Source organism: Pyrus communis, chromosome 14 (genome assembly GCF_963583255.1).
Source record: "Pyrus communis chromosome 14, drPyrComm1.1, whole genome shotgun sequence".
NCBI lineage: Eukaryota > Viridiplantae > Streptophyta > Magnoliopsida > Rosales > Rosaceae > Pyrus > Pyrus communis.
Window position 1 is genome coordinate 14,717,584 of NC_084816.1, and position 72,089 is coordinate 14,789,672.

At 38.0% G+C, this 72,089-nt stretch overlaps 3 protein-coding genes across 5 annotated transcripts; 1 reads left to right on the forward strand and 2 right to left on the reverse strand.

Moving 5' to 3' along the window:
- The first annotated feature begins 2,553 nt into the window (after positions 1-2,553).
- Positions 2,554-8,986, forward strand: LOC137715032 (pentatricopeptide repeat-containing protein At5g65560-like). 3 transcript variants are annotated; one of them, XM_068454243.1, is made up of 4 exons: positions 2,554-5,620; positions 5,944-6,066; positions 6,795-6,962; positions 7,383-8,986. In XM_068454243.1, exon 1 carries the CDS (start codon positions 2,618-2,620, stop codon positions 5,318-5,320), a length of 2,703 nt encoding a protein of 900 aa, XP_068310344.1. In that variant the 5' UTR covers positions 2,554-2,617; the 3' UTR covers positions 5,321-5,620; positions 5,944-6,066; positions 6,795-6,962; positions 7,383-8,986. The 3 variants fall into 3 exon arrangements, with proteins under 3 accessions (XP_068310344.1, XP_068310345.1, XP_068310343.1); XM_068454244.1 differs by lacking the exon at positions 7,383-8,986 and having other exon boundaries at positions 6,784-7,355; XM_068454242.1 differs by lacking the exon at positions 7,383-8,986 and having other exon boundaries at positions 6,795-7,355.
- A 92-nt stretch (positions 8,987-9,078) lies between these two features.
- Positions 9,079-15,297, reverse strand: LOC137715033 (hexokinase-3-like). Its single transcript, XM_068454245.1, has 9 exons — positions 14,691-15,297; positions 12,721-12,871; positions 12,429-12,611; positions 11,947-12,021; positions 11,219-11,374; positions 10,976-11,074; positions 10,749-10,876; positions 9,729-9,810; positions 9,079-9,635 (listed from the first exon to the last, which is right to left on the reverse strand). Exons 1-9 carry the CDS (start codon positions 14,960-14,962, stop codon positions 9,255-9,257), a joined length of 1,527 nt encoding a protein of 508 aa, XP_068310346.1. The 5' UTR covers positions 14,963-15,297; the 3' UTR covers positions 9,079-9,254.
- A 19,381-nt stretch (positions 15,298-34,678) lies between these two features.
- Positions 34,679-35,631, reverse strand: LOC137714406 (lysine--tRNA ligase-like). The gene is made up of 5 exons (XM_068453632.1): positions 35,425-35,631; positions 35,261-35,329; positions 35,038-35,181; positions 34,856-34,907; positions 34,679-34,695 (listed from the first exon to the last, which is right to left on the reverse strand). Exons 1-5 carry the CDS (start codon positions 35,629-35,631, stop codon positions 34,679-34,681), a joined length of 489 nt encoding a protein of 162 aa, XP_068309733.1.
- Between the last annotated feature and the right edge of the window lie 36,458 nt (positions 35,632-72,089).

Consider the following 72,089-nt stretch of genomic DNA (forward strand, 5'->3'; position numbering starts at 1 on the left):
AAGGTGGGGAAATGTCCCTATCTAATGTGTTATCATCGGTCTCCTTTCTCCGCTGGGAAATTTGGAAAGCTAAATGCTATACAAGCTTCAACAACATCCTTCCCTCACCTTTCAAAACCATGAAACTCGCCACTGATGCCATTAGGGAATTTCTCAAGGCCACCTCAATCTTTGCCATGCTACAGGTTTCCCCTCCACACCAACCCCAGTGGATCTCTCCCCTACCAAACTTTGTGAAAGTCAACTGTGATGCTTTCGTGAAAGTCAACTGTGATACTTCGTGGTCTAAAGCTTCATTTTTCATGAGTCTAAGAGTGGTGGCTAGAAATGAGATAGGGGCTTTAATATCTGGTTATGGAATTATAGGTATTGCAACCTCCTCTTTGGAAGCCAAGGTTAAGAGAGCCCTTCTGGCTATGGATTTGGCTGTTCAAAATCACGTTTCTAGAGTTTTTTTTTTTTCGAATCTAATTCGGCGGAACGTGTTTAGAGTATTAATGGTTCCAAAAAACTCTCTCATTAGGCTATTTTTCCTATCATTAACCAGATTCGAAATTTAAGTCACAAGTTTCAATTCCTAAAGTGGTCATGGATACCTCGCCAAGCAAACTCTGCAGTTGATTGGGTTGCATCACACTGTAAAAGAGGGATGTTTCCAGATGTCTGGGTAACCAAACCCCGATCCACTCTAGTTCATATTCTATCTATCGACAGCCTCCCCTATCCTCACTCGGCTCGGGGCTGGCATGGTCAAAGAGGGTGACTAAAGCTTCGCTTCAAGTCATGTTTTAGCTCTCCCTGTCTATGGTATGCTATATTTTTCTTTTGTCGTTGCTGGCCTCAGTCGTGTGCTATTTGGGTCGTTTATTGTCCTTTTGGAGCTCCATCTCCTTTTTCAATGAATATCTTTGACCAAAAAAATAAAAAATAAATAAAAAGGGGAGCACGACTAATGAGAGATATGTAATGTGAGGATGAAATAGGAATTTAAATTTGATGAGACATTAGAGGGAAAATGTCTATTGCCATTTGAATTCTCATTGTAAAATTAATGAACAATTTGTACTTTTTTGTTTTGTTTAAGACATGGACCCTAGCTAAAATTCAGTAAGGGGTTAAAAAGCTGCATGGCTAGCAGCAAGTCTTGACATAATCACTTTTTTGGCGAGTCTCACTAGCAAATCTCTAATTTTCATTCAAACATGACTATTTTAACAACCATATTTTAGAACTTGGCTTACCTTAGCTATGTTCTATGGAGCTCGATTTCAATCCTATTTTGCCATCTGAAACTCAAAAGTCATCATTTTAGTCATTAGAACTTGATTTGGATCCCACATTGCTTCCTGAAGCTCAAAACTCGACACTTACTCACTGGAACTCGAGTTTGATCCAATTTTGCGCCTGAAGCTCAAAAGTCGCCACTTTATTCCCTGTAACTCGATTTTGATCCCATTTTGCTCCATGAAACTCAAAATTTGTCACTTTACTCCTTGAAACTCAAAATTCGTTTTACATTGCTTTTGTTTCTATTTCTTAGAATAGGTGCATCCATTCAAAGTTTATAATTGATAATATACCAAATTTCTCTCTGAAATAAATAAATGGTAAAAGAACTATCTTCTCCCTTCACTAGCCACCTCCATTACGTGCATAAGAAATAATGAAATCAATAGAACTAATGACAAGATGGATGGCGATGGAGGGAGAAGGAATGAATGTATGGACAACTATTAGAGAGAGATAGGGTAGACACAAGAGTTGGTTAGATGAAGTCCATGAATTGTTTTTATTATTTTTTTTACTTCTCTTTTCTTTTTAATATGTTATATAAGGTCTGGAAATTAATTTTTTATTTTTTTTTCAATCCACATGGTGTTATATGATTGGATATGTGAGGTAGATTTGAGTCACGTCAGTCATAAGTGGGTCCTAATTATGATACATTTGTATTGTCTGGAGTGAATACTGAGCTTCAAGATGTAAAATGATTTGCGCTTCAGGAGTTACAGTGCGATCAAAATCGAGTTCTAAGAAGTAAAGCAGTGAGGTGACTTTTGAATTTTAGGATGCAAAATAGAATTAAAATCAAATTTTAGGGAGCAAAATGATAACTTAGACCATCCCCGGTGGATATGTCATATACTAAGTGAAATATCACGTGATCAAATTTGAAGGTAGAAAGAAACTCTGACCGATAAATCAATTTTACGTGGTTTGACATATGAGTCTTTTGCTGTCAAATTTGACATATAAAAAAGGTGATGTTAATTAATTCTTTAATTATTTGTATGTGTTTCATTAATGCACCAATTAATCATGAAAAATTATTTTAATTGATTTCTTTTTAAGAATGAGTCCAATTAATGTTATTTATAACAAAAATATATATGAGTTAGAAGAAAGAAAAATCTGACATTGTGATGTGAGCTAACAAATTAATATTTTACATTTATCTTTCGACATCTCGTCTAACACTCTTATAAATTTTAAAGAATAAAGTAAAAATAGAAATCAAAGATACTGAGGACCCAATTCGCTGAGGATGCTGGTACAAAGCTTAATATAGCGGAAACTTCATACAGCGGAAGCTACTAGTGGAAAACTCACGAATATTATGATGAGAAGAGAACTGACGGCGGTGATCACCACGCGCCAAACCCTCCTCCTCCTCCTCAAACCCTTGTCTTCCCTTGCCACCGCAACACCGCCGCCCGATATCTCTTCCGAGCTCTTCGCCGTCCTCTCTCACCGGAATTGGCAGAAACACCCTTCCCTCAGAAACCTAATCCCCTCCATATCCCCTTCCCATGTCTCTTCCCTCTTCGCCCGTAACCTCCACCCCCAAATTGCCCTCTCCTTCTTCCGCTGGATCGCCGGAATCCCCCGATACAAGCACACCGTCCACTCCCATTCCTCTTTGCTCCTCAACATTCTGCTTCCCAATTGCTGGCTCGATGCTGCCGAGAAGATCCGGATTTCGATGCTCAAGGCCTGCGATTCGCCTGAGGACGCCCGCTTTGTGCTCGACCTGTTGCGCCGGATGAACAACGGCGGTTCTGGTTTCGTCGAGTTCAAGCTCACTCTCAGGTCCTACAACTGGCTCCTAATATCTGTGTCTAAGTTTTTACTAATTGATGATGTGAAAACTGTGTATTTGGAAATGTTGGCCGACAAGATTCCGCCGGATATAGTTACGTTGAATACCATGGTGGTTGCTTATTGTAAATTGGGAAATGTGGCCGGGGCCAATTTGTATGTCAGTAAGATAGTGCAGGCAGGTTTTAGCCCCACTAGTTTTACATACAGTTCATTGATAATGGGGCATTGTAGGAACAAGGATGTGGATAATGCTTTTAAGATTTTTGAGGTAATGCCGGATAAGGGCTGTCCAAGAGACGTGGTTTCGTATAATTATTTAATTCGGGGGTTTTGTGAGGCTCATCGCATTGATGAGGCACTCAAGTTGTTCTCTCACTTGGGGCAGGGGGGCGATAATTGTTTTCCTAATGTGAGAACATATACAGTTCTTATTCATGCATTGTGTGGATCAAGAAGGAAACTAGAAGCAATTAATCTATTTAAAGAGATGATAGAGAAGGGTTGTGAACCTAATGTATATACTTATTGTGTGCTCATTGATAGCATGTGTAAGGAAAATAAGCTTGATTATGCTAGAAAGGTGCTAAATCAGATGCTGGAGAAAGGATTGAGTCCTAATGTCGTCACATACAATGCATTAATAAATGGGTATTGCAAGGAGGGAACAGTTGAGGCTGCACTTGAGATTTTGGCTTTGATGGAATCAAATGTTTGTTGTCCAGATGTTCACACATTCAGTGTATTGATTGACGGGTTGTGTAAAAGGAATAATGTGCACCAGGCAATGGCACTGCTTAACAAAATGCTTGAACGGAAGCTCTCACCAAACTTGGTTACATATAACTCATTACTCCGTGGCCAGTGTAAAGGAGGTCATTTCGATAGTGCTTATAGGTTGCTTAATTTGATGACTCATAGTGGTCTGGCTCCTGACCAGATTACTTACTGTATTTTCATCGACGGTCTCTGTAAGTGGAAGAGATTACAGGAAGCTCAAACCATGTTTGATACTCTCAAGAAGAATGGCATCAAGTCAAGTACAGAGATGTTTACTGCTTTAATTGATGGTTACTGTAAGATTGGGAAAATCGATGATGCCCTTTCTCTATTTGATACTATGCTTGCTGAGGATTGTTTGCCAAATTCATATGCTATCAATGCCTTGATACATGGGCTATTCAAAGAGAAAAAAATGATAGAAGCATCCTCAGTCATGGAAAAGATGTTAAGTATAGGTGTGAAGCCTACAGTCCCTCATTATAATATTTTAATTAATCATGTTCTGAAAGAAGGTGACTTTGATCGTGCTCATCAGCTTCTCAATAAAATGGTCTCTGTCGGTAACAAGCCTACTCTAATTACTTACAACACATTAATTCAGGCATATTGCACGTTAGGGAATATAAATGAAGCGGAGAAGCTGATGAATAAGATGAATGGAGAAGGAATTTCTGCAGATTCGTTGACTTACACATTTTTAATTGATGGATATGTCCGTATGGGATTAATTGATTGTGCGTTTGATGTTCTTAAGCGCATGTTTGATTCTGGTTGTGAGCCTTGTCATCGTACCTATTCCTTTCTAATCAAACATCTCTCAAATCAGAAGTTGGTCATGACAAACAGCAAAGCAGTGGGTCTTGATATAATGTTGAATGTCTCTGGAAATATCACTGATATATGGAAGACCATGGATTTTGAAATTGCTTTGGAGCTATTTGAGAAGATGGTTGGACATGGTTGTGCTCCCAATATGAACACCTATGGCGAGCTTATAGTAAGACTTTGCAAAGAGAGAAACTTGGAAGTGGCCCAGAGGTTATATGATCATATGAGAGATATGGGTATTTCTCCCAACGAAGATATTTATAATTCTCTTGTTAATTGTTGTTGTGAGATGCATGTGTATGGAGAGGCAGCAATTCTAGTGCATACTATGATTGAGCATGGTTATTTACCAGCATTGGAGTCGTGCAAGTTGCTTGTATGTGGCCTTTTTGATGAAGAGAATGACGAGAAGGCTAAGGAAGTTTTTTGTCACATGCTTCGCTGTGGGTATAACTATGATGAAGTAGCTTGGAAACTTCTACTTGATGGTTTGATTAAGAGGGGCCATTTAAATAGAGGATCAGAGCTGCTAACAGTCATGGAGAAAATGGGTTGCCAGCTTCATCCTGAGACAAATAGAATGTTGACTGAGGGACTTAATGGGACATGATACTGATCCTCTATGTTGTTTTTTAAAAAGAATTGGATGTCGCAAGGGGCTTGTAGCTCAAGTGGGTTAGAGCGTTGACCCCCTGCACCTGAGATATTCTGATTGAATCCCCTCCCTCCACCAATATCACTTGTACCAGAATAATAATTGGATGTTTTTGTCACACAACAAGCCTTAGAAACTAAGGTTATGATGTTGTGCTCTGTAGCTTCAGCACTGATCCTAATTAAGGATATTCCGTAAGCTGATTGTAGCTTCAGTGCTTCCACAAAGTTTACAAGCATTTGTGAAGATCATAAGGTAAGTTTGTATCTAAAATCTCAGATTCATTTTGTTCGATATCCTATCATTTATTGATGCGTTCCCCAACACAAATCCATGCACATATGGCTAATTCATTCGGGGTGTAAATTTTATCTGTTTCTGAAGTAGATATACCCATCTACACACTTTTCTTTTTCCCATTCATACACATCTTATCTGGCACATTTCCTTGTGAACAATCTTGAGTTTGGACTAGAGCCTGCTAGTACACACGTGCAGGCACACACATGCACATGTATGTATGTATAATATATATACACTTGGAGCTAAACATTCTGATCCGTAGATTTGCTTTGCAGGGTATAGCTTGAAGGTTACCACTTGGTTCACGAGAAAGTATTAAAGCAATATCCAAAAAGTTTAAATATCTTAAAATTCTTTGAGGCTTCATCAGTATCTTGTGCACCATAAGTATGTTAAAGGTAAAACCAAGTCTATTGTTTCATTAAATTCAGCTCCGTTGTCTTTGTTTGGTGTTCTGTTATTTTGTCTTTGGTTGCTAAGGAAATGGAGGCAAAGAAATGACCTTGAATGGGTTTGTGGTTTTAAATTTGTCTCAGTGTCTTACTCTTTTGATTGTGGGTTGCTTTTGTTATTTTATCAAGTAATTTACTGCCTAATTGGTGTATAAGAGACAAAATCTTTGCCGTTGTTTTATAATTTACCAACACTTAATATCATTTTATTTTAGATGGGAAAATTTGAAATCAAATAAAAACATTTCTTAAGCATATCCCTGACTAAGATTTAAAACTGGATAAACAAATTACTGGTCAAGGTAAACAGATCACTAGGTTATCTTGGGATAAACTCATATCTAGAAATCTAGCCAGAAAGTTCTTTTGAGTAATCCTACTTTCCGGGCAATTTATTTTGTTTTATTGTATGAATGTTTGGTTCAAGTGATTTTTTGTGATTGGGATTTGTAGGTCAGGGGAGTTATTTGAGTAAAACTTCATTTTGTTCAAAAAAACAAAAGGCATGGAAAAATCATGCATTTTGCATGGCCTTAATTATTATTTTTCAATTAGACATGCTTATGGTGTCGATAGATACTGGATCTTGTATAACTATGAATGCGTATAAAATTAAATTGTCTTGTTGCAAGTCACCACATAAGGGAAAATAATAACTTGCAGCAAAAATGCAGTAGCCTACAGCGGCAGTAACTCGAGGATAAAATGTAAGCAGATGTGGGAGTCATCAACAAGTCAGCAAATCTGTAACTGAGAAGCCCCGAGTCATAGCAAGGTCAGGATTGGCACAAATGGCTGTCGGGGCAGTTGCTTGGCAGTGACATGTATTCGTTGTGCAAAAGGTGAGAATCGTAAGGCCAAACTTGTACACTAGGTGATCCTGAATTACAAAAAGGACGTAACAGATTCATCCTAGGAGGCCCGTTGCAGTTCTTCGTTTACTTATTTAGGACGAAGATTTATTATGCTCAAAGAAGGCCACAGAGCCTGGGAATTTGTTCAATTTTCCTCATACAAATTGTCTTAGTTTTAACTCTCCGTGGTAGCTTCAAATGATATATAACCTGATGTTTGCATAACTCAATCTGTTATTTCGTTTACGAATCATGTTCTTTCTCCTCTTTGAAAACATTCAAAATAACAAGTTAATCATTTTAACAAGTTTTTGTTTTGCTGTTGTAAATCACCATTCTCCATCAAATTAACCAGCTTCGTTGGTAGTCCACGAAGCACAGGACTAATCTTTAACAATCTTTCTCCAGTTGCTGGAAAACAATACATCACCAAGAGAAGAGGTCGTTTCGATTGTAAATCTCCACCGACCCCTTTGATCGGTAATCTTTGCTTGACAATGTCTGCCGGTTTTCCCATGAAGAAGCTGGGATGTATTCTGTCTTCTCGCCAGCAGTTATTCAGCTTCCCAGCAGCGAGTTGAATGCTGAAGAGGTTTAATGGTAGGAAAATTAAAGGCAGTAGGAGACAACAAGATCTTGATACTATTTGGCAGAGATGGCTTTAGGGCGTAGGAGACACAAACACCCTTTTGATCATCGCTCGAGCTTCAAATCAGCCTACACGTCACATCAACCATTTCGTCCATTCTCCTCACAAAGGCGGTCTTGTATGGTAAACAGCCGAGGGTTTCGACCAAAAGTGAAGGCCTTTCTTTTCCATGGTGCCCCGCCCAGATCGAACACCAACACTGTCAAAGCCAAAGCCAAAGCCACATCATTGGCTTGGTCAGTCAAGATTGCCTGTCATACACAGCCAGGTAGTTTTTTAATTTCCCCTGCTTCAAATACATGTGGTCAACCACTGCCTGCCACTGAAGCTCAGCCACTTGACGCAAGTCATAATCTGTCACGTAGTGCGTGATATCGTGTGAGCAGGGCACCAGCGGATATATCATCTTGGAGTTGAGGAGTTGCCACCCGAGGCTTTCAAGTCCTTCAAATACTTCTCAGCTAAGCAGGAGCAGGGCTCTCGCTCAATTGGCCTCAATGTCAGTTCTATGAGCACATTTGAAGGCCACTGTTGGATCTCGAGCCCTAGGTACAATTCTCGCGGGAAAATCTTCCTTGCAATGCTTTCACACACCAAAGTTGCACGGTCCATCGAGCCGCCCATGGAATGGAAATAATCGGTAGCATCAGTTATCTCCAACTGAAAGTGTTCTTGTATGTTGGGATCATCATTGTTCAAGCTATTGAAGTGGTTCTCCAAGTTGTAAGCATCAGACTTGAGGCAGCGCGCAAAAATGTCGGAAATCTGCTCGTGTAACAAGTGATGATACTCCACAACCGCCTTGTGGTTGTTTTGGCAGCTTCCTCTCTTGAGTTCGAGAAGGCAAATGCCGCTGAGGGTCTCGAGAATATTGTCTAAATTGCCCAGGAGTTGTCAGTGGGAGGAGCTTGGAACGGAGGGGGGTTGGGGTGGATCCGACGGAGTCAGTACGCTGCTGTGTAGAAGGCTGCGTCACCATGCTTATCTTTGCAACAGGATTCGACTGTCTAGAAGGTTAAAGATGAGCTTGAGGTTTGAGGGTTGGTGATGGTGGTGGTGGAGTGGGGTCGTCCGAGCACCAGCTTTGGCGGTGGTGGAGGGCTTGACGGGTTTTGTCGCCATGCTTCCTTCACCGGAATCTTATTCTTCAACGGTTTCTCTGCAGCCGGTGTCATCATTACGTTTTATGGAATGGGGTTTTGGGGTTTGCATGCTCTCATATAGAAGGTGCAACAAGTCCAGACATTTTTTATTTATACTTCGTTGGATTTGTAGCGTTTACGTATTAGCTTCGTAGTGTTTGAGTAATTCTTCGGTAATTTTCTTGTAGCGCTTTTTAACGACCCAGTTTAAAATTCTTAGAATTTTCCGAAAGTCTGTCATCCAAACTAGTTTTTGCGTTGAATTTGTTCACAAACAAAAATACGCAACACTTGCATTAGTCCTGCCATTTCAAAGAATTACATTGATTTCCATTTTCCATTGGCAGCATAAGCATACGCATTTACAAAAAAAAATTAAAATAAGGAAAATATGGACAAACTTTCCTTTTACACAAACAGATATCACCTATGGAAAATGAAATCTACAATTGCAGGCGGGTATACGTATATATATATATATGTATGTAATCATAGCAACTGTACGTTATCCACTGGGTCGGATGAATGTGCAGCAGCCAGCAGAGCTGCTCCCATGGCCGATCCGTCCTCCGTGACCTTGAGTACGACATGTTTCGCAATATCTTCGCCTAATATTTCCGTCAACGCTTCATGTAAGTACTCTCTAAACATTGTATAGCCTGTATACAAACCCCCCTCCATTGCCACAACCGTTCTACTCATTTTGTGATCGCTTCTACTTCTTCCGCCTGTGATTCCACCACTCCCATCCCGGCCAATCTTCTTTAAGATCCCCACAATACCAGCAGCTGCCAATCGAGCAGCCCTGCGGGTCACAACGTCACACACCTTGACTATGAGCCTTCGGACCTTCAGAGGGGCATCCGGAATCTGAAATGGCCAGATCACCAAACAATATTCTGTTAGAAACTAGAAATTCTTGATGGACAAAGAATCAATATGAATAGATTGTGTCTCGTCTACCTCCAGGTTCTCTCTTAAAATGCTTCCTACTTTTTCCAAGTCTGGAGAGTCATCCTCGTGCATTGCAGCAATCAACGGTGTCCTGGAAAATATACACCGAAGAATAGTATTTTTTTAAAAGAAGACAATTGACTCCGGTTGTATAATAGAATTTTCCAACATTTTACCCAGGAGCAAATTGTGGGAAATGCCCTAATGCCACAGATGCTTACAATATGTAACGGAGCTTGGGAAACATGCAGAAGAGATCCACAACAATTACCAATAGGGAGTTTGTTACATATAACAGGGGATAAACTATCTTGCAATACATCTCTAATTTCTCATCACTTCACTTCAGACATCTATCGTTTACAAACAACATTACAAGCTTGATTCGTCCTGAGCATAATATAAGTTCAATTTTAAATGCTTTTGTGAAGATGGAGAAATCACATTAATTGATATTGCATGGTATTTTCACATTAAGCCTTCAATGCATGATAACATTACCGAAACTTGCCACAATCAAATTTTTCTAATGTTCTCAGAAAAAGTTGTATATAACATAAACATATAAAAATATGCCTACTTATACTAGAGAAAAATATAATTGTATTGGAATACATAAATTGCAAAATAGAATGACATAAATTATAAAGTACTGGAACAAATTGAAAATACGGAGAACAAGCATATATAATGCGTTCATCCAAGTATCCAACAAGTCTCTTAGAATTTATTGAAAAAAACTAAAATGTAAAATGGAAGTTATCTATTTTTTGTCTAAGTGAGAGTCACAACCTAGGCAATCTAGGCGGGTTTAGGCAAGCTAGGCTGGCGTCTAGGCAGGTCTAGGCGCCCTTTCTTATTTTTCTTTAAGCGCCTAGGGGCTAATTGTGGCGGTGACCAACCGCTAAGCGCCTAGGCGGGGATTTTAGAACAATGATCATATCAATATTAACTAATTATTCTAATGGCATTTTGCAATTCAGCCAATAAAACCAAACTGTATCAGCAAATGGAGCAGAGAGAGAATACCTCAAAATGAATGGCATAGATAACTTGGAAGATATAGGCTCAAAAATATCTGACTCCTGTGACATTCTGACAATCACTCTCCTAACAACATCGCCCAGGTACATTCCCGATATCAATTTTTCAAAACCCTGTTGAAAAGTTCTTTGACTAAATGAGATTCTAAAACATCATATTTGATTCAACAACTGCAAAATCAATAATAAAACGAGTAATAAAATGAATCTTACCTGATCATTTGGATTAGGGCTATCAGCATCTAATTCAGTATCATACACAGTTCTTGGTAAATGAGAAGACCAAAAATTTCCCCATTCCATATTGACAACCTAATAAAGAACAATTAAATATTATTTCAAAACAACGATTTCATGTGAACAGATGGTTAAAAAAAGCACCATCTCATCAAGGTAAACGAATAAATTATATAAACATATGCATGTATATAAGAAGGGATACAAGATAATAGATACCATGCCTCCAGATGCTGTAAGTAGTCCTTGAGACTTAATTATAGCATCTGTCCTTTCCAAATAACAGGCATTAGTGCCGGTTCCAATTATTACTGCAGCAACAGTGTCTGTGTCGTGATAATGTCCAAGTGATAATGTTCCCAGAGAGTCATTGACCTGGTTAAAGGAAAAGAAGAACTATGTTTACAGATTTTACATCCAAAGCAGTAATCAGAATCACACAAATAATTGTACAGGGGCACTGCCCGCAAAAGTTACATAACTGATAAAATACAAGGATATTTTTATGTTCACAAATTACAATGCAAAATACTGAATTTAGGGTTCCACATCAGAAGCCGTTACCCTTTCCTTTTATAAAAACCACTTAATAGTTTTCGTTCAATGAATTGCTTTTCCAAAGAAGAGTCGTCTATACAAAAGAAATTCAAGAGTCCAGGCATAATTTTCAATTCAATAAAAGACGTATAGGCAATACAATAATACCACCAAACATATAGTGAATTTATTACAGTGATCAACTAGCCTCCGATGTGATTTAGGGACTGCAGTATATGTAGCAGAGACAATATTAAGAATTTTCCCCTTAAAACAATATTTTCTATTTAAAAGATAAAATTTCTAGAACATTTTTTCCACTTAAAACAAACCCCATGTTAGCACAAATTTAATCTAGTAGGAATTTACAAAAAGTAAAATTACTTAAAGATGAGAAACAGCAATCTTACAAGTGCTGCCACCCTCATATTTAGACCCTTCTTGGTCATTGCTTTCTCCAAGCATCCTGCAACCTCTTTTCCAATCTAACAAAACATTTTAAAGCACGCATATATCAGGTGAGAAGGGGGGAAGCTCCTGCACATGTACTTTACTAAAAAACAACTTATTAAGAAAATTGCAAAATCATCAAATCCTTTTTACGACATGTCTTAGTTGATACAATTAAACAAAATCAGGATGATTATTTGGTTTTTTTTTCTTTTTTGGTATTTGGTTTGGACCACGTGGAATCAGCTTTCTGGATCATGCACAAATCAAAACTCAACCTTAAAAATGAACCTCAAACTGATTAAAATAGTGATCCACGTAAGACTTGTTATGCATCAGCAATAAGATATTTTTTCAAGCAACTATGCTCTTGCCTTCGCAAAGTTCTCTATAATAGTTGAGTTTTGTTGAAGTACAATATACTGGACACCATGCAACTAACCATGTCTTCAATCGCAAACCCTTTTGTCCATTTTAATAAAGTGCCTGATGAAACAGAGGTTTGTTTCACTGGAAAAGAGAACGTAAATCCAAGCTCCCTTCTTCTGTCCAGCGAAAGCTTAGAATCGTCTGTTTCTCTTTCAACAAACTCCTTTACTGATGAAGCAATAAAATCAAATAGAACCTGCAGGCAATTGAGATATATCAGCTTAATGACACTGACAGTAGAACGTTGAGAGTTGTCAAGTATTTGCTAAGCAGTTATAGATATCTGAATGTACAAATTCAGTTACCTCGCCTGTCCCAGTCATCAAATTTTGAGGAATAGCTTGTCGATATACATCATGTTCCAAGGTAGAGGACCTTGTACCTCCAAGCTTAACCCGCAAGACCCTTAAGTTAGTACCACCAAGATCTAGTGCATAATAAGTTCCTTTTTCGCTCCTGACCCAAATGATAAAAAATAAAACTAATCAATTTCATTTTCTTTTTTAACAAGAAACAATACTTATAAAGAACTAAAAGACTATGCACATGCAGAATCAACAAACTGTCCAGCAATAGAGAAACTTTAAGCACTGTCAATAAGATAACAGGAAACCTATCACCAAAGCTAATCTAAACATAATATTAAATGACAACATCCTGCCAATTTGCATCATCAAGAAGAATAGTACATCTTGAAACTCAACAGAAACCAAAGCCTATATAAAGAAGTCCAAAATCAAACTGTATCCAACAAAAGCTCCATCCCCACCCCACCATATTTGTAAAAAAAAAAATCTTCTATTTGGTTATCCACACCACCCAAACTACAGCCATCACAACAGTCACGCAAGACTTTCACACTATTATTGTACACAAAATCATCACCATTACAAACATCAAATACTGAAACACATTTTCAAATTATAGATTCAGTGGCAATGGGTCCTTTTATTGACAATAAGACATTGCATCAATCATTGGCAAGCTAAAAGGATAATTGATATGGACGTAAAACCGGATAGTACATATTTCTAAGTAAATAATGACTTATCAACTATATTTATGTCTAAGCTGATGGCCAACAGTATCACCAATAAATGGCACAATCATGTCCTAGTTGAAACTATGATAGTGTGTTTAAATGAGGGACTTTAGAGTTCCATGTAACTTAGGCTAAAATTGTTAGGAACGCAGTACAAAAGTTAGCGAGAAGGACCTGGAAATGACTAGATGCAATACAATAGAGGGAACTTTGAAATGACATTTGTAAGTCCTTTATTTAGTGTCTTTGTACTGCATTTGTAGTGTTTTGTAGCGCTTGAGTAGTTCGTTGGTAGTGTTCTTGTAGTGCGTATTTAACAATCAAGTCCAAAGTTAGATGAAATTTTCATCCAAACATAACATAACTGAATGTGAAAGTACTGTGGAATAGATTTTAGGATAATACAAAAGGAAAAGTCAAATAATTCTAGATGAGCAATACATTGAATCTTAAAACCACACTCATAAAGACTTTTACTATATCAGCGTGAGAACAGAAGGAAATGGAAGAAAGAACCCTTTCAATTCTCGAAGTCATATTGGTAAATTTTCAAGAAACAAACTTATGCCCAGCACAATACCGATTGGATTGATCAATTAGTGTCGAACGTCAAAACATCAAGGAGGACTATAAAATTTAAAAAATAAGAAAACCAACATCCCAATTGAAGAACTTGAATGTCAGTTCAATCATACCAATCGAAGAGCTTGAATATCAGTTCAACTGAGACGAAAGGCAGAAAGAAGACCAATATCCAACAATTCCAAAATAGCACCTTCGCTAAGAAATATAAACGAGAGAACTACTCGACGACACACATCAGATAGCAATAGAAATGCATACAAAAGTGGGGGGAACGAAACTACAGTAACAAGATAAATTGAAAAAGAACCATGACAGTAAGAGAATTGTAACAAAATAATAAATCATCAAACCATGTCATCTCCAATCAAATACATCCCTAAATACCAAAACTTTAAAATAAAGTTACTTTCTTGCCCCAAATAATCAAAGAAACGCAACAAAACATAAACGATAAACCCATTAAAATCCAATTAGGGAAAATAAAAATAAAAAATAAAAAAAATACTCGATTAACAGAACCACCCAAATTTTCATCAAACACAACATTACCATCTAAAACCACCAGAAAACCAAAACCCAATTGATTAAACAGATAAAAGAAAATCCCCATGGAAGAAGAAAATCAAGCGGAGCATTCAAAACTATTACCCATCGGGTAGTTTATCCACAAAAGTGAGCAGCATTTTGAGCTTGGAGCCACCGTCAGAGGCCAAGCCGGCGTGCATCTCCACCGCCATGGCGTCCACCACCTGCCTCAACCTCCCCACTGTGGTTTCACAGCTTAGCTCCAGGTCCTTCAAGACCCCAAACACTCTTCCCCACTTCCTTCTGCTCCTTATCCTCCGACCCACCACCATCGTCGCCACCGCACACGCCGCCACCGCCACCCCAACCGCCAATCCCACCGCTACCTTCCCCATACCCCTGACTTATCCACGCCCCCTGTTCCCAATTCAAAATCTCACCGCCAAACGGCGTCGTCTCGTTGGCCTACTAGTGAAACGACACCGTGTCACCATGAACGCGGTCCGGCTTATGTGGTTTGTGGCGTTTGATTGTGATTTTATGAGAGCTCTCTCTCTCTGTCACTCTCACACCCTCCAACGGTCGAAAGAGGCGTTCAGATGGTTCCCACAGTTTGAGTCTATCGACGGAGACTGGTCGGAGTTTGATCTCCGGCACTATTTCCGGCGATAGTGGCCGGAAAGTGGTGCGGGTGACCCGCTCGAGAAAAGGCGCTAGAGAGAGAGGCGTTGTGAAGCCAGTGTTGTAGGAATGCGAATTGGTGGGTACTTAAATAGTGGTCAAAATGACAAAATTGCCCTTGAATTCGTCCAAATGGCGGATTTGTCCCAGTATCTGCGGCGATTTTTTCACCCTTGTGGGGGAAGATTTTGTGGAGGTTAAAGAGAAATCCAAGATTTTATACTCGTGTGTGGTAAAATTTGTCATGATTTGTGATTGTGGGATAATAATTAGTTTTATTTTGTCTGGAAGATTATGAGACTTCCAATTGGGGGTTAACTAAAGACTAAGTGATGCTTTCGTAGTCTTCGTATTTGGAATAAGTATGCAACTCATTTTCCATAAGTGGAAATTGTGGTAGCAATAATCCATTGTATTCCGTCTTGACGAATATATACTTACAAAACAATCAACACATTAAAGACTAAAGCCTCACACGCTCATCAAGTGGGGGATTCACCCAATAGATTTCTGATGCTTAAGTTAGTTTTTTTTAAAAGAGTGATTATTTAGGGTTTGTATGCGTAGCAAAAAGCTTACTGAAATTTAGTGGAGATTGAGGTATTTATAGGAGAATGTTGCCAACCATGGGGTTCAGGTTTTGCACTACACATGACGGCATCCTATTGGCCAAGGTATGTCATCTGTAAGATGCGCGAGGAAATAATATTCCCAAGATATCAATTAGGAGATAATATCTTAGAATGGTGATAGGAATATCTCCGATTGATAGTGATAGGAATTCCTTACTTAATAAAGGTGATCTTCAATTAGAATGTACTAGCAGATAGGATTTAGTAATTAACCTTATTGTTAATACCTTTGACTTTTCCATGCCACGAGCAAAGGAGCTTTGAGCAGTCATTGTCAGTTGCTTAGACCTTTAGGGATGCTGAGCTGCGCGAGGAATAATGGTGGGTTCAAAAAATCGAACAAAACTAGATCGAACATCGAACCGAAACAGAAAAACCGAAAATCGAAAAAAAATCGAACCGAAAAAGAAAAAACTAAACAGAACTGAACCTTATTGGTTTGGTTTCGGTTTTGGAGGTTCGGAAACCGAACTGAACCGAATCAAACCGAATCCCTTTACACTTTATGAATGTATACCCATGGTGTTTCTTTTGTGAAACTTTGTTGCCAAGTTTGAAACTAACCTAGGGCTTTTTCAAGAAGCATACTTGGTTCAATTAGGGAGTATATTTTATTGGTTATAGAGGAAAGTTTTGGAAGGCTTTGGAACTTGGAAGAGTTTCTTTGTTTGTTTTCTTTTTGAATGGATATGGTGATCATTTTTCTTTGCAATTAAGGTTGTTAATATAATAGGATTGGTTTATATGATCTTGTATATATACAACTACCTTCCACTTTCCACTTGTTCATAGTCTACCAATGCAAGCCTTTTCTAAGTTCCATATTAAAAAAGTATCAAGTTTTATAAAATAAAATAAAAACCAAAACCGTACTGAAACTGAACCGAACAAAACCAAATTGAAAAAAAACCGAACCAAAAAAAATCAAAAGAAAATTGAACCGAACCGAATGAAACCGAACCCACCCCTAGCGAGGAATATTATAAGCGTGCCCATTTAATAAAAGCAATATTGTCTTTCTTAAGAAAAGGTCTACGCGTCGCCTTTTGGATTTTTGCGATTATTTTTTGGCTCCACATGAATTCCTTTTGTATTATTATGGGCCAATTTGGGATTGATGTGCTTTTTTGAAAAACTGCTTATGTTGTATTTTAAGAAGAATCAGTTGCAAGATAAAGCAGTTGAGCGTTTAATAAACTATATTTTAAAAGTGTTAGCTTGAAAAGCAATGTAAAAGCGTTTGGTAAATTTTAATGTAAAAATGATAGCAATGTATATAATTGTAAAAATGGACGTAATAGTGTGGGTGACGGCGACAACAACGATGGTGAAGGCAATGTTGTGATGGTGCCAATAAAGAGGTGTGGTGGTTGGGCTGCAGAGGTAACAATGGTGGAAAGGGCAGCGACAACAGTGATGGTGACCGTTGTGGTTGTGATGGCAATGGTGGTGGTTGTGTTTATGGTGGTGGTGGTGGTGCCAACAATGATGGTAGTGGCAATTCTGGTGGTAGTGGTGACGGGTATGGTTGTAATGTTGGTGGTGGCAACAATAGTGGTAGTAATGGCAGTGGTGGTGTAAGAGGTTAGAGTTTGTAAGGGTAGGTGGTGGTTGTCACTTTGTACTCAGGGAAAAAATGTGTTTAGAAGGATAAATAATGTTATTTTTTAATTAATTAACGTATTGCATCAATTAAAAATATTCATTAAAGACTCAACTTATCTTTTTATTAAAACAGCTTTAAAAAACAATATACAAGCCACTTTTAAAATATGCTCTCTAGATGTTGTTGCTATTAAAATAAATGGGATATTTTATTTTTAGCAAACATTTTTTACTGTTTAACTTTAAAATGAAGATTAGAGGTGGCTATAGAATACTTTAATTGTATGTTTCAACAACATGACCAATGAAGATTTTTCCAAATGAGAAAAAGACCTTAGTGTGCCATTAGATGCCGCTATAGAATACTTTGAGTCGTATCAAAATAATAGTATCTAACGAATCATTGGACAAAAAAAAAAAAAAAAAAGGTTGGGGGTTTCATGATTTTCAGCACTGACTACACTGCACAATTGAGGTGCGAGATGGATCCATCCATGAACCAAAAAGGGCAAAACCGGAACAAAAAGCTGTGTAAGGAGGGGTTTTGGGCTTTTGGCCTCTCTCTCCCCAATCAAATAATTTTAAATTTTAAAATAAAAAAGCTGGGGTTTTTTTTGTTGCGTGGGGCGTGGGGTTTTTTTTTTTTTCGTCAAAAGTGTGGGGCGTGGGGGTTGGCAATTCCATATTCGATGACAGCTGCGTTCCGAAAAGAGGGAAACGGCGACGGTAGCTGCGTATGCGCCGCCGTACACTCGCCAGCTGGCTCCCGCTAAGACCCAGCTAGCCTCGCTGTAAAGCTGCCACATACAACAAGTACTTCCTCACCCTTTTCCCCATAATCCTGTGCTGTATTGTATTATATATCTATATATTTTTGTTTCTCTGCCCAAAACCTTTTATTTATTTATTTATTATTTTTATTAACTTATAAATAAAATTCGATCAACCAAATTAAATACAATATGTGAACAAGTATTAGTGTCACGTTTTGAAAAAAAAATTGAAATGAATAATATAATAAGCAAACTTTTTTTTTTTTCTCTCTAGTAGGATATTACAGTTGTCAATTATAGAAATCGCATTGTAGTAAACAGAAGATATGTGATCGATGGATTTTTATTTTTTTTTTTAAGTTTTTTGTCAAAGAGATGGACTTTATTATTATTATTATTATTATTGAAAATGCGAAGAATTCCCAAGTTAGAAGGTTAAGAAATCTGACTAGAGTTTATAAGAAGTTGAGACATTGTTCCTGATCAAATTTAAATCTCAACTTTTTCCATGATGTCATAGTCAAATTTGGCTGCATCTAACGGCTGAAAACCATACTTACATGTTATTCATTTAAACATAAATGGAACCATCTTTAACATAAACTAATAAGAATAAGAAAAAGATCAAGAAAAAATGCTATACATGCAGGGCCGCCCTTGAGAATTTGGGACCCTAGTCAAGCTTTTGAAGTCAGGACCTAGAGTTCTCTGACTCTCAACCTTTTGCACATTGATATGTACAAAAACAAATTCGCTCAATACATGAAAAAGTCTATTTCTACATCAAATATCATTATTTATTAATAATAAGAAAAAAAGATATGCAAACATTACTTAAATATCATACGTCTCGCATTTTCCGTGTTTCTAGATGCAAATGTACTAATTAAGTTTACAAAATCTAATTTTTCTACCATTTTTTTTTTCAATTGATGAAATAACACTCATTCAATCTTTCTTGTGACATGGTTGATCGAAGATAAGATTTGATCAACTTTAATTTTGAAAAACTTATTTCTACAGATGCAGTTGTAACGGGTATGGTAAACAAAATTTATAAGTAAAGCAAACCATGCATTCGGAAAACACCCATTCATATGTCTCATATAGTTTCAACACTTCCATTGCCCAATTTTTTTTTTCCTTCGTTAAATTCTTTCTCAAAATTCTTAGCATACATGCATGTAACATCATGTGCTATAAAAACAATGAGAAGATTTTAGTTATACGTTAGTCATGGAAAAAAGAAAATTAAACAAGTTGATAATGTATATAAGGTCATCACTAATACAATAAAACCTTTATAAAGTCATAAAGTTGGGACCAATTACTTAATAGAGGCGTAGTTAAAAAATACTACTTATTTATCCTTAATGAATCTTGTATTTTCTATATACGATTCCTTGGGGTGCCAAGCATTTTATTTCTTGCACATATATACGAGCAACCTCGAAGATGTGACATTAACTTTAGAAACTACAACATTGTCTCAAACAACTCTAGAGAAATATTTTAACTCATCTTAAACTTTTACTTGTACTGTTACATTTTTTGTACTAATTGACCGTTACTACTATATGAATGTGTGTTTCCTTAATATGGAACCAAAAAGAATTATAACTTGTTACAATGTGAAATTTATTCCCATAAATAAATTGTCTCAAGTTGGGGTCAAAATTTTTTTTGACTTAAAAGATTATTCCTTTATAGAGTACTACTTTTGAGGTTTTACTATATAAGCTTTATTTTATATTTCGGTCAAACTAGTTTGCTCACCTAAATAAAGACCTATGAGCTCTCTCATAAGAGATATCAAATTAATCTTGGATATGAGAAGGAATGGGTATTTAAAGGAACACCTATTTTTTCATTCATTTCGTTGTCAGTAAACATATGAATAGAAATAATACCCATACAATAGTAGCTTAATTTATGTGCTTAAACTCTCCTTGTTATATTTAGAGATCTTTTAGTTTAAACACCAATTTATTTTTCTTTAAAAAAAAAAATGTTTTAGCTAAAGTATCATATTTTAAGTTTAGGTACCAATGAAAAATCAAGGAGAAGCTAGATGTTTAGTTAGTAGACATTCCATTCGTGAGGACACACCAACAACTCACAGATGTTTTAACACATGTGGTGTCTGCAAAATTGTTTCATGACTCACTTGGCAAGTTGGGCTTAGGAGACATTTACACATCAAATTTTAAGGGTAGTGTTAGCGTGAGTGCCAACGTATCATAAGATATTCAATGTATGTTGACGTGAGTCAATGTACCATATAAATTCAACGTGTTTTGGCTTGAGTTAATTAATGTACCTAAGATAGAGATTCAATATTCCCATAAGAAGGATTCAATGTAAAAACTCTCATATAAAAATAAATACAATACAACAATTCAAACCGTAATAACTCTCGTATAGCTTTACGCTTTTATCTACATCTTCACCCCCAGATACTAGTATAACTAAGATATCAATTACAAGGTTGAGATGAATCCAAGGTGATGACTCATGATTTAGATGTCACAATCATGATGGCAAATATGAAAGTGAGATGTAATAATGCACTAACAAAAGGCACGAATTTAGATTTTCATTGGGATATTTACTGAGATTTGGGTAGTTTAGGTCAAAATCTTATGGATTTTGGAGCATCTCTGACCTGTGCATGTCCAATCAGATACGAGTCATATTGTCAGCAGTGACATATAATCGATGACGAACCTACGTGACATGCCTTGATTTAGACATATACCCATTTAATTATCTTTGCCTTTTTCCTTTACCTTTTTTGGCCTTTTATGCTACGTGCAAATTAACAAGGCCAAATAAACTCATCTTTTACAAAAAATAATATATTAAATACAACGATAGTGGTACTATTTGGTCGACACAAAGTGCGTTTTTATTCTTAGGCAGATATTTTTGTAAATTTTAATAAAAAACTCGAGTTACTGTTTATTTTAACGAAAAATTATATTTTTATATTAAAAAATCAAATTTAGTATTATTTACTTAATCTTTTATTATGTTATTATCGTTAAAACTCAAAGTTTTCAAACTATTTTCATTGATTTTCTTTGTATTTTTATTAAGAACATACCGGCCCCACGCATAAATATTAAAGTTATCTCTATTAAATCAAATAAAAACGTCGAATAATATTAAACAAGAATGCGTAATTATCATTTTTGGAAAGTTATTCTTAGTGCAAACAATAATCTTATCATTTAATGGTGTGTCCTCCTATTTACCCTTTTATAAACTATAGCATGGCTATGGAAGAGTTGGGTAAATATTCCTCTCATAACTCTTCCCAAATAGTAAATAATGACACACCAAGTTTAACCAAGAAAAATGAAACCCAACTCATGTGTAACTCATCATTCGCGGAGGCGGCTTTGAAGGGAAGCGAGATGTGCCATCGCGCAGGATCCAAATTTGAAAGGGTTCTAAAAAAATGTTGCCATCTAATGTTTATAGGTACTAATGCTATATATTAAAAAATTGCTTTTATTAACATTTTAAAATCTTATTGTGTACTCCTTACAAGTTACAAGTGTAAATTTTTTCCTTTCTAAATATAAAAAATTGGAGTGCATAATGAGATATTTGAAGTGCCAATAACAACACCTTAAAAACGTTTTTTTTCTTTCAATTTTATTATATAAAATGCTATATATTCAGTGTGAAACTTTAAAGTTAGAGTTTTTGAAGTTTTTTTGTTTGTTTGATTGTTTGATTGTTTAAGATTGAATTGCTTTTGATTATTTAGTTAAGGTTATGTTTGTAGCTCTTTTTATTTATTATTTAATGATATTTATATGCTTACAATCAGTGAATCCTAAAATTTATTTTGATTCAAGTTATTACTGTCTAACATCAATACATTTTCCAACTATTTTTTGAAAAATTATCTTAAGGAGATAAATTTTGCACAAAACCTTCAAAATCTCAGAGACCGCCATGATCATTCGAATACCTAATTAAGAATCTATGTATATGGCAAAACGTGCCATTCAACTTGAAGCACAAACATAAAATATGCTTTGAAATTGTAATTTTACATGCCAGTATTATAGAGTGGGGTTTGAGTTATACCAGAGTCTTGAAAGTTTTCACTAAAATATCATATATTTGTTTTTAAAAAAAAAAACAAAAAAAAAATCATATATTTTGATTTTAGATATTAATGAAAAAAATCAACTCACTCATTCATGTAAACGTAGTTTAATTTTATTATATATTTGCAATCGAACAATATATAAACAACAACTCTGACGAGATTCTCCTTCAACGACCACCATTCCCGGCCAACTCCAACTGACCATTAACGCTGGCCGACTCCGGCCGAGCAACTGGTAGAAACAAAACTTTTTTTGCAAAATTCAATTTCTGAACATATTGCAATCAGCTACATTTTGTTAAGAGTACATTATTTGAGCTGCTACGAAGAAGGGAAAAAAAAAAAAAAAAAAGGAAAACCGAGTTAAAAGTTAAGAATTTAATCTGACCACCAACTCTTGCGTACAATCTTACAAGAGGTTTTTTAGTGTGCTTGGAACACAACATATACGCTATATGTCATTATACAAGTAGAAGAATATTGGTAAAAAAAGAAGTTTTCCTCCACTTGTATAATAACACATGATGTATCCGCAGTGTTCTGTGCATATTAAAAATATATCTCCAATCCTACCACCAATTTTAATATTATTAGATTTGTTTTGGTTGAATTACAGATATTGAAGGAAACGTATAGAAAAAACAGATATAAAAAGTTGATGAACAGCCAACCGACCGCAAGTGCACATTACTATCTGGGCATCTATGTCTATTAATATCTCAAATGGCTTTTCGAAATTCCAGGTGTTTCCATCATTTTCTTTTATCATTTCGTTTTTCACTTGGTCAAGCTTCTCCTCCCGTTCATACTCATATATACAAATGGTTGGTTGTACGATGCAAGATTAACCATTGTAAAAATTCATTAAATTATATTTTCACATAAAACTTAACCGTTAATTTGTGTAAAACTTAACCGTTAATTTTATTTATATATAAAACTTAATCATTTATTTTTCGAATCATTCAATGTTTGGTGATGGTGTGATAGCCAGAAAGTATTTTGGCATGCAATGCAACGTCACTTTCAGCTCCACCTATGAGAATCGAGTACTGTGACCAAACTATTGGTCCCATCTGAAAAACTGAAACAACTTGAGACCGCTGATTTCATTCCGCTCGTGACTTTATATGGATTGTGACCGCTGAATTTTCTACCGGCCTAACCCAAGGTCTTTCATCACATTAGCCATTAGGGTTTTCAACTTTTGCTTTGCCATATCATTAGGGTTTTCAATACAAAATTCGGTATCCAACTTTTTAGATCCTTGTCATTTTTGCTAGACATTTATAGATTATGTTTTTGACGTCGACATGGCATGAGAAAAAGATAATTATGCGGCATAGGCTCAAACTGGATGAGGATCCTTTTGTGAGGATTTTAGGAATCAATTCATTTTAGTCGTTTATCATACATCATGCAACTATTTTTTGTTGGACATTGTTTATGTTCAATTTTAAATAAAAAAATTCAAAATAATTTATAGCCGCATAATGACTTATAAACGGATATGATGAAGTTGAATTGATCCTTAGGATCCTCACAATGAGGATCCGGATAGGAATTCCTATTCCGCTCAAACTAGTGCAGGCTGCTTAGAAGATGCAAAACAGATCATAGTCCTGAAAACATGTTAATTGGCCAAGTTGTTATGCGCATTCACTGCTCGGTAGCACTGAATTTAATGGGGCGGTATTCTAAGTTATATTTCATGGTGTGTGTAGAGACTTTAGTCTTGTATTTAGCTTAACTCTAATGAGTCTTCCTATCATAATGTCATTAGGGTTCCACTAATGTCTAGTCACGAATAAGATAGTATTAGAAGCCCTTAATTCTTAAGCAGCCAGATATTAGTTTTTCTTAGTGACAAGGCAATAGTTCTTAATTGAATTCTAACCTTACTTGTATTGAAGACCTATTAGGCGTTGGACATAGAACTAGTACTCTAACAATTTTGTATATCTTCATTTTGTTTGTGAGCACCTACGCATAAGGACTTATATACATGAGTACAATGTCATTGTAGCATTTCGTGTCAATCATGTAATGTCATGTGTAAGCTTTTATTCATATCATATATACTAAAACCCAGTTCAGGTGGTCACTGTGGATGACCAGTGAGTGGACGTTTTTGCCCCTCGCTTTTTCCTCACGTTGTTCTTCTCTATGGTGTTTAGGGTGGGAAAATCCCGATTTTGTCCATGTTAGACGCATGTTGAGCATCGGCTGGTTAACCTCTTTCTACTTTTGCTCTCTTTTTCCCTTATTGTTTCATTTTTCTTTGTTCCTTTTCTCGACTTCTTCCACTCTTTCGTATCGCTTTCTACCATTTTTGAACCCTTGGTGCCTTTTCTTTTGCTGATCTTTGTCTTTGCCGGTGTGGAGTCACTTTGCTGGGGAAAAATTTGTCTGCCGGTGTACCTTATTTGGGTTGGTGGGTTGGGTTCTATGGATCTTGAACTTGCAAAACCTAAATTCTCCTAGTGAAATTCTATAACTGGCACATAATGTTGTAGTTGACACACCCTGACTAAAATCAAGGCATGTTGGCCGTCATGTGAGGGTGACGTAGCCATGTGTGCAATGCGGAAAGGATATTGATAAAAAGAAATGCGAGTAACTAAGAACCAAGCTAGCTAATTTACACAAAGCAAAAATAAGTGCAAATCCCAATATTTAAGTGTGATACGCCATAATCAGAGCATAGGTAGCTTAAGTGCAGTCCAACATGATAAGTACTAATTATACAATACCAGAGGTGGTCCTACATTAGTGATACTCTGTCAGAACCGCCATCAATTCCTCGTAAGCCACCAGCAAGCACTCCTACCTAAAACCTGGAGGGGAGCAAAACAGAAAGTGTGAGTGGACAAAAACAAAGCTTTCAAAACCATTTCACTTATCAAAGGTAATAACCCCTTACTATAAAACCTGTATAATTTCCTAGAAAATAGAACACATACGTATATCAAAGCCATGCTCAGAATAGCAAAATCCACATATATGCCATGTCAAATATCTCAGCATAAAATATGTAAGCCAGGTAATATAAATCAATGCAAATGATATGTCAGCCGGAGTCACTTAATATGACTTGTACAACTGAACCAATAACTCAACAAGTATGCCTGCACATGAGTTGGAACCACCTAAAGTGGTTTGTACGACAGGATTGGGTGTAAATAAATACGCTCAAGTGCTATGATCACGTGAAGACTGTGAGAATGATCACGGGTCACCTACAAGTCGGAACCACCTATAGTGGTCTGTACGACATGACTGTGCACTTAACTTGGATCTAAGGTGAGCGTATGGTGCGGGAGGTGAACATTACGTGAAGGACTGTGCCCTGACCACGGGCGGGAGCACTAACACCAGGGTGTAGGTTTATGAGCTATAATACATCTCAACATAATCATGCAACATACATCTGCAATCTATAAACTTACCTGACACTTACCTGAGCTTCTGCAGCATCAAACATAAATATGTGCAACTACTAAATGCATATTCTAAGTATAAATATTTGGTATGGAATTTCAAAAGCCCAAGCCCACTCACTGATATGTGGCAGGGTCGTAACCCTCGAGCCTCGCCTAACTGCGCTCGTCCTCTGGAAACGTCTCACCTGACACCGTTAGTAATATTCCGTCAAAGTTGACGGAATATTCCTCTTCTCCTTCCTTGGTTCGTTGGAGTTCGGCGCCGGCCACCTCTGCACTCGCCGGTTTCATTTTGGAGTCCTAAAACAAACGGAATTTTGCCGGAAAAATCTCAATAGCTTGGCTAACCCTGTAACTCGACAAACTCGAGTGTCCCAACGTCCAAAATCCTTCCAAAACTTTTCTATAAGCTTCGTGAAGTTGCTTTAAGACTCCCTGAAACTTTAAAACTTCGTGAAACACCCTCGATTACGATGGAGTAATAGGACACCTCGTCAGAACTCCCTGGTTCTTAAGTTCCCGAGGTCCATCCTCTAAACTAAGGGTATAGCTCTGCTCCTGATCTTGCAAGGAACTTGGAAATGGTCTCCACTATCTCGATCCGTGCAAGATGAAGCTAGTTGGGTGCGTGTGCATACAGACGGAAAGAGGGTTCGAGAAAGAGAGTGACAGATGAAGGTTGCACGTGTGTGAGTGTGTGTGTCTTGATCCGGATTGGGTATACACATAAAAATCCTTAAGCTCTAATTGGGCCACCAATTATAAGCTAAGAAAATCATCCAAAACAACCCCAAATTTCAATTGGATCCCAAAAAAGAAGGAAATGAGATAATTGGTCCATTTTTCTTTGCCTATGCATACCTTCACAACCCAACGCTCAAGGGTAAAATCGTCTTTTCCACGCTTTCTGGAATAATACATATTATAATTCGGGACGGGTCGTCACAACTTACCCCTCTTAAGAAAAATTTTGTCCTTGAAATTTCAGACAATAACATAACAATCCACAAATAATCATAAAACAAGCGTGGATACAAATCCCTCATACGATCTTCCATCTCCCAGTTAGCTTCCTCCACCGAGTGATTTCTCCACAAAACTTTCACTAAGTGCATGGTCTTATTCCTCAAAACCTTGTCTTTCCAATCTAAAATCGTCACCGGCTCCTCATCATAAGTTAAATCTAGATTAATTTCCAATGGTTGAGGAGGTATCACACGTGATGGATCTGAGACATAATGACGAAGCATGGAAAGATGAAAAACATCGTGCACTTTAGATAACTCTGGAGGCAACCCAAGCCTGTAAGTAACTTCACCGACTCGCTTGGTGATCTGATACGGTCTGATGTACCTAGGTCTTAATTTATCATTTTTCCCGAACCGCACTACACCTTCCACGTTGATAACTTTAAAAACACCCAATCACCAACTTTATACAATTGATCAGTGGCATGCTTGTCTGCTAGACTCTTTTGTTGATCCTGGGCCGCTTTCAGGTTAAACTTAATTACCTGAATATTCTGAGTAGTCTCATCTATAATCTCAGGGCCCACCAATGCTCTTTCACCAACCTCTGACCAACATAATGGCGTATGACAAGACTTACCATAAAGTGCCTCAAAAAGTGACATACTAATGCTCGAATGGTAGTTGTTATTGTAGGCGAATTCCATCAAATCTAAAAGTTTATGCCAAGCATCACTAAGCTGCAATACCGAAGATCTCAGCATATCCTCTAATGTCTGAATAGTCCTCTTAGATTGCCCGTCTGTTTGAGGATGATATGCCCGTACTATAGAGTAACCTCGAACCAAGAGCCTCTTAAAATGCCACCCAGAACTTAGAAGTGAACCTAGGATCCCGATCCGAAATGATACTAACCGGAACCCCATGGTATTTAACAATCTTCGATATAAACAATTCAGTTAATCGGCTTAAAGAATATTTCTCCCTTACTGCAATAAAGTACGCTGATTTAGTAAGCCAATCCACTATCACCTAAATACCATCATAACCATTTCGTGTACGAGGAAGTTTATACACGAAATCCATGGTGATATCTTCCCATTTCCACTGTGGTATGGGAAGTGGCTGCATCAATCTAAATGGCTTCTTCCTTTATGCTTTAACCTGCTGACAAATGGCACACCTACTCACATATTCAACAATTTCTCTTTTCATACCAGGCCAATAATAAAATGGTTGAATGGTATAATACATTTTAGTACCTCTAGGATGCATTGCATAAGCGTTTACATGCACTTCATCAAGAATTTCTTTCTTTAATTCAGGATTATTCGGCACGTACATTCGTCTCTCTTGCATAAGCATACCATCAGACTCCCGAACTCTAAGATCTTTCTTTTTCCCCCGTGAAATAGCCTGAATTGACTCTTGGGTTTCTTCATCATTCATCTGAGCCTCGAGCATACGATCAATTAAAATTTATCTGACTTAGAAACTAGCAAGTAAAGCTTCCTCTCGATCTTTACTCCTAACTTCATTCCAGTGGATCTCAAATATGCAAGAAGAGGGATACAACAAGCATATAAAGCATTAAATCAGCCTTGAGACTTCCTACTAAGTGTGTCTACCATCACACTTGCACGACCAGGGTGATAATCAATCGTGCAATCATAATCACTGAGCAATTCAATCCATCTTCGTTGTTGAAGATTAAGATCCCTTTGAGTGAAACGATACTGAAGACTTTTATGATCCGTAAAAATCTTACATTTTTCACCATAAAGATAATGTCTCTGAATCTTCAAGGCAAAGATAATGGTTGCTAATTCAAGATCATGAGTAGGATAATTCATCTCATGAGGGTTCAATTGTCGCGAAGCATAAGTGATCACCCTACCATTCTGCATCAACACATAACCTAGACCATTCAAGGAAGCATCACTATAAATCTCAATATTACCATTATCATCTGGAACCGCTAACACAGGTGTATGAGTGGGACAATACTTTAGTTGCTGAAAACTCTGCTTTCAATTATCATCCCACTCAAATTTAACATCCTTTCTAGTCAATCTCGTCAGTGGTAATGCAATGACTGAAAAATCTTTAACAAACCGTCTATAATAATCTGCTAAACCAAGGAAACTCCATACCTTCGTGATGGTTCGTGGCTGCTCCCAATTCTCAACGGTTGCTACCTTTTGAGGGTCCACCTGAATACCTTGGGCAGATATAACATGTCCCAAAAATGCCACTTGATCTAACCAAAATTGGCATTTGCTAAACTTAGCATACAATTGATGTTCCCTCAATTTCTTCAACACCAAAGTGAGATGTCGAACATGCTCCGCTTTAGACTTAGAGTACACCAGAATATCGTCAATAAAGACAATGACAAATTATCTAGATATGGTTGGAATACTCGATTCATCAAATCCATAAAAGCTGCAGGTGCATTAGTTAATCCGAATGGCATCACAAGAAACTCATAATGACCATATCCAGTCCTAAAAGTTGTTTTAGGAACATCCTCATTTTTAATCTTCAATTGATAGTAACCAGACCTCAAATCAATCTTAGAAAACACATAGGTGCCCCGAAGTTGATCAAATAAATCATTTATACGCGGTAATGGATAATGGTTTTTAGTTGTTACCTGATTCAACTGCCGATAATCAATACATAGTCTCAAAGTCCCATCTTTCTTCCGTACAAATAAAACTGGAGCTCCCTAGGGCGAAATACTAGGCTGAATAAAACCCTTATCAACTAGTTCATGTAATTGAATTTTCAATTCTCTCAATTCAGCAAGAGTCATTCGATAAGGAGTTAAAGATATAGGATCTGTACCTGGAAGTAAATCGATAGTGAACTCCATGTCTTGATCTGGCAACAATCCAGGTAAATCATTAGGGAATACATCAGGAAAATGCCTGACTGCTCGTACATCTTCCACACTGTTCGGAACATTATCATTCAACACCATATGAGCCAAATATCCTTGATAACCTTTCTTTAATAATCCTTTAGCCCTTATGGCAGAAATAACACCATGCCTCACCCCACAACGATCGCCCACGAATGTAACCTTAGGTAACCCAAGATGATGAAACGTGACTGTCTTCCCATATGGCACAATTGTAATGTAACCAATATGTGCCCAAAATAACATCAAAATAACAATATCTAACGGGATGAGGTCAGCTAGCATAACAACATCCTCTACAAACACGGGACATCTTGGATATACACAACTAACATAATATGTCTCCCTTCTAGGCATTGAAAACTCCAAATCATACCCAAGAGGTGTAGCATGAGATTGTGTCGTTTGAGTAAACATATGAGAAATAATAGAATACGTAGCACCACAATCAATTAATACTCTAGCAAAATGACCAAGAATATTCAACGTACCCATGATCAAATCAGGATTATTCTGAGCATCATGTAGTGTAATGTGGTGAATACGTCCCTAAGCCTGCTGTCATCCTCCTCGACCTCTGTTAGCTTGATTACCACGTCCTTGCACACTACGCCCCTGACCTGGCTGATTAGGTTGCCTTGATGGTCCTGTACTACTAGAAGCAACCCCCATGTGCTAGGACTGTCTTCCAGGATACCATTGAGACCCACCAGTTGAATAGGGAGGATACGATGTATAACCTCCAGGATACTGAGGGTAACCACTCTGATAATATGGATCATGCGGATACTGATACTGCCCTGCAGAACAAAGAGCTACATCACCCTGATACTGATAAGCGCCTCCACGACCAGTCTGGGCACAACTACTAGGTTCTGGAACCTGCTAGATTGGAACTAGTGGTGATAATGAAGGCGGATGGGGCTTCTGCTAGTTCTGTGGACAATGAATAGCCCTATGCCCCATTTGGCCATAAGTATAGCATCCGCTGCTGCCTCGCTTACACTCCACAAAATGTCTATTATTACATCTGCGACATAAGGGAGCACCAGTGCTACCAGAATCCATCTGTCTCAGAAAACGAAGACCTCCAGAAAATCTACCAGCCCTTCTCTGCCTCGTGAAACTCAAACCCACACTAGAAGAATTGGAACTGGCATTACTTCTCTTAAAACTTTGAGTCTTACGTTGTCTTTGAGATGATTGGCCCTTATCTTTATCATTTTTCTTTTGGTTACCATATTTTTCTTCTTACTCCTCGCTATCACTGGGCATGTTCTCTGAATCTTCAATTCAAAGCAAAATCTCATAAAACTCCTGGTAATTAGCACATGGAGTTGTGGTCGCCATAAAACGCCACTTCTTTCTAGTACCCAACCTAAAACGACGGAGCATCTCTACTGGATTAGCAGCAACCTCCGGGGTGATAACAAGACAAATTAGTAAACCTCCTGTAGTACTTATTAGCTATCATATTTCCTTGTTTCAGGTGCGTAAATTCTTGCTTCTTACGATTTATATGCTTTGGAGGAATGAATCTCTTCTAAAATAACTGTTTAAAAACTTCCCAATCAGCAGCTTCCTCTGGTGATAACTGATAAGACTCTTGTCTCCACTAAGATGCAGGCTCCTGACCTAAAAACCCGGTAGTCATCTTAACCCACTTATCCTTAGGGAGATTTCCCTGTCTCTGCATCAAACAGAATGTCTTCTCAAGATGATTGAGCCACCGCTTAGCTCCCTTATGTCCTTCATTACCCATAAACTTATCCAATTTCAGATTATACATAGTCTTCATGAGAGTCCTTTTGGGAGGGCGAAGCAAAGACTAAATAGCATTGGCTATAACTTCCCTTAATTGAGCATTATCAAGGAAACTAGACTCAGCCGAGGAATGTGGCTCTCTACGAGGCGACATAGTTCTGACAGAAGACACCAAAATAATTAGAATACAAGATATGCAGGACTGCCAAACCTAGGCTCTAATACCAAACTGACACACCCCGACCAAAATCAAGGCATGCTAGCCGTCATGTGAGGGTGACGTAGCCATGTGCGCAGTGCGGAAATGATATTGATAAAAGGAAATGTGAGTAACTAAGAACCAAGCTAGCTAATTTACATAAAGCAAAAATAAGTGCAAATCCCGATATTTAAGTGTGATACGCCATAATCAGAGCATAGGTAGCCTGAGTGCAGTCCAACAGGACAAGTACTAATTATACAATACCAGAGGTGGTCCTACATTAGTGATAAACTGTTAGAACCGCCGTCAATTGCTCGTAAGCCACCAACAAGCATTCCTACCTAAAATCTAGAGGGGCACAAAACAGAAAGTATAAGTGGGCAAAAACAAAGCTTTTCAAAACCATTTCACTTGTCGAAGGTAATAACCTATCGATGTAAAACCTGTATGATTTCCTAGAAAATAGAATGCATACGTATATCAAAACCATGCTTAGAATAGCAAAATCCACATATATGCCATGTCAAATAGCTCAACATAAAATATGTAAGCCAGGTAATGTAAATCAATGCAAATGATATGTCAGCCGAAGTCACTTAATATGACTTGTACGACTGAACTAATAGCTCAACAAGTATGCTTGCACATGAGTCGGAACCACCTAAAGTGGTCTGTACGACAGGACTGGGCGTAAATAAATACGCTCAAGTGCTACGATCACGTGAAGACTGTGCGAATGATCGCAGGTCATCTACAAGTCGGAACCACCTATAATGGTCTGTACGACAGGACTGTGCACCTAACTTGGATCCAAGGTGAGCGTATGGTGCGAGAGGTGAACATCATGTGAAGGACTATGCCCTGACTACGGGTAGGAGCACTAACACCAGGGTGCATGTTTATGAGCCATAATACATCTTAACATAATCATGCAACTCACATCCGCAATCTATAAACTCACCTGGCATTTACCTGAGCTTTTGTAGCGTCAAACATAAATATGTGCAACTACTAAATGCATATTCTAAGTATAAAATATTTGGCATGGCATTTCAAAACATAAGTCCATTTAAATAAGTTTATGGGAAAAATACCAAGCATATATATACTAAAAACCAAAAGCCCACTCACTAATATGTGGCAGGGTCATAACCCTCGAGCCTCGCCTGACTGCGCTTGTCCTCTGGAAATGTCTCACCTGACGCCGTTAGTAATATTCCGTCAAAGTTGACGGAATATTCCCTTTCTCCTTCATTGGTTTGCCGGAGTCCGGCGCCGGTCACCTCTACACTCACCGGTTTCACTTTGGAGTCCTAAAACCAATGGAATTTGGCCGGAAAAATCTCAATAGCTCGGCCAACCCTGCAACTCGACAAACTTGGGTGTCCCGATGTCCAAAATCCTTCCAAAACTTCTCTATAAGCTTCATGAAGTTACTTTAAGACTCCCTAGAACTTTAAAACTCCGTGAAACACCCTCGATTACGATGGAGTAACAGGACACCTCGTCGGAACTCCCTGGTTCTCGAGTTCCCGAGGTCCATCCTCCAAACTAAAGGTATAACTCTACTCCTGAGCTTGCAAGGAACTTGGAAATGGTCTCCACTATCTCGATCCGTGCAAGATGAAGCTAGTTGGGTGCGTGTGCATACGAACTGTACAGACGGAAAGAGTGTTCAAGAAAGAGAGTGACAGGTAAAGGTTGCACATGTGTGAGTGTGTGTGTCTTGATCTGGATTGGGTATACACATATAAAAATCCTTAAGCTCTAATTGGGCCACCAATTATAGGCTAAGAAAATCATCCAAAACAACCCCAAATTTCAATTGGGTCAAAAAAAAAAAAAAAGGAAATGAAATAATTGGTCCATTTTTCTTAGCCCATGCATACCTTCACAACCCAACACTCAAGGGTAAAATCGTCTTTTCCATGCTTTCTAGAATAATACATATTATAATTCGGGATGGGTCGTCATAGCAGTAATGATATACATGTGCTATATAAACTTTTTTGACAATTTATATATCTTTACTAAAAATTATTTGTCCGACGAAATGTCGTGGGGTAAAGAAACTTTACTCGACAGACAAAAAAAATTTGATCGGACAAAAGTGGTCAATGTTTTTTATTTTTTTCGGAGAATTTAGGTGACGAAACATTTCGACGGGCAAACTATTCTTCATCGGGCAAAGTTTTCTTGCCAAGTGAAAAATTGGTGAGTATTATGCCACCTTTTGACTGACAAAAGAACAAATTCATAGGATAAAATGACTTTGCCCGACAAACCATCTTTTTTTTTCGTGACCGTTTTTTGTTTGTGTACCAGATGACGATTCTTTGCTCGATGACATAGGTGAGGTTACCAGACGAACCATTTCGTCGAGCAAACCCAATTCGTTAAAACAGGCCGCGTGGCCTTCCTTTTCATTCTGCTTCTCCCTTCTTCTTTCTTTCCCCAACAACTCTCTTCTTCTCTGGCATATTTCTACTCTCTCTCTCTCTCACAACCATTCTCATACCCAACTCATCACCCATATCTCGTCATCCCTCTCCCAATTAATTTAAGGGTTTTTTATTTGTTAAATTTTTTGTTTAATTGTGTAATTAAGTAATTTTGTTTGTTGTAGGTCTGTGACCGAATTGGAAGAAAATTAAAGGTATGAATTTGTCTCTCAATTTATTTTTTAAAAAATTTTATTCCAAATTTTTTCACCACAAATTTTTTAATGATAGCAAATGAACGAACCAAACCAACAGATGTGAGAGACTTTTTCTTTTCAGTTGTAACAGATCCTTATTCAAAAGAAACTAACACAACAGAGACATATAATGCAAGTGTATGAATAGTCAGACAACTATAGCTCTACACGAAAACACTTTAGATATAACGGTGAAAAATAAAAACAAAAAGGTACACCAGGCCATTGATAAGACCACCGATTCAAGTCCGATGAATGCTACAAAAATTGAGCGATGCATGCCAATAATCTCAAGCACCTAAAGTGGCTGAACAATGCAAAAGAACTACAGTTAGAGATCCAAATGTGCTTATACATATCAAACATACAATGTTCTGCAACATAGCATAAAACAGAAGAAGAATTCAGGTCCACAAGAAAGTTTTATAAATTTATTCGAGGAAAGTTATTCCAAAAGAAGTTAGTACCTTTAGCAGAAGGCTCATCCTGTGGTTTCATAGCCGGGAAGAGTAGAACTTCCTGTCCAACCACAAACAATAGACAGTGAGAAACAGCTCACACGAAACAAATACAAGAAAGAGAGAGAGAGAGAGAGAGAGAGAGAGAGAGAGAGAGAGAGAGAGAGAGAGAGAGAGAGAGAGAGATAAACCTTAATATTTTGTGAATCAGTTAGCAACATACAGAGCCGATCAACGCCCAAACCCCAACCACCAGTTGGAGATAACCCGTACTCAAGAGCTCTACAAAATGCTTCGTCCAAAGCCATTGCTTCATCATCACCTGATTGTCGGTCCTGAACCCAAAACCAGATATCATTAGATTTCTGCAAACATTGTTTAATAAGGTACCATAACTGAACAATTAAGTGATACCTTGAGTTGATCAGCAAATCGTTGGCGTTGTACCACGGGATCATTCAATTCTGTGTATGCATTTGGCAAGCTGGAAAGCAAATGAAAATCGTAAACAGGCTTAATGACAGAGAAAAAGGTAGCCAATAAAGAAATCATTCAAATCCTCAAGTTGGTAGACGTACTTCATGCTTGTTGATAAACAATTCATAACGTTCATTCAGGCCAGGCTTTGATCGATGCCACTTTGCTAAAGGACTCATTATCTCAGGATGGTTAATGATAAACGCAGGATTTACACACGTCACTTCCAAAAAGTGCCCCTCAAGCTGCAAAAATAGAAAATGAACCAAAAAGTAAAAACTGATGCACGAGTCATTTTTCATATCCATCACACATTAAGATTCCAAGCGACTAGGTCTTTTCTTAACTGACAAAGGGAAAGAAAACGTAAATTTGAGAAAAGCATAACATTGCATTGAGTGTAACGTCATTCCCCGCCACCACATAAAACCAGAGATAGTATCCTGATTCATGTACTTGATTTTAAAGAATATATGGGAGGAAGAAGACAATGAGTTACCTTGTCTAACAGACGAGTTGTTGTTTCAGGACGGGAACATTTGATATCAAACTTCTTGCACACATCCTTAAGATATTGGTTAGCTTCTGCACTGGAGAGATCCTCTGGATTTATGTTGAGACCTGCAATCTTATTTAATTCCTCAACCATGTCGATCCTTCTGCAGCAGTTACAGTTAAAACCACCAAATAAGTTTCTTAACATATGTTTAAGCTGTAATATGCATGACCAAAATATAGTTTACGGACCTGAAAGGAGGAGTAAAGTCAATCTCAATTGGATCCTTGTCAAGCCCATTCGATTGATACTTGATTTTATATCCACCAGTTAGTTCCTTGACCATCCCTATTTTAGAGTTAATATATTAACAAACAAATCAAGTACTCTGAACGGGGAAAGGAACAAGGAAATCTATACGGTTGGGGCCATACTCCGATAATCAACATGAACAACCTTCTAGGTGAAGTGTTCATTCGCAACTGGGCCTGCAAGGAGCATCCTCCACCTCACATCGGAGTAGGCAGCATGATGGACGGAGAGAAGTAGTCACTCAATCCGGCTCAAGTTCAATCGGTAGCCTGCGAGTAATTCGCTCGCCTGCTAGGAACGAACCACATGCACCCGTGGCTGCAGCATAGACAAGTTGAACATATGGAAGAGCAGCCTAGACCAACAGGTCACTACCGAGGGCAACTAGAAGCTTTGCTACCCTAACAAAGGCAAATTCAAGAAGAAGTAGAGAGGCTCTTGACCAAGCGATTACTCGATTTCAAGGTTCTAATAGGTGCTAGTGGGGCGGTGAGCTAGCGCATAGCGCCTAGGCGGCCTGGGCGAATTTAGGTAAATTTCTTGTATATCTTATAAATAAGTGCATATTGACACTTACAAAAAATTATACTTGTATGATAAAATGCAAAAGAGTGTCCAACAAGTCCAAAATTTAAAAACACATTAAGCATATATGCCATATAACCATACTAAGGAGTATTGTAGGATGACATGTACAACAAGTTTACAATTTAAAACAACATAAAATGGAAATAGGAGGAAAATAAGGAATTGAAGAATTTGAGAAATGGGTAGAAAGAAGAAGTGATGACGGCTTGGTTTTGTATTTGTTTGTGAAATTAGAGTAAGAGAGAGCTGCAGAGCACGGGTTATAACTTAGACTTTAAACAAATTTCAAACAAAAAAAAAAAAAAAAAAAAACCACCGAGCCGCCTAGCCCACCTAGGCCACGCCTAAAGCCACCCCGATTTTACTAGTCGTTTTGCACAAAATCACCTCGGTTCCAACCCGCCCAGCGCCTAGGCAGTTTTTTTAGAACATTGCTCGATTTCCAACACAATGAGGTCACTGACAAGGCATTACGACGGGACATGGCCAACATAAGTAGGTCACCCTTCATGGACAAGGTTGAGCAGGCAAAGCCTTCACGTAAGTTCAACATGCCATATTCCATATCCTTCAAAGGAGATGGAGACCTGGAGAGGCACCTAAAGCACTACCAAAGTGCAATGATCCTTTATCGGAACAACGACGCTCTTATGTGCAAGATATTCGCCACCACTTTATAAGGTGAGGTGTAAGATTGGCTCCACACCCTGCTGCCACAATCCATCTAGATTTTCAATGAGTTTTTTTTGGTTTTCACCAAGGAGTATTCATCTTATCACTCGATTAAGAAGAAGTTTGACCACTTGTTCAACGTCAAGAAGAACCCTAAGGAGTTGCTTCCTGACTATGTGAAGAGGTTCAAAATAAAGAAGGCAAAGATAGTCCGATGCAACGACTTAATAGCTAGTGCAGCTTTCCGAAAAGGACTTCTAGCAGACCACCCACTATTCGGAGAATTGATCATGAAAAAAGATCTAACTCTGGTAGACTTATTTGCTTTGGCAGAGAAGCATGCACTTTGGGACGAGGCTCGACGAGTAGACAAGGCACCTGAGCGCCCTAAAAAAAATCAGCAGTAGCTCAAAAGAAGGAGGATGGGAAGCGGTACAACAACAAAAACAGGCAGAAGGCCAAGCACAGGGATCAATCCCCAACTAAAGGAGGCCCAACGCCCAAGAACTGTTCTAAGTTCTTGATCCCGATCCACCAAATCCTCCACGACATCAAGAAAGAACCATGGTTCAAACTGTCGAAGCAATAAAAGGAAGATACCTCCAAGTTGGACCATACCAAGTACTGCACATTCCATTGAGGTCCAGGTCACACAATTGAGGACTGCTACACTTGGAAGAATTACCTAAAGAAGTTGGTGAAAGAAGGCAAGGTTGACATATACTTGGACAAGCCAGTTGCAACCTAGAAGGAATGCAAATGCAGACGAAGAGCCACTAACCAAGATAATTTGGATCAATGGCATTTCGCCAAATCCGAGCAGTTGGGGGCCACCAATAACTCCAATAAAAGAAAGATTTAGAAGTTCTATTAGTCTTAAGGTCCAGGTAGTCAACACCCAACATGGACCCATCATTGGCTTCACCGAGCAAGATGTTAAAGACATCGACTTCCCACATGACGACACACTAGTGGTATTTGTCCAACTAGCCCACTCTATAGTCGACATAATAATGGTGGACAATGAAAGTGCAGTTAACCTACTTCACCTTTCAGTAATTTAGAAGATGGGCCTAAAAAGCATAACCATACGCTGAGCGGAGGTACTTACTGGATTCAACGAACACACCTCGACTGCCATCAGCAACATTACACTTGACGTGAGAACATCGCCAATCCTCTCAAAGCAGATGTTCATGATAGTAAGCAACCTATCTCCTTATAATGGGATTCTAGGGTGACCTTGGCCAATAAAGCTGGACGTTGAAACCTCCGTCAAGTATAAAAAAATTCAATTTTGCATCCCGGGATTAGGAGTCTTAGAAATCAAGTCTGACAAGGCCACATCTCGATGATGCACTGTCCAAGTACTGAAGGAGTCAAAGAAGAAGACCTTTACCCTCATAGAAGCTACCGAGGTCTAAAAAGACAACGAAGCTACCAAATAGCAATCACAACAGATAGATTAAGAATGTGGTGTCCAAATCAACGCGCCAGCAGATGAAACAAAATGGAAACCTGAAGAGGACGCCGAACACATCATTCTTGATCCCCAATAGCCGGAGAAGACTACTAGAATCGACTTACTTCTAAGCCCGAAGGAAAATAAGGAAGTCAAGGCTTTTCTTAGGGAAAATTGTGACATTTTCATATGCTCACCTTCTGATATGCCCCGCATCAACCCCAAGATAGCTTACCACAAGCTACACGTCAACCCCATTGCCAAACTGGTGATCCAAAAGATAAGATATTTCACACCCGAACGAGTGACAATCACTGAAGCGGAAATTGGCAAGCTACTGGAGGCCAGATTCATAGAAGATGTAGCACACTCAACTTGGCTAGCCATGTCGTGCTAGTAATAAAGAAATAGAAGGGTAAATAGAGGGTTTACATAGACTACATTGACCTCAACAAAGCATGCCCGAAGGATCCTTATCTAATTCCTTGAATCGATCTACTAGTATATTCAACTTCCGAAAACCAGCTGTTCAGTTTCTTGGATGCATACTTTGGCTACAACCAAATAACCATGCATAAGCTTGACAAGGAGAAAACCATGTTCATAATCGAATGAGGCACCTACTGCTACAAAGTCATGCCTTTTGGCCTCAAGAATGTAGGACCTACTTACTAACGACTGGTAAACATGATGTTCAAGAACCAAATTGGAGTAACCATGGAGGTCTATGTTGTCGACTTCATGGTGAAGTGCAAGCAGCTATCAGACCACATTGGTAACTTGGTGAAAATTTTCGACATCCATAGAAAGTACAAGATGAAGTTTAATCCACCCAAATGCACATTCGGAGTATCTTCAGGTAGATTCTTAGGATACCTAGTAACCTAACGAGGAACCTAAGCACATCCCAAGTAGATCCGAGCAATCCTAGAGATGAAGTCTCCAACTACCTTGAAGGAGATCCAAAGCTTGACCAGACGAGCAATTGTGCTCAACCACGTCCTTTCGCGGTCCACCGATCGATGCATACCCTTTTTCAAAGCAATCAAGAGGGAACAATGAGACAAATAGGCTAATGAGTGTGAAAGAGTTTTCCAAGACTTGCAGAACTATTAGAAATCAATCCTACATGGTCCAGATGCTTCTCAACGAGTAATGAAATGGGCGTTGGAACTTGGCTAATACAACTTAGTTTTCCGACCCTACACGACGATAAAATCCCAAGCCTTGGCGGACTTCATAGCAAAATTCACTCCTAACTTAGGAGACGCAATAGAGCGACCTAACAATGCCTTAGAGGCAACTGAGCATGCCTTAGCCATGTCTGCCTCACCCGATGGTGACTTCTGTCATTTGCACGTCAATGGTGCATCCAACTATAAGGGCTCGGAAGTAGGCGTGGTCCTTGTCACCCCAGACGGTTCAATACTTGAACAGGCAATCACTCTAGGCTTCAAAGCATCTAACAACGAAGCAAAGTACAAATCTTTACTAGCAAGCCTTTGAATGGAAAAAGACTTGGTAGTGAAAAAGCTTGGAATTCATTCCGATTCCCAGCTAATCACTAACCAAACTATTAGGGAGTACACAACAAAACATCCGAATATGGTGCAATACTTAGAGAAGGCTCCAAAAAGATGGATTCCATCTGGAAAGGTCCTTACAAGATCAGCCTACAATCTAAGGAAGTACCATGCGTGACTTCCTGTTACATTATCGTCGTTTTTTGCATCATGGCAAGCAGAGCATTCCTCCTATATTGAGTTGTAAGCTTTGCAAAGGAACTTGGACAAACAACCCCCTTAACGCCATCAACAAGCTTGTCACACAAGTCCATGTCTTTAAGCAGATCTAACTTCAAAAGTGCAAAGATTTAAGCAGCCTATCCATCAATAGGCTTGGTGGATTTCTCACAACTGTCCACGATGCCACTTTAGCAGACGAACTAGTCTCAGCAGCAAGAAGAGTAGGCCATGGTGCCACTTTAGCAACACGGTTCACCTTATCACTCTTCATAGTAGCAAGCCTCTCCAAAGGTGAACCAGACTTTGATCCTAATAGACGTCTTGGCACAGACTTCGGCACTAGGGTCATGATGGAACCTCTATGCTAAACAATCCTATGAGCAATCGTATTAACTATCTTTAGCAGGGAATGAGTCACCGACTAAGATCTAGCAACCTCATCTTTCTTCCCCTTGGAAGAAATCAAGTCAATCACAAGCCTCTCAACAGTGGACGGACCCTCACAAGCAGCTGACGAAGCCTTTGGTTTTTACTCAACCGACATCTCTTGAGTAGGCGGGGAAGATCTCTTATTTCCACCTTCATTCATAGCAGGTTCTACAACAACAATTAGACGATCAAATGCATCCGCTTTGATTCACTTTACCTCTTCTCTTGGGGGTAGCCCACCTTTCTCCCAGTGAATAGGACTAAACTGCCAACGCCATTCACGGTACTCAAGGGGATACCTAAAGCAACATGCACCTTCTTCATATTTGGAAAAGTGTTGGGAATTGAGCCAAATTTCAAATCTACATAGATAGAGGATTATAATAAAAAAATCAGAGGGCAGCTCACCAAAAGCACAAAGCAGCCTGAAGACCAAACAATCTACTTACCGGTGATGAAAATTGTCAAAACACGCAACTTAGAGGAAGAATCAGACTCCCACTATCCACTTATCTCCAAAGTCTCATTCGATCAGTCATGATTTCCCTTGCTTAAATGATCGAATAACCTATGGCATGATCGCAGTTGCCCAACTCCATCAATATGGCCTATTTCAAAGAATTACTAGAATTCGTTGACAGTTAGATCCAAGTCAAAGAATTGGCTTAGATTGAGCAACCTACCATTACACGAATTGCATTTGGAGAATACTGAGTGGGGGCACACTTCATGGAGCAAAGCATTTCTTGGAAGAAACACAGCATGGGAAAAGTAAACCCCAACACGAAGTAATAGGGGTGAAACTTGATAGCTCTCTAAGTCCCACTATGTGGCTAATGATTGCTCCCTCATTGACATGCTTCACACACACCCCAGATGGAATGACATGCCTATACGCTTCAAGGAAATCTTTGAATGAATCATTGGAATTAATTTTGAAGTGAGTATCCTTGAAGTAGCCCATTTTACTTAAAGACCTGCCTTGACGATACAACGGCAGCACACCATCATCACTTTGTGACTTGAAGAAGGCATGCTCGAAGAAATTCTACAAGGACGCAAGGAAAGAATAGTTAAACAACTGCACGCAAAAAAAAAAGCAGCAGCGTACTAGGCCCCACGGCCTAATGATCAACAAGCCATGGGCCCAACACCGTATGAGGCCAGCAGCCATGCCAGGCCCCATGACCTGGTCCTTTTCTCTTTCAGCCCAATCCAATTGGAGGGGGTTGGCACCCCTGCACTCCATCTCTTTCTCTTTCATCTCTCACATGGGCCAAGCTAGTGGCCCATAGTCCAATCCAAAGAATGAGGCTCGAGCTTTTCCTTCCTTTCACCCGCACGGGCCCAAGCTTCAGCCCTGGCCTAAGCCATCCATGCGTTGAGCCCAGCTCGCATCACCAACCCTCGGCCTAAGCCAAGACGTCGCCACACCAACCAATAGCAGCCACCCATAACAGTAACTTTGTTGTGGCTTTTCAACCATCTTTTCACACATCCTGGACCCCCGTCGAGCCAAATTTGAAGCCCTGAGGCTCCAAAAAATTTAAGAAGATAGGGAAAAATTAATTTTTTCTTACCTTGGTGCGGTGTGAAGATGAAGAAAGCAACGAAAGATGGTCCTTTACACGGGCAAGTGTAGAAGATTGGTAGGGGAGGGAGAACAAATATCCTCTAGCTTTCTCTCTTTTGTAGGGGTAGATTAAATTGATCTTTGAAGTTGATTTAATCATCTACTTAAGGTAGACTTAAATAGACTTTGGAAGTGATTATTTCCTTTTCCTATAAGATTCTAATTTCCAAATTAATGTGGGAAATCTACACCAAAATAGGAAACAATCTTTTGTTTCTTGCAAGCAAGGGAAGATCAAGAAAATAATCAAGAAAATTATGGAGGAGACACGTGGACTTTTGGATGAAAAGAACAAAATTACCCTAAAGGCACACCGGGATTCCTATGCGCATGCAACGAACAATAATGGCTCAATCAAGAAAGAGTCAAGGGTGATCAAAATGGTATTTATTCAAATCCTTTTCATCACTCCTCATCAAATCTTTATTCAAAAGGTAACTCCCAAATTTCCTATTTAATTTAGGATTAATTGCCATGTTAATTGCAAGATATTATTTCACATAATATCTTAAAATTATTCACCCAATTACACCATATATGGCCGGCCACTATTCTCTAAATAGGGCCGGCCACTCCCCTATAAATAGCTCTATTATCCCACCAAAAAGCTAAGCAAATTGCTACCCAAAAACTCCTAAACACATTTCTTTTCAGAATTCTAATTTTAGCATCGGAGATTCTTTTGCCAACCCCCCCACCAAAAAAAAAAAAAAAAAAATCATCGTGGGTATGTGATGCTTTTGGCCTTAATCTTAGGTGTTATTATTTTGCAGGTGCATTTTCATCAAAGGAGAAGATGGCGAAAATTTGTATCCACAGCTGATATTCAAATTTATGGGCTAATATTTATATAGGGTATCATCTATCACTTTCTTTTTTTTTCTAATTTGAATAATTTACTCTTATGCAAGGGTGAGTCATGAGTAAAAGATCTTTAGGCTCAAGGCTTTTCTTTTATGACTTACATGGTGGCGGACCTGATGGTGTAAAGGTCCAAGTTATGGCTTATTTGAGGTATAAAATTGTTCTAGCCCCCGCTTTTTTGTGTATTTCTAACAGTTGTTTCTTCTCTTTTTGTTGAAGTGTATAGTTTAATTCCCTACTGGGAAATATGCTCTCTTAGTTGGAGGCCAATGGTTTTTTTAGTTCTCTTTTGTCAGAACTCAGAACAACTAAAAACTAAAACTACGTGATTTTGTCCAATAACTAATTCATTAAGTAGCAGAAGGATAAATGTCATTTTTAAGACAATTTAATGCTTGTTATTGTCCAGTTAAATTCTTTTAGGTACAACGACTACATTGAATATTTACTTCTTATTCTTCTCTCTCTCTCTCTCTCTCTCTCTCTCTCTCTCTCTCTCTCTCTCTCTTCCGCAATATCTTGTTTTGTAATCATGTAAGAAATGAAATAAATGGTAAACTTGTTTTAGCTTTGTCATTAGTACAATAAAATTTGACTTGGCTACAAAAAAGTGATTTTTTTTTATATTTATTTTTAATTATGTGCAGATAGATTCTTAGAGAAGATTGAGACTATATGTCAGCTATGATTCTCCTTCTATCGTTCAATACTTTGATCCATTGACAAGCGATCTCTTTACCGTTCATCTCATGAATTGTTACTTTCAGGGGAGAGGAGAATGTCAACGTTCTTGAAGAACAACATGAATTATCAAGGATGAATCCCATGACGTCTCATTTTGATCCCTGCACTGCACAGTCTGAAAATGAAGTGTGACATATTTTAAATCTACAGAGTGTTGCTCAAAGCATGCCTAATGCTTTTACTGATCTAGAGAAAGTGACAAGATGACATATACCAACTACAAATGTGCCTACGAAGATAGATGTGCCTAATGGATGTCAAACCATTGTCCTAGAAGGGCGGAACGCCACTAACGTGTACCAAACAACACTTGAAGGTAGGTTTGCCACACATAATGACCAACGTAGTACAATGACAACTAGCCAATCATCTGCTCCTACCTAGAAGCGTGGCAGACCAATTGGCTCAAGGGATTCACTTTCTCGGAAGAGGAAAGTTGCAGAACTAACTAGTGAACATAGTTCAAATCCTACCATCGCCAACTCCTCCTTTCCAACACTTGAGGTTATTCTAGATTACGGTAGCGTCCTTGAAGAGACAAATCCTCATTTCGAGAATTGTGAGATTTAGGTCCATTATGCTAACATAGATGTACTTTTGAATGGAAAGGAGATGATAGTTGACGATGCATTCGCATACTCAGTAACTATTGGTATTATGTTGAGTGATGACTGATGAGGTGATATTTTATTATATATTTTACCCTAATCTTAGTTATAATTTATTGGTTATTTTGGTAGAATTTTGATACTTTGTTGTGTATTTTCAATGTAGGACATTCGACTTCTTCTGGAGCAAAAAATTATCAAACGAATTAATTTTAGAGTGATTGTAATTAGAGGATGTTCGTGAGTCTTTCAAGATGATTGTATCAAAATTCCAGATTTTTCTACTAAACCGTTTGACCGTGGTGATGAAATAAAGGCCCAGCGCGCAGCCTTCCTAGATTGATGTTTCTGACTGTTTTGGGTATTTTGGAGGTCAAGATGGCATATTTTGAGGAAGATTTCTTCTGAGGATTTGTAGGGGACATCTTCAGCTTTCAAAAGAGACCTTTTAGGACCAAATCGGAGTTGATTTGGTTGGTCAAAAGACTAATTTTCTGATAAGTCCGAATTTTAGTTCAAATAGGAAACTTTTTATTTCCTAGTTATCTTATTCTATTGTGTTTCCTAGTTTTTAGAAGATCTTTTCTAGGTAGGATTTTATTTTATAGTAGTATAAATAAGTCTTTTTAGCCATTAGGGTCTCTATGCAACATTGAGGAGGCATCAATTTGGAGAACTTAGCTAGGCTTTGACATTTTGTATTTCAAGGTGTTTTCTATCCTTTTTCTATTTCAATAAAATTCCTTTTGTTTTATGGTTGTTCGTAACTAACTTCCTTTTTCTAGGGCAATACCTTGAGCCTTAGCATGGATATATAGTTTTTATTTAACTGCTTATGATGTTATGCATGCATACTTTGAATTATTAATCACTGTGCTTTAAACCGTCTCTATATCTTAATGCTTAGCTACCATTAGGATGTTTAGATGAGTAATCAGATGCAATTCGGTCGGAATGCCACCGGGGAATTGAGTATTGCTTCTCATGATTGATAGTTGTAATTTCATCTAGGACGAATGCCACATCTTAGGGGTTGTATGGTTTTTCAAAGGGTTTTCATAGAGCGCAATGAGTAATGCATGTTTGTATTTGATCTGAATGCCACAGACGGAATGCATGTTTGATATACATTCTAACGTGAATGCCACAAGTAGAATATGCATTAGGAAAACCTAACCTTCAAAGTTGCATGGGTAATTCATAAGTAATTGGTAGATCTACATATGATTGTTAAAGGGACGGCAGAACCCTAGACCTTTTACAATTTGGTTTTCAAAACGTTTTCCTTTATTTTCTTTATTTTGCTAATTTCTTTAATCATTTTATTTAAATTCGTTTTTATTACATTTAATTTCAAAATCAACTTTTTCCAATTTTTGTTTTCAAATAATTAGCTAAGAATTAGTTTAAATACATATTAATCATTCAATCCTTGTGGAGAACGACCTTACTTGAGCCATTTATACTACAACTACCTTGTTCTCTTGCAAGTACTTTGTGTGTTTTTATCCCTACTTTTGCAGGTGGTAAAATCCCTATCAATGACATTCAACCATGTTCTGTTGATGAAACAAGCAATCCAGGTTGAACTTGATTTTCTTGTGAAACGTAAAGTGTTTGGGCATGTAGTTCTTACACCTCCACATTTAAAGCCTATTGGCTTCAAGTGGGGTTTCGTAAGTAAGTATAGTGAGGATGAAACAGTACAATATAAGGCACGCCTCATAACACAAGGCTTCTCTCAATACTGTGTGATTTATTATGAGAAGACATATTTCTCAGTAATTGATGTCTTAACATTCCGCTATCTCTAAGAGGATCTTGATACGATATATGCAGTGTATGGACGTGGTAACTGATCTCTATGGGTATCTAGATACGAAAATCTATATGAAAGTTCTTGAAGGACTTTCACTGACGAAATCAAAGTTCTAGATCATGGTACCTCCTCAATTCGATTGAGGTGTTCACTCTATGGATTGAAGCAATCCGGGCAAATGTGGTATAACCTCTGAATGAGTATTTGATTAAGGAATTTGTGAATAACGAACTCTGCCTATGCATGTTTATTAAGAAGTCATATTCCGAACATGTGATAGTTGTAGTTTATATGGATGACATGAATCTCATCGGGAGTCCTGAAGAGCTTGAGAAAATTGTCTCGAACCTGAAGTAGACAATCATATGTGTTTGTGTGAACCTTTTGATTAAAACCTTTTGTGAGCTATATGTGTGGTGGCCTTATGTTTAGTTGAGGATCAAACGCTTCCACTGGTGGATTGTTTCCTCATGGGATTATTACGTTCACTACAAGAAAACATGGATTAGGTGATGGCATTTTATGTGACACCTATAAATTCATCACATATTAGTATAATAGGTGAGGAATTTAAAAAAACATCACATACATACTACTGTGGGCTACAAAACAATTTTGGAATGTTGTTCATCACATAGCAAGCCTAAATTCCTCACAATTTTTTTGATGCCAAATTTTGTTGCCCAATTGTTTTCACTGGGTGATGAAAAGATTGGGTTCTTCACATAACCTAAGATTAGGTGACCTAGGTATGTGAGAAAAGTCAATTCATCACGATTTGTTTTACTAAAGGCAAAAGGCAAAAAAAAAAAAAAAAAAAAAAAAAAAAAACAAAGCCCCAATTAGAATTCATCTATTATATTTCCACCCCACTTCGTCTCTTATTCTCTCAACTTTGCCGATGACGGATTGTTGGTGGCCATGATTGCATCGCGCCTTCGTCTTCCTCAAACCTCAGCTGCTTGCTCTCGTACTTTATTCTTTTTGATATAAGAAGACCTAGTTTCTCAGCTATCCTTTCTCCCAATTTCTTCTCAAAGGGCACTCAAATCTCTCTCTGTCATTTGAAATTACTGCACTTTTCTTGATTTCTCTCTTGTAAATTTGTCTCAACTGTGAAAATTTGAAATTTTGCTTAAATGGGTTTATGTTATTCACTGTTTTCCCAAATGGGTCTCTCTTGTTTTCTCCTACATTTGATAATTTAGCTTTTGTTCTTGTGTTTATGTGTCTGTGTTTGTGGAATTACTTTCATGCTTGGGATGACCTTTGTCAGATAGTATTAAGGATAAATTAATCAAAGCGGGTTCCGTGATACAGGGTCATATATTTAGTAGTTCTTGAATCGATTTGCCTTTTAGTTAAGTTGGTAATGATACTCTATCTATGTTTACAAGTTACGTTGAACACATTTTTGAAATGTCAGCACAACGCAAGTTTAAGTTTTAAGAAGTACTATATATATAGGTCCTTACTTGATATTAGGTGCATTGTCTTAGAGGTTTTTTTGGCATTGTTATGGAGTAGGTTTTTCGCTTAGTGTGGGATGGACCATAATCTTCTTATTCAAGTGCTATTTAAGTAAGATGGATTGACCAATTGATGAACTTTGTTGGGGAATAGTCTGATGGTATGTTCTTGAAACGTAAAATGATATTTATGAGAGCATTTAGCACATGGAGCATGATTTCTATCGGCTAATTAGTACTATTAGACGATATGGGGTGACTGATGCTGCCAAATTTTATGTTTCCTCTTTCCATGGGATTCTTGATGCGAACTAATTAAGCACACAAATTAAAACCCTCTTGTGACAATTGTAGTAAAGATGCAAGTAGGGATCGTTCTAGACCGGGGATTAGGAGGGATTACTAAATCACTTGGAAACTGACTCAAAAATGTAAAACAAACGTTAAAACACTAAACTAGACTCAAAGAATACAAAACACTTGTAAACACAAATTAAGACACTTTCTAACTAAATTGGACACCAAAGTAAAGAGGGATTGAGGTTTTGACGAAATTAAACTAAATGCAACGATTGTAATTTAAAGGCAGAATGTAAATATGAATGTGATAAAAATATGGATGAATGCTAGCTAGAAGGTTCTTCTCCACACATGTCACACTTGCATACAATTTGATTTTCAGTTGGTATTTCGATGAATTATGAAACTCAACACCCCGGGTTAATTAGGTCCGCTTAAATTAACCGTCAAGTTTTCCTTAAGTTAATGAATTGGATGGGTTAGCGCAACGCAATTCAAAACATTCTCCAAAAGTCCTTTACGTGAAAAGCACAATAAAGATACAATCAAAGATCATTAAGCATCATGAAAACTGTAAGTGTTGACGAGGCATTCGTTACTATGATGAGCATGAAACTAGTGCCAAGAATTCATTTAATGCGATTGTTTATAAGCAACCTTCACTACTTGTGAATATAAGTTCATAACTATTAGGTGAAACTCACTAATATTCTAGCGTCATACTCATGCATGAAAATTAAGCGTGCACTCTCAATCAACATACATAAATAAGTTATCGATCAAGCAGTTAAACAAATTGAATTCACCATTCATGAAATTCCAAAAGTAATCAATTCATATTGCAAGCATAAACATGGTTTCGAATCACCCCCTAGCTAACTAGGGGGATTTAGCCTCTCATGTTCACAAAAAGAGAATTACAAATGAATTTAAACATAAAGCACAAAGGATTGATTACACCTAGAACGCCCAACGAATCCACTTGAATTTTTGCGCGTCTAAGTCCTCTTTCCTCTTCTCCTTGCTGCGGCAGATTGGGTTTTGGATGATTTTGGGTGAATTTCTGGGTTATAGATAGGTTTAGGGTTGTTTGGTGGTGCGGCAAGGTGGTGGAGTGATGGAGGAAGGGTTGTATGGTGGCTGGAAGTGTGGGGATGGCTGCGGCAAGGTTGGATTGTATGTGGAAGATGGCTGGAATGGAAGGGAGATGGCACGGATTATGGAGAGAATGGGAAGATGGGGGTCACGGCTTAGGGGGGGGAAAAAGAGAGAATGGTGGCTGATGAAAAATATGAATTATAATGGGGGCCACGGCTTTTTGGCTTTTGGGAGAAATCAATGTATTAGTGTATGGATGCACGGATTGAAGTAGGGAATTGGAGAAAAATGGTAGATGGTGGCTGCCTCCTTAGGGTGAATGATAGAATAATTTATTATGGTGAATGGCTAATGGGGGGGGCCACGGCTTATGGTGGAAAAATGGGAGGTGAATGGCTTATGGTGGAAAAATGGGAGGTGAATGAATAATCACGGCTGTAGGTTTTTGGTGATAGGACCCACGGCAAAGGTGGGAAATTTGGGTGAATTATTGCGGCTGCTAAGGTTGTAGTTTAGGGTTTATTTGGGTGAATGGTTGAGATGGATTTTGGATGAATCAAAGGCCACGGATTCAAGGGAGATTGTGGAAGGGTGCGGCTAGGGTTAGGAAAATGTATGATTTCAGAAAATTAACCCTAGCTTATTTAAAATTAAATCAAAGGCTTACGAAAATAGGAAATTAAAACAGAAATATAAAGGTGCGGCTAGGGTTTAAAGCCATGTGTTTTAAGTGCAACCCTAGGACAAAATTGCCCTCCCTTGCACGGCAAGGGAAGGGAAGAAAATAAAAGGGCACGGCAAGGATGGATAAGGAGCCTAGGGTCTTCGTTTTGTGTCCTAAAGTACCTACAAGGTCTTCAAAGTGGCTAGAAAATACGGACGTTTAGAATTAGGAAAGGTTACCAAAACGGGAAACTTAGGATTAACTTTCCTAAAATAGGAAGCCTTGTTTGAGTAGGATTCCTCGTTTTGGTAAGAATTCATCGTTGGAGTAGGAATTTGTCGTTTCTTCACGTCTTCAACTCATTCATTCCTCTTTCGCTCCAAAAGGCTCCAATTTGCATCTTCTTGCACACTTTGGCCTTATAATCTGAAAATACACAAAAGTGGCCTTAAACACTAAAACACTAAGTAAACACAACGTAAATGCACGAGAACAAGCTAATTCAGTCGCATGAATATGCTCCTATCAAATTCCCCCACACTTAACTTTTGCTAGTCCTCGAGCAAAACAAAACAACTAAACTAAACAAAATGAAACAAAACAAACGAAACATAACCTAACCCTTCCAACAATTGCCTCAGGGATTTCCAATGAAACATGACATGTCAGAGATCATTACTCACATAGCTTTTAGTCTTCCTTCCCCTCAGGCACATACTTAATCATAGTCACCATTCACTAGCTCGCATTTAATCAATTAAAACACATTTTGAATGTAGTAACATGCCTTAGAGAATTCCCTCAATTCCTCACTAGTTATGCACTCAATTTTCACTCAGATTTTCTGACTACACACCCTACACTAGTTATATGTGAGAAGATTGATGTAAACAAGAAAAACTAGTACTCACATATGTTATAACAAAGAACGCAATTTCTGGAGTAATTAAACGTGTTTAGATATGATCTCATGAATGGAATGCTACTACTTAGATGCGAGAACCAATGACACCATATGCTCATACCAAATTCAAACTCCACAATTGAAATGCACAACACTCAAGATAGAAGTCAAGGGTTGTAACGGGGCTTGGGGTGTTGGCTAACAAGGAAAGATAGGGATAAACAAAAGTTCTTTACGCAATAGCAAGCAAAGTATTGAAATTAAGTCCTAGAATTCCCTTAGAATGCAGAAATCAACTTTTAGACAAATAGGGAAGATTCAAACAACTCTTAGGGCCTAATTCATTGTTTTGGGCCCTTACTTCAACAACCAAAACTTTTCAACTATTTTCAACTCTTTTTTTTTTTTTTTTTTTTTTTTTTTTTAACCGTGCCTATGGCACATAAACTTACATCCATCATTCTTCCCCCACACTTATTTCCTGCAACACATTAATCAAAAGGAATTCATTGCTTACTATGCTTCAAGAACAAAGGTAAGGATGATCCTAATCTAAGCTAGGTGAGGATAATGCGGGTTAACAAAGAATATGGGCTAACACGGCTCAATGGGGTTAAACTTAAACACAAAATGAGTGAAGGGCACATGGCTGTTTGCTTTGATGGTGGTCATTACACAACTTCATCCTGAATACGTGTTATGCAAATCAATAACATGCTTTGAATGAAATGGGCATGAGTTCTAGCATTTGGAACTAAGTGATGAAACGCCTTCTAAGTAGTAACCAAGCAATGAATAATGAGATCATGCAACAACTTTAGAAAACAATAATGCACAGATTTTAACTCTCCAAATAATGTTTAGGCTCAAGTCTCACCGGGATGTAGCGTTAGTTTGAGTTCCTTCCTTCAAGCATGTTACAAAAACTGATTTTTATCATTTGTGATTACATGTGAATTCGTAAACTATAACTACAAACAAGCATAAACCAAAGAGTATATCAAACGTCCATCCATGTTTATAACTTTCTTTAACCATCATGCAATTAAAAACCAAATCCTCATCATTGTGTTGGAAGGTAACCTACGACACAAACAAACACACAAAAACAACTCTTTTTGGGTTTTTCAAAGCAATTTTTCAAATTTTTATGGGATTTTCGGATTTTTAAGTCAACATACTCTAAAACACTCTAAAATAACTTAAAAACACTTAAAAACAGTGGGAAACAAGTTTAGACATGTTAGGTGGTAAAACCCTACGAATTTCATGCAAAAATATCTCAAAACAGAATGTTACCCCCCCACACTTAAACTAAACATTGTCCTCAATGTTTTAGACACAATTAAACACATTACACATAACATAAAGTAAACAACAAAGGAAAGGGTTTAGGGACGCAAATCTGAGTGTGGAGCGATTCCCAAGTTCTTCCTTTGTTGATTGCATGGGTTGCCTCCCACGAAGCGCTTGCTTTAACGTCTTCCAGCCAGACAACGTTATGCTCATTCCCCATTGGAGCCCACAGCCTGCAATGGGATCTCCTCCACAACATGCTCAGCAAAGTTCTCGTAGTAGGGTTTCAACCTATGTCCATTCACCTTGAATTCTTGTCCAGTTTTCAAACTTTGTATTTGGACTGCACCATGCACAAAAGCATTAGTGATAACAAATGGACCAACCCACTTAGAACGTAACTTACCGGGGAATAATCGAAGACGGGAATTGAATAGCAACACTTTCTGCCCGATTGAGAAGGTTTTGCCTCTAATCATCTTGTCATGGACGGCCTTGGTCTTCTCCTTGTAAATTCGGGCATTCTCATACGCCTCATGCCTAATCTCTTCAAGCTCGCTCAATTGTAGCTTCCTATGATTTCCAGCCGCGTCCACATCCATATTGAAGGTCTTGACCGCCCAATGTGCCTTATGCTCAAGCTCTACGGGTAGATGGCACGGCTTGCCATAGACTAGCCGAAACGGGGACATACCAATGGGCGTTTTGTAAGCCGTTCGATAGGCCCACAGTGCATCCTCCAAACGCAAGCTCCAATCTTTTCTATTCGGCCCAACAGTCTTTTCCAGGATTTGCTTGATTTCTCGATTTGAAACTTCGGCTTGGCCACTGGTTTGGGGGTGATAAGGTGTGGAAACCTTATGCAACACGTTGTACTTCTTGAGCAACGCCGCAATGGTGCGGTTACAAAAATGAGACCCTCCATCGCTTATGAGTACTCGAGGCATCCCAAATCTAGAGAAAATGTTAGATTTTACAAAATCTGCAACAACTCTAGAATCGTTAGTTCGGGTGGCTTTAGCTTCCACCCACTTTGACACATAATCAACGGCAAGTAAAATGTACGTAAAACCAAAAGACATAGGGAACGGACCCATAAAATCAATACCCCACACGTCAAAGATTTCAACAACAAGGATTGGGGTTTGTGGCATTTGGTCTCTTTGACCTAAACTTCTGGTCTTTTGACATCTATCACATGTTAAGCAAAAAGTCCTAGCATCTCTAAACAATGTAGGCCAATAGAAACCACTTTCAAGAACCTTAAATGCTGTGCGTTGTGTGCCAAAGTGTCCACCACATGCATATGTATGGCAAAAACTCAAAATGGAATTAAATTCAGATTCATGAACACAACGACGCACAATCTGATCCGGGCCTATTTTCCACAAATAAGGGTCGTCCCAAACATAAAAACGTGCATCCTTTTTTAATTTATCACGTTGAGCCTTGCTTAAAGTGTTAGGAACTTGCTTAGACGCCAAAACATTAACCAAATCGGCATACCAAGGGGTACTTACCTCAACGGACAGAAGTTGTTCATCCGGAAATGTTTCCGAAATCGGCAATGCTTCCTCATGCACCATTCGACTTAGGTGGTCAGCCACCACGTTCTCCACACCCTTCTTATCCCGAATCTCAATGTCAAACTCTTGTAGAAGCAACATCCATCGAATTAGTCTAGGCTTGGCCTCCTTTTTCGTGAGCAAATACTTGAGAGCTACATGATCAGTAAAAATAATAACTTTAGTACCAAGTAAGTATGACCGAAACTTATCTAATGCAAATACCACAGCAAGTAATTCTTTTTCAGTGGTTGAGTAATTTAATTGAGCATCATTTAGTGTTCTAGATGCATAATAAATAACATGAGGTTGTTTGTCCTTTCGCTGCCCCAAAATAGCACCAATCGCATAATCCGAAGCATCGCACATCAACTCGAATGGAAGGCTTCAATCTGGAGGTGTGATAATGGGAGCCGAAGTGAGGGTTTCCTTGAGATGGTTGAATGCTTTCTCACACGCCTCGTTGAACTCGAAAACCACCTCCTTTTGAAGCAATCGGCATAGTGGCTGCGCAATCTTGGAAAAATCCTTTATGAACCGCCTATAAAAACCTGCGTGACCAAGAAACGAACGAACCTCTCTAACCGAAGTTGGAGAGGGTAAGTGACGAACAAGGTCTACCTTAGATTTATCTACTTCAATGCCTTTTTCAGAAATAATATGTCCTAGAACAATACCTTGTTTAACCATGAAGTGACATTTTTCCCAATTAAGCACAAGATTTGTTTCAACACAACGGTTCAAAATCAAACTAAGATTACTCAAACAATCATCAAATGAATTACCAAAAACACTGAAATCATCCATAAAAGCCTCAATAATTTTCTCAACATAATCTGAAAATATGGTCATCATGCATCTTTGAAATGTGGCAGGTGCATTACATAAACCAAATGGCATGCGACGATAAGCAAATGTACCAAAGGGGCATGTAAAAGTAGTCTTTTCTTGATCACCCGGGGCAATAACAATTTGATTATAACCAGAGTATCCATCAAGAAAACAATAAAATGAATGACCCGCTAACCTTTCCAACATTTGATCTAGGAACGGCAATGGGAAGTGGTCCTTCCTAGTGGTGGCGTTTATCTTCCTATAATCAGTGCATACACACCAACCGGTTTGGATTCGAGTGGGCACCAGCTCATTCTCCGCGTTCTCCACAACTGTCACTCCATATTTCTTCAGCACACATTGGATCGGTGAAACCCACTTACTATCCGAGATAGGATAGATAACTCCACAATCTAACAGCTTGATTATCTCCTTCTTCACAACTTCCATCATCAGAGGGTTAAGACGGCGTTGAGCCTCTCTAGTTGGTTTGGCCCCCTCCTCAAGAAATATATGATGCATGCATGTGGCGGGACTAATACCTTTGATATCGGCCAACGTCCAACCTAGGGCAGATTTGAACTCCTTCAAAACACGCACTAGTTTCTCCTCTTCTTGTGCCGTGAGTGATGAAGAAATGATGGCCGGTAAAGTCTCCTCTTCTCCCAAGAAAATGTACTTCAAATGGCCCGGTAGTGGTTTGAGATCAAGGGTGGGCGCCTGAACTATGGATGGTAACAACTTGTTAGTCGAAATGGGAATCGACTCAAATTTAGAAAATTTACCCTCGTGCCTAGGAAGTGACTCTAGGGCAGCAACCAACTCCATACATTCCTCACTAGGGTGCACGACATGGAGTAGAGAGTGTGTGCCGTGGGTTTTCAACAATCCCCCTCCATTGGTTTTGAGTTCCATGCTTCTTGTAATGACGTTTTCAAGCGCATCGGCATTCAAATCTTCCATATATCCCTGCGCCAAAGAGTCAATTACATCAATGGAGAAACATGAGTGATCCTCACTAGGATACTTAATAGAATCCGAAAGACTAAAATTAACAACTTCCCCATCAAATTCCATGGACAACGTTCCATTAAACACGTCAATCTTCGTCTGTGCCGTCTTCATGAATGGCCGGCCAAGTAGGATTGGCAATGAAGGGGCATGGTCAGATTCATCCATCTCGAGCACATAGAAGTCTGCCGGAAAGATTAAACCTTTTACCTGCACTAACACATCTTCCAAAACTCCCTTTGGATAAGCGTTAGATCTATCGGCTAATTGTATGATTACACCATCATTTTTCAATACTCCTAAGTTCATAGATGCATAAATTGAATATGGCATAACATTTATAGAAGCTCCTAGGTCTAGCATGGCAGATTGAAAACGTGTATTACCTATCACACAAGGAATGGTAAAACTACCCGGATCCTTGCATTTGGGGGGTAGTTTGCGTTGCAAGATGGCAGAGACATTTTCACCTACCTTTACCACTTCCTTGGTCGACATCCTCTTCCTTGTGGTGCAAAGCTCCTTTAAGAACTTGGCGTACCTCGGGACTTGCTTGATTGCATCCAAAATGGGTATGTTTACTTGCACTTTCCGAAATGTCTCAAGGATGTCCTTTTCGGCTTCTTCTTTCTTCGTTTGCCTGAACCTACTAGGAAAAGGCACATTCGAAGGAACAACATTAGTAGAAACTGAATTTGACCCATTTTTACCTTTATTGGCCGAATTGGACAGATTTGGGACCATAGGGACTTGCGGCAAAGGTGGAATCACCTTTGTCGTGGGCAACCTTGTTTCTTCCTCTTCCATTTGCAAAATTTCATCCTCGTTATGACCTGTTTTTTATGTAGGAACTGCCCCAACTTCCTTACCACTTCTTAGGGTGATTGCTTTGGCTGATTCGAAACCTCCCTTCGGATTTGGAATGGTGGAACTAGGGAGTTGTCCGGGATCTCGAAACTTACCTACAAACTCGGCAATCTGCCCAATTTGTTTCTCAAGTTGATCCACCCTCTTATCTTGGTTTTGCATAGCCTTCGCTTGATCTTCCTGCCCATTAGACAACTTAGTTAGTATCTTAAGGAGTGCATCATTGTCAAGAGACGTACCTGAGGCACTTGGGCCGGATTGGGCTTGATTTTGGGGTGGGCCGTAGGTTTTGGGAAAGAACCCCGGGGGTTGTTGCCTAAAGCCTCCTTGGTTCTGAGGTTGCTGGGAATCCCTCAACTTGAAATTTGGGTGGTCTCGCCACCCCGGATTATACGTGTTGGAGTATGGATCATGTCTTGACTGATTTTGGCTTTGAAACCCAATGGCATTCGCACTCTCCCATCCGCCATTCTCGATGAGTTGAGGACACTTTTCGGAGGCATGTCCTTGGATAGAACATACGCCACATACCACAGGTCCTTGCATCTTCATTCCCTCGACCATCTGTGAAACAATAGAAGTAAGATTAGCCAATTGTGAATGAAGATCGGACGTTGAACTTACCTCATGTACTTGGTGCCGTGGAGGTCCTCTTTGGCCTACTCCCTCATACTGTTGAGCGTTCAATGCTCGGTTAGCGATCAAGACCTTGGCATCCCTGGGCGTTTTGTCCACCAATGCTCCACCCGCCGATGCGTCAAGCATTTGACGTTCTAGAGGTAGGAGACCCTCGTAGAAATATTGCAAGAGCAACTGCTCCTTCATCTGATGCTGTGGACAAGAAGCAACAAGTGATTTAAATCGTTCATAATACGTAGGAAAAGACTCACCTTCTTCTTGCTGGATTCCGCTTATCTTTTTGCGTAGGAGGATGATGCGAGAAGTTGGAAAGAACTTCTCCAAGTACGCTCTCTTCATACTCTCCCAAGAAGTGACAGTGCCGGGAGCTAACTCATATAACCAATCTTTGGCTTTATCCATCAAAGAGAATGGAAAAGCCTTCATTTTCAAAATATTTCCGTCAACAGTGACGGGAGTCATACTAGAGCAAACTACTTCAAATTCTTTCAAATGTTTGTTAGGATCTTCCATGGACAAGCCATGGTATTTAGGAATATGATGAAGCAAACTTGACTTTAATTCAAACTCATCCGTCTTACCTTGGGCAGCTGTGGGGTATTGAATGCACAAGGGTGCGGCATTATCCAAACCTGAGGCGGAAAGCTCCTTGAGTGTCCGGGTGTCTACGGCCATGGCTTGTGGTTATTCAAATAGCCTTGCCGTGGGTTCCTCAAATACACCTGCCGTAGCCTCTTCTTCTTCAAGGTCAGATTCCGGACGTTGTGGACTTGGTTCGTGTGGCTTCCTCTTCCGTCTCAAAGTCCTCTCAAAATCGCTGTCAAAATCCGAGATATGCTCACGAATCGGTTGAGAACTCCGAGTCATGCACTAGTACCTAAAACAAGGAAAACAAAACAAGGTCAGAATTCTTAACAAAAACTAAATTAAACAGAAAGTAACAATCCAAGGGATTAGCAAAGTTGCAAATCCCCGGCAACGGCGCTAAAAATTTGATGCGAACTAATTAAGCACACAAATTAAAACCCTCTTGTGACAATTGTAGTAAAGATGCAAGTAGGGATCGTTCTAGACCGGGGATTAGGAGGGATTACTAAATCACTTGGAAACTGACTCAAAAATGTAAAACAAACGTTAAAACACTAAACTAGACTCAAAGAATACAAAACACTTGTAAACACAAATTAAGACACTTTCTAACTAAATTGGACACTAAAGTAAAGGGGGATTGAGGTTTTGACGAAATTAAACTAAATGCAACGATTGTAATTTAAAGGCAGAATGTAAATATGAATGTGATAAAAATATGGATGAATGCTAGCTAGAAGGTTCTTCTCCACACATGTCACACTTGCATACAATTTGATTTTCAGTTGGTCTTTCGATGAATTATGAAACTCAACACCCCGGGTTAATTAGGTCCGCTTAAATTAACTGTCAAGTTTTCCTTAAGTTAATGAATTGGATGGGTTAGCGCAACGCAATTCAAAACATTCTCCAAAAGTCCTTTACGTGAAAAGCACAATAAAGATACAATCAAAGATCATTAAGCATCATGAAAACTGTAAGTGTTGACGAGGCATTCGTTACTATGATGAGCATGAAACTAGTGCCAAGAATTCATTTAATGCGATTGTTTATAAGCAACCTTCACTACTTGTGAATATAAGTTCATAACTATTAGGTGAAACTCACTAATATTCTAGCGTCATACTCATGCATGAAAATTAAGCGTGCACTCTCAATCAACATACATAAATAAGTTATCGATCAAGCAGTTAAACAAATTGAATTCACCATTCATGAAATTCCAACCAAAAGTAATCAATTCATATTGCAAGCATAAACATGGTTTCGAATCACCCCCTAGCTAACTAGGGGGATTTAGCCTCTCATGTTCACAAAAAGAGAATTACAAATGAATTTAAACATAAAGCACAAAGGATTGATTACACCTAGAACGCCCAACGAATCCACTTGAATTTCTGCGCGTCTAAGTCCTCTTTCCTCTTCTCCTTGCTGCGGCAGATTGGGTTTTGGATGATTTTGGGTGAATTTCTGGGTTATAGATAGGTTTAGGGTTGTTTGGTGGTGCGGCAAGGTGGTGGAGTGATGGAGGAAGGGTTGTATGGTGGCTGGAAGTGTGGGGATGGCTGCGGCAAGGTTGGATTGTATGTGGAAGATGGCTGGAATGGAAGGGAGATGGCACGGATTATGGAGAGAATGGGAAGATGGGGGTCACGGCTTAGGGGGGGGGAAAAAGAGAGAATGATGGCTGATGAAAAATATGAATTATAATGGGGGCCACGACTTTTTGGCTTTTGGGAGAAATCAATGTATTAGTGTATGGATGCACGGATTGAAGTAGGGAATTGGAGAAAAATGGTAGATGGTGGCTGCCTCCTTAGGGTGAATGATAGAATAATTTATTATGGTGAATGGCTAATGGGGGGGGGCCACGGCTTATGGTGGAAAAATGGGAGGTGAATGGCTTATGGTGGAAAAATGGGAGGTGAATGAATAATCACGGCTGTAGGTTTTTGGTGATAGGACCCACGACAAAGGTGGGAAATTTGGGTGAATTATTGCGGCTGCTAAGGTTATAGTTTAGGGTTTATTTAGGTGAATGGCTGAGATGGATTTTGGATGAATCAAGGGCCATGGATTCAAGGGAGATTGTGGAAGGGTGCGGCTAGGGTTAGGAAAGTGTATGATTTCAGAAAACTAACCCTAGCTTATTTAAAATTAAATCAAAGGCTTACGAAAATAGGAAATTAAAACAGAAATATAAAGGTGCGGCTAGGGTTTAAAGCCATGTGTTTTAAGTGCAACCCTAGGACAAAATTGCCCTCCCTTGCACGACAAGGGAAGGGAAGAAAATAAAAGGGCACGGCAAGGATGGATAAGGAGCCTAGGGTCTTCGTTTTGTGTCCTAAAGTACCTACAAGGTCTTCAAAGTGGCTAGAAAATACGGACGTTTAGAATTAGGAAAGGTTACCAAAACGGGAAACTTAGGATTAACTTTCCTAAAATAGGAAACCTTGTTTGAGTAGGATTCCTCGTTTTGGTAAGAATTCATCGTTGGAGTAGGAATTCGTCGTTTCTTCACGTCTTCAACTCATTCATTCCTCTTTCGCTCCAAAAGGCTCCAATTTGCATCTTCTTGCACACTTTGGCCTTATAATCTGAAAATACACAAAAGTGGCCTTAAACACTAAAACACTAAGTAAACACAACGTAAATGCACGAGAACAAGCTAATTAAGTCGCATGAATATGCTCCTATCAATTCTCTATTAAGACTAATCCCTTAATTTGAGGAAGATTGGCATCTAGATGACTTGTTGATAGTTGTGTGCTAGCTACTTGCTGCACTCCCTTAATTTAAGGAGTGACAACTTTAGGGTTTACCAGGTTAGTAGGATTTGCCAAGGTAGGGTTGCTTGTAATCTTCTACCTCATTATATATCCCCCCTTGTACATTCAATCAATCTATGAAAAATACATTCAAACAAACTTAAAATTTCCACAAGTACACATTTGTCTTTTAAAGTTAATATGGGCATGGGAGTGGAGTATTTTTCAAGTAGAACTTATAGAATCTGTAAGAGCATTATGTGAAAACACAAATATCATCAATTTATGGAAAATGTAGAGGAACACCTGTTTAGTTTCTTTTCTGTCTTGCAAAAAATTTGAAGTATCTCGTTTCATTGTTCGAAGAATGGTTACTTTCTTCTTTAGCTCTTGTTCTTGTGTTTATGTGTCTGTGTTTGTGGAATTGCTTTCATGCTTGGGATGACCTCTGTATTTGTTTATTTCATATGTCAATGTTTATTGAATTGTTGCTACGGGATTTGAAGACTTTCATTGTGCTTGTTATTTTTTTAATCTTCAAGAAGTGTCGGATTTGTTGCTTAATAATGGGGTCAATGTGGCACCAAACGGATATGGTTCCTTGTGAGGAACTTACATTGAGCAGGTTCACTATTGCATGGTGTTCAATAATACAATTCCATGTGTAAGTGGCAATGAACCCGTTCCATTTAAGTCTTTCTCCATGTTTAGGGAAAAGGTTTGGTAGTTGCATTTTCCTTATCTCATGATTTGGAGGATCGCATATTTTCGAGAGGATATTAAACTACTTGTTCATAGTGTATATTTTTCTTAGTTTAAATGATTTTTCTGTTGTAAATGTACCAAACACTTTCTGAAAAAGTTGTTAAGCATAACACCTTGTGCAGAGTCCCCAATTTTAGGCTACATATATGAGAGAATATAACGTAGAAGTTTTGGCATTTCTTAACATTTTGTTTTATATTAAATGATCAAATGCATGCCTGCAAGACGTTGCTATCAAATATGTTGTTAATTAGTTTCCCATGATAATAGACTAACTTATTTATCTTCGTGTATAGGGTGAAGATGGAGAGTTAAAGATCAACTGGAGAAGAATGGGTACAACCAGCTTGTTTGGATTTGGGTTTGTCGGCCCTATTGGCCACCTCTTGTAAGGAACTTTTTTTGGTGGAATATATCTGAGTATGTGCAGAGAAACCCAGCAGTAGAAATCTCACTCGTGTTATTGGGGTAGAAGATTTTTCTATTTTTGTTGTTTAATTAAATTTTAGGATGATGCCATCTACATAGCCCATAAGATCACGACTAAAATCTGGGCTAACCACAGCGGATAGCTGGTCTTATCTAGTTTGATGTTCACAATAATAGTCATGTAGGAAGACATATTTGTAGTAGGGACTACAGGTGGGGGGTTAATCTAGGACATGATGGGTAGAAAAAGAAATTATCTTCTGTTGTTGGACTTATAGGGCTCTGAGCACCATAAAGAACTAGAGAATCACAGAAGATTATAAAAGTTGCAACTTGTAGGAAACTAAAAATAATGAACAAGGTTTTCTTTAATGGTTTTGCATACCCTTAATAATATAGGGTGCCATGTATTTATAATTCAACACAGATTACATCAGGGTTTTAAAAATCCTATTTACAAGCTACAATTTAAAATTCAAAATCACCACCAGATTAAACGGTGGAAGCTAATCACAATAATCTTTGAAAAACAAATATTCAAAAATATAAAACCTATCCAACATAAAACTGTTGACCGAGTAACAACTTAAGAGTTTCTTTTGGATGAGGAGTCAGGACTTAGTCTTACAGTTGGTATATATTTCTAAATTAGGGTTTACAATGTGGGTTTGAATACTTAAATGGCATGGTTTTTTTTTTTTGTTTTTTTTTAAAAAAAAAAAAATTGTAGTTAGATAGGTGCGAATGCTATCTTCCTGATCTTGAATTTCCAGTTATATGAAATGCATCTTTGCTATATTGTATGCCTATCTTTGCTTTCTTTGTTTTATTGACATTCACCTTTCCTATATTATATGCCTATCTTAACAATTTTTTTTTAAATTTTTATGGCAACCTATTAGAATATATCAAAGTTTGCGCCTAATACTAGCATTGAAGTGATCTGACGTTATAGATAGACAATGGATTCATTGTTGGAATCACCTTAGTACAGAGTATAGAGAAGGGGTCTAATCATTCATTGACGCTGCTTGTCACCATGTGAACCAGAATAATAAGATACTGGGTCCTTGTAGAGTTTGTCATAATAGAATTTTTCACCCAGTTAAAGATGTTCATCTCTATTTATTGAATTCTGGTATGGATATGAATTATGATATATGGATAAATCATGGTGAGCATATTAATCAAGTGCAAGGAGAGTCTTCAATGTCTACGAACAACAAGCCGATCAATAATTCTAATGTCAACATGTTTAATATGATGGATGATGCATTTGGAAGAATGCATGATGATGATGATCAAGATACAATAGGGGTCCAAGATACCAAGTGGGGTGGAGATATGACCAATGCTTTTAGGGTAGATGTTGATACTTATGATATGTTGTTTTGTGAAGCTCAAAAGGAACTATACCCTGGATGCAATCAATATACAATTTTGTCTTATGTTGTGGAGTTAATTTACAACAAAGTTGATAATCACATGACAAACAAAGCCATTGATAAGATGCTAGCAATGATGAAGAAGATGTGTCCCAAATCAAACAGTGTTCCCGAATTGTTCCGTGAGTGCAAGAAGATATTGAAAAGTCTTGGATTGGGGTGTGAGAATATACATGCTTACTATTATGATTGTGTATTTTTCTATGAAGAACATGAAAAGAATGATAGATGTCTAGTTTGTAATGAGACAAGGTATAAAGATAGTCATTATGAGCAAAGAAAAAAGGTTCCAAGAAAAGTGTTACGATATTTTCCACTTAAACCTAGGCTACAAAGGTTGTTCATGTCGAGACATACGAGTGAAGACATGAGGTGGCACAAGGAAAAAAGAATTAATGATCTGAACACAATGAGACATCAAGCAGACTCTATCACATGGAAAGAATTTGGGAAATGTACCCTGATTTTGCTTAAGACCCACAAAATGTCAGATTGGGCCTTGCAAGTGATGGGTTTACTCCATTTTCAGATTTAAGTAAGCCGTACAGTATGTGGCCAGTTGTTATATTTCCATATAATTTGTCCCCTTGGAAATGTATGAAAAAACCGTTCTCTTTTTTAACCTTATTAATTCCTGGGCCAAAAGCACATGGAAATGAGATTGATGTGTATTTGCGCCCATTAATTGACGAGCTTAAGGAATTGTGGGAAAATGGCTTTCAAACTCATGATAAGATGATTGGGAGTACATTTAATTTGTGTGGAGCTATTATGTGGACCATTAATGATTTTCCCGCTTATGAAAATTTATCAGGTTGGAGTACTCACGGTAAGTTGGCATGTTCGGTGTGCAATGAGGATGGATCGTACACCAAGTTGAGAAGTAAGTATTGTCATATTGGACATCGTCGCTATTTACCTATGAATCATTCATGGCTCAAAAATACTCAACTGTTTAATGGTCGTTGAGAAATGAGACATCGTCCACGAGAATTCTCAGGCGATGATATACTTGATCAATTTGATTACCTTCTACTCCGTAAGTTTGGTAAACATGATAGCAATAAAGATAGGAAGAGGAAGTGGAATGTTGAAAAATTAAATTGGACAAGGAAGAGTATTTTTTTCGAGTTGGAATACTAGTCCAAATTAAAGATTAGGCATAATCTAGACGTTATGCATATTGAGAAGAATATATTTGATTATTTGATGGGGACATTGCTGAATAAGGGGAAGTCAAAGGATACCCTCAAGGCCAGGATGGATTTACAAGACATGAATATCAGGGAAAGTTTGCATTTGAAACTAAATGCACGTAGTATATTGGATAAGCCTTTGGCTCAATATGTATTCAAGCCATCTAAGCATAAAGATTTCTTGCAGTGGTTGAAATCAATTAAATTTCCAGATAGTTATGCAACAAATATATCCCATAAAGTGAGTGTGGATGAAGGGAAGGTGTTAGGTTTGAAGAGCCATGATTATCATGTTGATGCAACGTGTGCTTCCAGTGGGAGTTAGAAAACATTTGAAAAAGCAGATATATGGCCCACGTGTTGAGTTGTCAAGTTTCTTCCAACAAATATGTGCAAGGACACTGATTGTTTCTGATCTTGATAAGTTGGAAGAAGATATTATCCTCATATTGTGAAAACTAGAGAAAATATTCCCACCTGCATTCTTTGTTCCCATGGTTCACTTAACAGTGCACTTGCCACGTGAAGCAAAATTGGCAAGACCAGTCAGATGCTGATGGATGTATCATGTAGAAAGGTAAAATGACATCAGGTTTACTTTAATTGCATTAAGTATGTCTTTCTACATACTGGTAATTGTTCATTTACTAGATTGTTGGGCTCGTACAAGAAATCTGTACGTAACAAAGCTCGCCCTGAAGGTTCTATCGTGGAAGCACACTTGGCATACGAGTCCTCAACTTTTTGCTCAATGTATATGTGTGATGTTGAGACTCCATTCACTCGACCAGAAAGAAATGATGACGATGGTGATCCCAATGTGTTGCTCTGAGTGTTTGCACAAAAAACACGTCCATTTAGAGCTCATGTATTGGTTGAACTTTCGAGGGAAGATATAGAAGTGGCACATTGGTATATCTTAGACAATTGTGAAGAAATAGAAGACTTCAAGAGGTATGTGATAGTAATGGTTTTACATATATTGAAATTATGGAAATTTTAAGTTTGTTTGAATGTATTTTTCATAGATTAATTGAATGTACAAGGGGGGGGGATATATAATGAGGTAGAAGGTTACAAGCAACCCTACCTTGGCAAATCATCTTACATCAGTCAATGTAAATAATTGGTAGTACGATAGTGATCCATATGTGCTAGCTAGACAAGCACATCAAGTATTTTACATTGATGACTTAAAGTTGGGCCATCCTTGGAAAGTTGTGCAGAAGATTCAACATAGGCATGTTTGGGATGTCTCTGAGAAAGATAATGATAGTGTGGACCGTATAATGATGAAGACGATGATGATTATGTAGATGAAAATTAAATTTTCATGAGACCAATCTTGAACGAGGATGATGAAGTTAATATTGAATTATCTAGAGATGATGTTAATTTTGAATCTTTTGATGCTAATGACAAAGAGGCGTGAAGAATGTTAGGGCTAGAGAAGGAGGGGGAGGGGGAGGAGGATGAGGAGGAAGAGGAGAAGGAGACAGAGGAAGGGGTTGCAACTTGTGACACAGATAGTGATTGATGATTATGGTGAGATCTGTACATTATAAATCAATATTTATATTCTCCAATAGTCTATTTGTTTATATATTTACTAATAGTCATATTATTTATAACAAATTATTGTTTATTATTATATGGTTATAATGATTTATCTATGATGTTAGTCTGTTACGTACATATTATTTATTTTTTTTAAATTTATTAGATGACAACTCATACTCAACGAGAAAAGAGGGTGAAACGGGTGAGGGATGCCCCACCTCCACCTTCACCATCACCACCTCCTCCGCCACCTCTGCCACCTCCGCCACTACCACCTCCGCCACCACCACCTCTTCCACCACCTGCTTTTTCACCGGAAGAGCCAGCAGACATGAACTTAGGTATTTGAGAAAGGCTACTTGCAATTCTTTCAACATTTTTATTTAGGAGTTGATCTTTTAATGCTGTTTTAAACAAGTTATAAAATTAATCAAATGCTTATATTCTTTTTTTAATTTTTAGAGACAGATTTTAACTTTAATGCCAAAAAGATGACATGTGGAAAGTCATGTGGGAAAGGCCTCCACGATATTTTGGAGGCAAATAATGGGAAGAAGATGCCAGTCATATTTGATTTCAAACTTCAAGTTCCAAGTGATTTGGTAGTATCAGGTCTTTTCACTACCGAGATAGGGAATATTGTTCGGACTCACTCTCCAGTTTGCTATAAGAAATGGATGAAGGTCCCATCTTCAAAAAAGAGGACACTGCGGAATAAGTTGCTTGTGAGTTTGATTTTAATTTAGTTTATTCATAATAATTTCAAGCACTCACTTTTATATATTTATGCTTGATAATATAGGTATTATTTATGGTAGACTTATCTCATCCAAAGATAATTGAACATGTTGATAAGAAGATAGCGATGTTGTACTTTGTGTTTAGGCACCGATTGTATAAGTACTACTTGTCATGTGGAACACCTGCAAGAGGACGAGCTAATCTGCCAATGATCGGATATGGAATGGGAGACCTAAGAGTCACTGGGACTGGCTATTCGACAATGTTTACACTACTACCCACTTTTTGCTATGCATTCTATACACCATTTTCTAATATATGTCCAAGTAAGATGCCAACTTTTTCTGATATTGTTGAACAATAATTTTTTTTATCACAAGTTGATTTTGTAATAAATGGAATGAGCATAGACCAATGCTTTTTATTTTTTTATTTATTTTTTATTTTATATTAAAATTTAATATATAAGCATATGTTAACTTTTACATGTATTTGTTGGTATTAATATATATAAGCTTGTAATAAATAATCAAATGCAGGACTTGTGATAAATAAGCTATGCTTCTTCATTGGTGAGCTTATATAATATATAGTGTTCTAAAAAATGGCGTAGGGGCTGGGCGGTGGTGACTCGAGGCATTTTCTTGCAAATCGGTTGGAAAAATTGGCTAGGCTCTGGGCAGGGTAGGCGGCTAGGCAGTTTTTTTTTAAATTTTTTTATTATTTTTTATTTTTTTGAAATTTAAAAAAATAAAATCCTATCTAAGGCTAAGTTGTGAACTTGTAGTACATTGGAAATAAGAAATTAATGAGCAGAGAAGAGATCAATGTGCTTTACTTTTGTGCATCAGCAAACCGTGATGGCTGAAATAGATGAGCTGGGCTCAGGTCTGAGGTTTGGGTTTCGGTTTGAAATAGATGTGATAGAGGGTGGAGATAAATGAGAGACTTATTTCGGTTTCTAGAGAGAGAGTTCTGATTTTTCTTGGGAGACATTTCTCATCTTTTAGAGAAATGAGAGAGAGACCTAGGGTTTCTTAATTTAATCAGACATGAGGGAAGGGCATTCAGAAATAACTAATAAGAATGGCCTTTCAATTGGAATTCTAGGGAGCTCCTTTTCCTAATGCACGACATGTGGGGGCATCCTAAGCCTCCGTGCTACCCAAGGAGCAACTGTCTAAATGAGAGATAAGGGGAACTCTGGGCTCGAGGTCATCAAAAGCTGAAATGCGAGTGGGTGTAGCTGCTAGGGTTTTTCAAATGTCAAATGAAGCTACTACACTAGCTTATATTGTAGCTGTTGCAAGGGATTAAAGCAGGTGTGGCCTTGTACATGTTGGTTAGTTCGTCTTCATCAGTTTCCAGGTCACGAGTTCGATTCTTCACGGCGGCTGTTTTGTGTTTCTTTTTCATTCTTTTTCCTGAGTATATTTTTCTCGCGTGTCATTCTACTATGGTTATATGACATATATACTTAAGGTATTTTTAAATTTTGGACTTGTTGGATACTCTTTTTGCATTTTATCATTCTTTTATTATCTTATCCATGGATTTCATACAAGTATAATTTTTTTGTAAGTGTCAATATGCACTTATTTACAAGATATACAAGAAATTTACCTAAATTCGCCTAGACCCTGCCTAGCCACCTAGGAGTTAGGCGCCAGCCCGCCGCCTAACTAGCATCTAGCGTTTTTTAGAACCTTGATAATATATATATATATATATATATATATATATATATATATATATATATAATGAAGAGCTTGTACATGTATGTTATTGATAAATAAGCTTTGCTTCTTCACAAGCTTTTACATGTATTTTATTGGTATTAGGCATAATCGAATGCAAAGCTTGTTTGCATTTATTAGGCTATTCATTGCTTTTAGTTCTACATTTCAGGTTGGTAAAATTTGAGAACGTCTACAAAAGAACGAGAGCAAAAATCATTGGATACAGTGTTTATGAAAATTAGATTCTAATTGATTGGAGAAGATGTTAGATAGTGGTATTCTATTGCATTCGAACAAATATGTACATCTCAAATATATGACTATGTATAAGTCTAGGAGGTAGGAGCTTCCCAAATTGTACACCTTTACAATACTAACTCTTCTTTTGCTTGTTATGTACCACTTGTGTAATGTAGGAGCTTTCAAAGCAAAATGCTAATAATAGGAAGAAACTGAAGTATCACCACAAGGGAGGAGCAAGGCCATTCATCCAACATGCTAGGAAGGCTCACAAGGTAATGAAACTAAAGTACTTATAATACTCACTATGCACTCTCATGTTCGTATCTTCATTATTAAACAGAAAGGAGTTTCATTATCAGTGATTGACAATTGGGGTGCTCTTCACAAAGACAAGAACGGTCAGTGGATCAATGATGTTGCTCGAGAAAAATATGTAATTCATTCATGGGCCACTCATTTTTTGTCATTTCAAATGCACTGGAGATTAAAATTTTACAATTGACAAGACACAACTTAAGAAACACAGTTGAAATGAACATGCAAAATTGAGACGATACTACTTGTTTGTCCTACCAATATATCTTATGCTAACATCGCGTCTATTACTTGTTGAGAAAAACATTATATGTGCCTAGTCCAATTTAATCCATAGTCAAATAGAAACTACAAATCATGTTTACATACAGGTTTTGCATGGTGATTTGCTTCTGCATTAGATAAAGATAACATACAAGTGGTCAAGTTGTGTTTTCTTAAGCATATTATAGCTGAAATGTTTGGAATGAAAGAAACTAAATTTTTCAATTTAATTATGAAAGGATAACATGAAGAAAAGGAAGGATGAAATGAGGGAGAAGCTGATCCAAGAAGCACCTGAAGGTACACCATCAGATTTCATACATGTGCCATTGGATGATGAGTTTGGAATCATGGCTGAAAACCTCGGGAGGAAGGGAAAATTAGTTAATGGTGTAGGTGTTTTTCCTCATACGGATACCTCTGGTTGCATTTCTTTTATGGCATCAAGTTCCGAGTTAATTGATATGAGATCTCAGATCAAGCTTCTGTCAGATGGTTTCCTCAAATTGCAACAAGAGAATTAACAATTGAGAGCTTGATTGGATTTACGTAATGATGATGAAAATCTGTCCACAAAAATCAAGGCATTTATTACTACAAGTCAGGAGAAGACCAACAACTCTACAAAATCTGATGGTGATATTTGAGAGGGCGAAAATACTTATCCTGAGCTGGAAGAACATAATTTTGAGGAGGAATGATGTCCACATTATGTCTTTTGCGATTAGTTTCAAGTATGCACATGGTACACCTCTTTTGTTAGCACTTGGAATACCTCTTTTGTTAATTAGCACCTAAATGTGCCTTGGACTTGTCATTTGTTAGTACCCAAGATGTCTATATATAGATGTTACTACTCTTGATTATTCTAGCTTAGACTTCTCTTTTGTTGGCACCTCAAGCTGTCGTTTGTTAGGCACCTCAAGCTATCTTATGTGTTTTAATTGTTGATTAATGAAAATGTGAAGTATTACCTTATAGTTGTTATGAATTGCAATTCTAGATTACGAAACAAGAAAAACAATTAATTCGTCGTTATTATTTCTAAAAAGGTATTTGATTTAAACATATGTGATGTAAGTTGTGCAACATATCAAAGGAATATGTGACCTTTTTAGCATCACTTAGTGAAAACTATATCAACTTGTATCATATTGGATGACTACAAAATCATCACTTATAAACCTAATACAAGACGAAAAAATAGGTCACATAATTTTGTATTTGATGATGTATAATTCGTCACACATATTGTTATTAAGTGACATATAATTCATCACACATATGGTTAATTTGTGATGTATAATTCGTCACACATATTGGTATAATTCGTCACACATATTGTTATTAAGTGACAAATGTTGTGTCATGTATACTGAAAAAATGTGGCAAAAATAAAATTCGTCACATGGACTATAGGTGACGCTAGAATTTCGTGACATATAGTCAAATGTGATGAATTTTCTTGTTTATGTGACGGATGTCTATCGCCACCTAAGCCATGTTTTCTTGTAGCGGTTGTAATGATTTGCCATATTCTACTTGAGACTGAGTCGGCCAAGCTCACACTTTAAAGCATGCTCTAAATGTCTAGCATGTTCGGCGAGTTTGAGCCAAAAGAATGGTCTAGAAGGTATGTTTGAGGCTTCATCATTTTCTTTATCTTCCTCTTTGACCATCATTTCTTGAGGTTCAAAATCGGCGAGTTTCATTGTTTTCTCAATAGACATCTGATAAGTTCATATTTATATAAATTTTATATCAAATTCACTTGTCTTTTCTTAGTTAGTTCCTTATATTTTTGAGTTATTTACTTTTTTTTTGTGTTTTGTAGGATTTGTCAAGTAAAGAAAAGAAAAATAACACAAGTGGAATTTTAAGTAACAAATTCGTCAAAACTGCCTGTGCAGGTCAGCTGACTTTGGAAGCTAGTTGCGGACAGCTCAGAATGAATTAGAGAATGAGCCTTGTATGCTTGGAAAGCTACGGATGTCTATTTTCTGGAGCATTTCGCGGATTGTTAATATCATTTTTCTAGAAGAAGTTATGGCTGTTTCAACACTGAAAGGTTCCCAAGAGGCTGAGCAGTTTGTAACTGACAAGAAAACATTGAAAGCAATAAATCCAATAAATCTAGTAGCCAAAACTGATGCAATCAAGAACAAACCAGCTGACACCTATTCAAATATTAGAGGAAATGGAATTAAAGATGAGGATTAAGAGGGAGTAATTGGCATAAAGGCTACCCAAGGAGTTGCAATTGTTTTACATTTCCTCTCACTTATTGTCATCACTAAATGGCTATTAGTGGGTGAGTTAAGGAGAAGAAAATGATGCAGCAAGAATTGGTTTAAAAGTAGCATTGGGGAAGGAAGGAGAAGGGAAAGCCTCCGGCGATTTCTTTCGGTTCTATTTTCTCAAACTCATGTCTATCTTTTGTTTTAACTTAAGGATTGTGTAACTAAATTTTTAGTAGTTAGGGGCTGTTTGAAGCCCCGAATATGATTGCAAGTTTGTTATGACATTTCGTTTGAATTACTTTTATAATGGATGAAAATTGGTTCACTACTTGTCTCATTGATGAATTCTTTATGTGTTTTCTATGGATGCATACTTAGTAAGCATATCTAGGATTCTAATGCTATGAATATGTGTGTGCCTACCCTTGTTGAATGAGGACCTACATATGTTCTA

Coding starts and splice junctions, on each gene's coding strand:
- LOC137714406 (XM_068453632.1), bottom strand. CDS start 35,631: ATGGATATGAAAAATGACTCGTGCATCAGTTTTTACTTTTTGGTTCAT. Junction 35,330..35,424: donor TGTTTATCAACAAGCATGAA/GTACGTCTACCA, acceptor TTGCTTTCCAGC/TTGCCAAATGCATACACAGA. Junction 34,908..35,037: donor CTGATTCACAAAATATTAAG/GTTTATCTCTCT, acceptor GTGGTTGGACAG/GAAGTTCTACTCTTCCCGGC.
- LOC137715032 (XM_068454243.1), top strand. CDS start 2,618: ATGATGAGAAGAGAACTGACGGCGGTGATCACCACGCGCCAAACCCTC.
- LOC137715033 (XM_068454245.1), bottom strand. CDS start 14,962: ATGGGGAAGGTAGCGGTGGGATTGGCGGTTGGGGTGGCGGTGGCGGCG. Junction 12,022..12,428: donor GGTTTGCGATTGAAGACATG/GTTAGTTGCATG, acceptor ATGTTTTGTTAG/ATTGGAAAAGAGGTTGCAGG. Junction 9,636..9,728: donor TTTTAAGAGAGAACCTGGAG/GTAGACGAGACA, acceptor TGGCCATTTCAG/ATTCCGGATGCCCCTCTGAA.